The sequence below is a fragment of the Haemaphysalis longicornis genome, unplaced genomic scaffold (assembly GCF_048455015.1).
Source record: "Haemaphysalis longicornis isolate Haplotype H1 unplaced genomic scaffold, Haemaphysalis longicornis Haplotype H1 scaffold_8, whole genome shotgun sequence".
NCBI classification, from domain to species: domain Eukaryota; kingdom Metazoa; phylum Arthropoda; class Arachnida; order Ixodida; family Ixodidae; genus Haemaphysalis; species Haemaphysalis longicornis.
Genome location: NW_027526445.1, coordinates 150354932 through 150427020, shown reverse-complemented (window position 1 = coordinate 150427020; position 72089 = coordinate 150354932). Strand labels below are relative to the sequence as shown.

At 47.4% G+C, this 72089-nt stretch overlaps 1 protein-coding gene across 1 annotated transcript; it reads left to right on the top strand.

The window, feature by feature from the left end:
• The first annotated feature begins 32140 nt into the window (after nucleotides 1–32140).
• Nucleotides 32141–63237, top strand: LOC144148520 (uncharacterized). Its single transcript, XM_077680044.1, has 5 exons — nucleotides 32141–32250; nucleotides 46487–46610; nucleotides 48738–48911; nucleotides 59568–59690; nucleotides 63100–63237. Exons 1-5 carry the CDS (start codon nucleotides 32165–32167, stop codon nucleotides 63235–63237), a joined length of 645 nt encoding a protein of 214 aa, XP_077536170.1. The 5' UTR covers nucleotides 32141–32164.
• The last annotated feature ends 8852 nt before the right edge of the window (nucleotides 63238–72089 follow it).

Genomic DNA, 72089 nt, shown 5'->3' with positions numbered 1-72089 from the left:
ATTTGTTTCCTTGTGTTTTGGCCCCAATTCCTTCGACCAGATTTTTATCTGCTAAGCGTCTCTTACTTCGCTTTCGTTTCTTGGTCTGGCGGCTCGAATCACGCCAGCAAGCGGATTGGCACAGGCCACAGCATCCCTAGAATCGGGATTCGGCGTGGATGGTGTGCACAAGCGTCACTAAATAAAGGCTTTTAGAGTATCGGAACTCCTTTCTCTCACTGTTACCTGCCGTCAGCATTTTCATTGGTCGGTCGGCACCATGGGATATTTGTTGACACATGGGCGCAGCCATTTTGTTTCTGGGCGCCTCTCCTCTTTCTCTATCTGCTGTGCGGATGGTAGAGCGGCCGGTCACACCCTGCCCGTCACAACCGGCGGCGGTTTCGTTGGGAGAGATGGCAACACTGTTCGCCAGAAACAAAATGGCCCCAGACGCTTCCGGGTGCATGAAGTGGCGGTACTCTTAAGCGTAACTCATTTAGTGACGCTAGTGTGCACCTTTTCGACTCAGGTACAATTTCGTTCGGGTGTAGACGGCGTGCACTATTCTACAACTTGAGTTTTCAATTAATAGCTTCGTTAATTTCGGGGAACCGGTAACATTTATGCAAGTTATGTAGCAATTACGGCCGAAAATCGCCCGGTTTTCGGCCGATCCCACAAGTGTGCACGTGCCGCGAAAGAAAAGATGCCGACACCAACAACACACTTCAGTTCTCTGCTGGCATCGTGCCGTGATAGCGCAATTACAATGAAAAAACCGTGATAGCACATTTAGTAAGGTACCAATCCACTACAGTGGAATCTCGATAAATAGAAACCGCTTAAACGGAATTGCCGCCTAAATCGAACACCAGCCTGTAAGTTGGTCGGTTTTGTATTCAGATAACGTAACAAAATTCTCGGTAATCGCAACTAAAATTTCCGAATAACCATGTAAACTGAACCGGAAATGAAACTTCTTGTGGGACCCATTGACATGAGAATCACCCTTTTAAGGTTCCAGCTGTTTCGTTCTTTGTTTCTTCCTGGATGTTTTTTTAGCCTCGTTGTCCTCATAAGCCTCGTCTCGTTAGTGGTCAGCCATGTTAGCGCAGCGAATGCAACATCGCAGCTCTTGTTCCAGTCATTCGGTCTCGACTCAACACGTCGACGTTACAGGGCTCAGCTCCTGCGGCCTCGTTCGTGGCATCGTGGTGCTATTCGTGTTTCATTACCGCGTTGCCGTCTTCTAAATTCGTTGGCTGGTAGCGAAGTTGAGGCCGCTAGCCTCGGTGAAGATGCAGTTGCAGGGACTCAAAAATATTTGACGCAGTTTGTAGTGCACCTCGACCTATTGTTGCCGAATCAACTTTGTGAATGCTGTGCCTAAGCCTCTTGTAACTTTCTGTCTGAAAAACTCTCAGCTACATTCCCCTTCTAGTGCTTAGAGTTCCATGACATGGTATTAAAGTGTGTACGCACGTAAATTTGCACTTTCACACATCTATCTCAGTAAACGGAACTCCTGTTTCTGTTCTTCTTTTTGAGTCCCTTGAAGTTACGTTTATCGATAGTCTACTGTACTATGCTCACCTGGATTGAAATGCCATCAGATCACATGTTTTTTTTTTTAATTTTAGAGCGGTGGCCATTTTCTTGAGCGGACGACAGCAACAACGTCGACGACGCTTTTCGCAGAATTTGGCACTTAAGGATGTTGTCTTATAAGGAACACTGTAGTCATTTAACGTGACTTAGACGCGAATACAGACGCCAATAGCGCTTGTGTTTCTCGTCTTTCTTATATCCTGATCTATTTAGCGCCCCGAGTTTTTGCACTATCAAACTAAGCTCAGGGACTCGTGTTGGAGAACACTGTGAAAAAGAGTATTCATTAGAACGTGCGCCCCGGCCTCAGCATCCACGTGAAGAGGCTGGCCACCACGAGCTATCATGACCAAGTTCTATTTGAATGGCTCTCGGGTCAAGAATGGAGGAAATGGCAAAATGACAAAAACGAAATAGAAATTTCCGGTGGCATCGCAATACATCCACAATTGCGCGCCGCATAAGGGACGTCCCTTGTTCCACTCGCGATACCATTTCATCGCTTCCGCGCCTGCCTTGTTCACGAGCCTTCGCAAAAAACAGGTTGCGGCCACAGGTATGAAAAAGCCGCAAACTGATCCGCAGTCTAAGAACGTCCAGAAGTTTCAATTGAAACACGGCATAGCGTAGAAGACAGCCCTCGCTCGTGGGCTGTCTTGTAAGTTACGATAATTGGCTTTCAACCCTTTAAAAACGTTACACAATAAACACTTATTTAAAGACAATAAGATTACTAAGCGAAGCATACGCTCCGTCTGAAGTGTTCCCAAAGAATCATGTGAAACAATATGTAATAGACCAAGGGGTACGCTTAAACCTCTCTGCGCACGCCATTCCTCCAGTATTTAGGGTCACCACAAAAACCACTAATTGCGTTTGAGCTGCCGTAAGATAGACAAATGCCTTGTTCTAAACCATGCACCCCCTGTTGACGATGATAAGGAACAATTAAAGCCATTCCATTCAATGTGAAACCTGCTGGAAGAGCAGTGATTCGCCATAATGAGCTGTAGCGCCATCATCCGCTCACTGTTACCACCAAATGCAATTCAAATTTCCCGCCTTCGCTGTGCTCGCGTGCCCCCTGGCAAACTGTGCCCGCGGAAGATCTGTTCTTTTTCGTGCTCGCTTTTTCTCCCACAAGTGCCGGCGTTCCACTGACACTTTTTTTTTTGCTTACTATTGTAAAACCCAACCCAATGAGTGTTCCTCACTAAATGAACGCGGGCTCTGCAGGTTAATTAGGTATATTTTGCCTAAAATGCACCTGCAGTTTTCTTCGCGCTAAACAACGGGGAGATGTATGAGAAGCGCCAGCGGTTCAAGAGTTTCGAACGCTTATGACTATATACACCGCTTGGCTGTCGAATCCTCCGGGTTACGCCACGACTACAGCCGCGACGACGGAACGCCGTGTGGCTCTACTTGGGTCCAGCGAGCGAGCTACGACAAGGCGAGCTTCTAAAGTGGTCTGCACTTACTAAAAGAGACAGGGCTGCAAGGGCACGGGGGTACTACTGGCTAGCTCACGCCTCGTGCACGTGGCCTATGGGCGTGACCAGCACAGCAAACGGGCGACCGGCTGTCAGACTCCCATCTTGCGACGCAATCCGCGACGCCCCCTAGGCGCCACCAATTTTGAGATATCACTGTAACGCCGAAGATACTGCGTTTGCTTAGTTCAAACTGGCCAAAGATTTAGCATATTGCTGCAATTTTTCTGGCCAATAAAATGGTTCATCAAGGTACTCCGGGCTACCAACTGGAGGCACAGTGTATCTCCAGTGGCAGCTGCACACAGTGAATTGTAATGTAGCAGGAAAAACACGTCTTTTTGCTACTTCAGCTCCAGCTAGTCTTGCTGCATAGAGCGAAAAACGCTTTTTCAGAACGTGTCAAATTTCTGCGCCAAATTTCACTGTGCGGCCTATCATTCCAACAGTCACGTTTAATGCCTTGTATTGTCATTGCTATACCTTAAATGCTACTCGCAGTGATACAAGCACATCCAGCTCTTTCCTCCCCGTACTGCTGTGCGCCGTGTTCCTGGGAATTCTAGCGCTTGTGGGGTTCCTTGCCCTTGGATCCCTCGGATCTGGTAAGTGCGAAAACAACTCTGGCGACATAACACCACGTACACTCCGGCATTCAAGCCTCTTGGTGGGGCAGGAACGTATTGGTCTTTGAAATGAGAATGCCGCCATGCGGACTCGTTGTCAAAACCGCCATCTTGTTATATATAAGTTCAAAGAGAGCACATGTAGTCTGCAATAGACTGCTCCAATTTTTAGGGTGCAGCCATTTTTCAGACAGCATTTCATGGCGCGCCTCACTTGCTGAATCGAAAGTTGTAGAGTTGCGGAGACGTAAATTCTGCACGAGACCACGAACCAACTTCTTAGCTCAAAGGAAGTGAACCAGTAATTAACGCGTAAAAACAGTATTAACACTATTAACCGACACCACGGTGCAGTACTTCGTGTGAGCAATGCTGAGGGATGAGGAGGAGGAAGAGGGAATGTTTTTCCAAGAGACACATAAACCGTCTACGTGTATGAATACGGAGAGATTATGATTATTTTCGAGCTGAGCGAACGTCAGTACGTTATAGAAAATCTATCGGCACTACGCTACATTCCGTTTCGACAGTGTCTTCGTCGTTAGAGGGATATATGTGTGGCGTCTGGCGGTTGAGGTGGCGTCCGCCAATGGCGATTTTAGCTGCATCGAGTGTCGGTTCCTTTGCTTGCCGTGGAGAATAGGGGCTCGGGCTGTCGGCGTCACCTGTCGTCGTCGTGGCATCACGTGGTCAGAATACTAAGACACCGGGACACTCGTTTTACAGCGGCTCACGCTAAAACATTTCATGTCCGTGGGCAAAAACGCGTACAAAAAGTACATACCGGGACAGTCGTTTTCTAAAGCCTCGCGGTACAACGCTTCGTGCGTCAGACACGAAACTTTTGCAGCACAGCTGCATTCCTCTACCCAGAAAGATTCCATCTCCGCGGGCAAAACCTCCAAGGCGCCAAGGCCTGAGACGCACAGCGCTCCGCATCAAAGCGGCATTATTCACTTCATCATAACTTCAAAACCGCATCATACATTGAAACCGTATCTTTGAAACCGCATCACACACTTATACACTGCATACTTCGCCCCTCCACAGGTTTCACGTTAGTGGACATGGCCAGCTTTTTTAGGGCTGTAGCACCTTACGGGCTCGGGATGGCGGCGTCTCCTGTCGTATCATGTAGTTACGGTGCGAGGAGGCGCTTTTTAGTTTTTTTTTTTTTTTACGCTTGTTCAATGTTTGCTGTCGGCCACTTTTGCAGCTATCTTTCATTCACGCCTGTCTTTTGTTCACGCCAATGTTACCCTTAATTACCAACGGTTATCTTGCCTTCGCATTAAATGCCGCGCCCACGTCCATTTCTTCTTAACTTGTATTCTTGTCCCTTAATGTTACACCTATCATCTTCCGTTCCATTGCTCGCTGAGTCGTTCTCAATTTAAGTTGAACCCTCTTAGTAAGACAAGTTTCTGCCCCGTACGTGAGTACCGGCAAGATGCAGCTGTCATACACTTTCTCCTTCAGAGACAATGGTAGGCTGCCATTCATTATCTGAGAATGTCTGCCAAAAACTGCAGTTATCACCAACCCAGAGCGGCACTAAGTGATTTGCTCGTCGTAGGAAATACGCCATTCACTGTGTTTTGGTTATTGCTATTTTTCTCAAAAGTAGCTATCGATTTTGTTCGCGGCTGCAACAGAAAAAAGCCGGCAGCTCCCTGCGATACCAGTCCAGTGACGTCGTTCTAGCTCAGAAAAAACTCCGAGACAGGGAAAGAGAGAAAAATGGTTTTGATCAAGCCTATTAGGTATGTGGTTGGACGAGAGCAATACTTTTTGCTGATGTATATTGTGGACCATATCCTGAGTTCTAGATGCACTTGTTGGGAACTCTTTAAAAGCATTTCCTATCGTACAAAATGTTAAAAAATGTTGCATAGTCATTTTGATGGTCAGCGACGCGATCAAATTGAATTGTGGTCACTGCAACAATAGGACATCTGTGTTTATTAGCGGTAGTTATTGTCGGGTGGTTTGAATCACAAAACGTAGTCCATATAACAAAATCTGGGCAGGTCTTCAGTCATCATCGTTTACCATGCGTTCCTTATTTACCTTAATTGGGACAGTTTGGTTAGATGCATGACTGTAATTCTAATTTGTCGTTTTTGCAATCACCCAAACTTTCTTTAACCTACATGGTCCCTTTATTCTTACTGGAGCGTGCCTATCACCTGCCGATCGCGTTAATGCAGGGTGTCTCTGTGCATCACGATCTCTTTGTGCGTCCGTGCGTCTGTAAAATGCGTGAATTCTTATTCCGCGTTTCTATCAGCAGTGCTGTATTGCTTTTTGTGTGGCGCAGATAGCGACGGCGCTGATGACTTCGGTCCTGGAGGGGATGGTGGTGGCGGTGGCGGCGGCGGCAGTGTTGGCGGCGGCAGTGTTGGCGGCGGCAATGTTGGCGGCGACGGCCAAGGCATTACTGAAGCAAAAGGAAGTAGCACCGAAGGCGATGCCGGCCAGGAAACAGGAGGAGGCGGAACAGATGACGTCGGGCGAAGTCCACCTCCAGTCGCCACACAACCAGAACCCCCAGTTGTCGAGAATACCCCACCAGGGCCCGTCGTGGAGACCCAAACCCCGCCCGTCGGGAAACCTTCACCCCCAGTCACCATGGAACCCACAACCACAGTCACCGAGAAAACTACAACCACAGTCGCCGAAAACGAGAAAGCCGGTAAGCTTTTTGCTCTCTCAGAAATTTAGAGTTCACGCCTTATTTCGGTCGTTACAAATACAATCCTCCGTTCGGTTTCAATAAATAAAATTTTGTGTAAAAAATTGAAGTTCCGCTCATTTAATACCCAAGAAAATGAAGCGGCCGTACACGTGGGACAGGCGGATTTCATTCTCCGTTCGGAGGAACGTCCGTGGCATTGTTACAAATAACACCGGAACACCAAAACCAGTCCTTTCAGCACGGGAATTTTTTTATTTAGAGCGCGAAACGTTTTCCTGCATCTCGTTTCAGCTTGAGGAAAACATTATACCCTATAAGCCTACAAGAAAAAATTCAGCTTGTGGTGCAAGTAATTTCCAATTTACAGCCATGATGTTTATTTAGTCATCAAGTAGTTTGCATTTTAAATTTAAGCGGAAAATAATTTTTCTTCTTCCCCTCAATATAAAAATCACTGAGCCAAGAAACCAAAAATAATGCTGGTAGTGCAAGTATTTAAATATTTACTGACATGTCAATCTAGGGCTCTGGTTCTTATGGGCACCGCGTCGTCAGACCAGTCTTCACTGCAACAGCATCCTCGTTTCAGCGTTCAGCTGTAGAGAAAAAAAAGCAAGAAAGGTGATATCCATCACAACAGGAATGATTGAAGACCCATTTTTTAAGGAACCCACCACTTCTGGTTATGGTCTGACTGACCTAGAGAAATTCTGCGGGTGTACTAAGTAAAGAACACCCAGGGACTAAGGCGCTAGGGCAGAATTTAGCACCACAAATTTAGATCTTGAAAAAATTTCCCGCTTATGAGAACTCAAATTTTTCTCGCTCGCCTTTTTATTTCGTGAGAATATCTTTATTAGGAGAAAAAAAAATGAGGGAGTAAAGAAGGTGGCTGCCCTAATTCCAGGATTCCACTGGCCTCTAACGCGGCTGTGGCTCTCTAGCAGCCATAGCGGCCTCCTCCTGCTCTTTTGAAGCGTTTGTGATTGGGCGTATAGTTGGTGTGTACTGGCGTGTCCATACAGTGTGGTAAGCTTCCACCTTCTCTAGGCAGTGCGGGCAACAACTGGAATATATCATGGGTTACCGAGTGTAGCTTAGCCAGTGTGGGTAGTTTTTGCGGCAGTCTCTTAAAAGTGTCCTTTTCACGATCTCAAGTGTCCTTAACTGTAACTGTCGATCTTAAGCGTCCTGTCGATCTTAAGTGTCCTGTCCAAGTATCCAGGACGATCTTAAGCGTCCTGTCAAGTTCTCTCTTTCAAGTGTCCTTAAAAGTGTCCTTAAGTGAGGCTCTTATACGGTGCTTGACGAGTTCAGTTGAAGATATAGATGCATAGGCTGTGAAACCGCAGAGAAACGGTAGTAAATGTGTGAGGTAAAGCCTTTTATCACCCAGGTAATGTCTGTCTTGTGCGCGTAATAAAACCGCAGGTCGAATTGATAAAAAAAATGGCGCAAAACTTCGATGTGTGCAATAGTCGCACCAATTCAGGCATATGAACAAATAAGGGCACAATTATATAACGGATATTGAATTGTTTACTTAACGGGCCAACCACACGCTGTCAAACCAGTGTGGTCTTGCTGATCCGAAATTTGTAAGCAGTACGTTACAAACACAAAGAAACATTCAGCGCAAATGTATACCCGTCGCTCACAATTCGGTTTGTTTGGATTTGTACGCCTACGTACCCTTAAGTTACCGCAAAAAATAGAAACATTGAACATTTCATCAAGCAAAAAATTTTGAATCGTTGATATGAAGCGAACTGAATTTATTTTTTTAGATGCGACGCATCTCTTGCTCTGAGGCATGTCCCTCCTGCGTCAGCGTCGGCGTCGGCGGCGTCCGCACGCCACCTGCGCATGCGCGACTCTCCTCCGCTCTTCTCTCCGACAGCTGTGCGCAACACTCTCACTCCGTCTCATTATCATAAACAGCTGCGTGCGCGCTCTTCGCTCGCTTCGCTCCGCTCCCGTCGCGCAAGTGCGCGCATGCGCGACTCTCCTCCGCTGTCTCCTCTCCTTCAGGCGCTGTGAATATAAAGCGGGTAGCGTGCTGCGGCGGTTCAGTCAGCGCTCGCTCTCGTTTGACTTCGCGTCAGAACACGTTTCACCCGATTTAGAGAATCAACCCAACGGAAACACCAATTGAACCCCCCGATGAGTCGCATCACACCAGGGTTCCCTTGCGTGAAGATGGGCGTAATTTTCGTTTTACATGGCTGATCAGAATAATCAAACGTGGGGTGAAAAAGTTCGAACCGTTAGTTTTAAAAACCAGCAAATTTATCGACAAAATTTCAGTACAAATTTGTGCAGCATAACATTACATATCCAGTGCAGCCTGTGTCACAACACTTTCGTGAGCGTAGATTTTTATTGCTTTAAATGAAACATGCTGAATTCGAACAACCGGTTCGCCATAATTCGAACTCCGTGGGGCCCATCCCGATTTCGCATTAGACGCCCTGTTCCGCTGTGCGCGCGCAGCAGCGCTTCGTCCGTTTGTCCTTCCTTGTCCCGTTCTTCGCGCTGTTTTTTCGCTCATCAAAAAATGTACCAACCAGCCCAAATTTCCACCTTGTTGAAAACGTTTTACCGTTTGGATGCAATTACAAAATGGCGGAGTTCCTACTTGCCTACTTAGATGCCTACTTAGAGTCCCGCCTATGAAACGTAAGTCGCAGGCAAGTTTCTTTTAAAGACGATAGTCTTTCTGGGCTACTCAAACAGAGAAATTTTGGACTGTCTCTGTGTGCCTGTCTGTCTGCCTGTCTCTCTGGGACTCGATTCAGCTACCCGGCGAAAGTGAAATGGAAACTCCACAATAGTTTTATATGTTCACTGCCAAATCTAAACATCTAAGCCTTATGTTACTGTTGATACTTGTCAACATTGCTGAACAAATACAAGGCATTATGTAAATATAAGGCAGAAAATCAATACATAAGTGGTATTTCCAGTGTTCCTTTGTTAAGAAATTCATGGATGCTTGGTTTTTGCGGTAGCAAATTAAATAACTACATCGGCGGCAGAAAGCCGTCGCCTGGTCTTTCCAGCGCTACCTCAACTACATCAGTGGCAGAAAGCCGTCGCCTGCTCTTTTCAGAGCTACCTCCTTGTGGCATTTACGAAATCAAACGGCAACAGTAACGAAAGGTTCCGCTAGATAGGTTCCACATTCCACTTGCAACGCTCGTGGAGTAGGGCAACGTGGTTCTACAAACGTTGCAGTACGGTGCTTCGATTCAAGCGCGTCTCCTTCGTATGGCAGCGCTGGCATCGAGGCACCCGACCGGGAGCAGTGGAGCGCTGTAAATTTAAATTCACTTCCGCAAACCTCTAGCGTGTTAACTTGGGAAGAACGAGACGGGAGAGGAGCAGCATGAGAGGTGGGCAGGAAAGAGAAGGGATTGCGTATACATGGTTTGGGCGCCAGTCGACTACCGTCCTTCGGCGACATTTGCAACGAAAGGAGCCGATACACGGCCATTTTTTTTTCGATCTACAACTTAGTGAAAAACAAGCCAGCTCATACTCGACCAATTGATATGTAACGGTAGTCTTAGATTGATTTTTCTCTCGTGGCCACAAAGCAAAGTTGATTCTTGACCCTGTATGAACACGCGGCCCTAAATGACGAGCTGTCAATTTAGGTGAGGCGTTCGGTAGACTTGCGCACAAAGTGTAACAAGAACCGCTACGGCGGCTGTCTAATATCTGTTGCATCGTGTACGTTAAGACTCACCACGTCATTTCAAAGAACTGGTCAGATTTTGTAGTTGTCGCTGCTTCCGATCACTCGCCGTATACACATCAGCGGTGCCGACGGCCGCACGAAGCTGTTTTCTCAGAGGAGCTAGCATTTTCTAGGTGGTCTTCTTTATTCACGCGGACTACTGTTTTGACTCCATGAGTAGTTCAGATCTGGTTTTATAATTGGTGTACGGTGATACTAATAATATTAACGGAAGTACCTCGCGCAACTTCAAAACCGGTTTCGAGTGATTGCGTCATATTCTTGGCGGCAATATTGCGAAAAAGTTGGCGTATGTGCTCCGGGTAAGCACAGCACTGGCTTTGTCCCCGGATCCACGCGAAGCTGTGAGCACAGGGGTGCGCATGCTTTCTCTGCCATTTTTTAATTACGGGCGAATGTAAGAGAAAGTATACGACCTCGCTTCCGAGCCCGAGCAGCTCAGGTTTACCTTTCTGACGCAAGGCTAGACACGCTAGAGGGCGACTAGCGAGGGAGGAAGCGAAAGAATGTTCAACACAAACAATGCTAAATCATGCTCTATCCATTGCTTCGTGCACGTACTCTTCATCGAGACCCACATTGAGCCACAAATGCTGAACAAGCACCTATAATACCTTGGTGGCTAGCTCGTGGCAATGAGCTCGAAGCGTCCGATCCTCGAGCTTAAGGGGAGACACGGCAACAAAGGCGGCGTAAAATAAGATGCGCACCATCGCGAGGAGCGTTGTGTGCATCGCAGAGAACGCTACTCCTTCAGTTCGTGCCCGCGGTCCGTATGCAGTGAGGGGAAGACTCCTTGTGCTGGAAATTTGGGTAGCAGGCGCTGTTTCCCAAAACATGTCGCAAAAAGGTACCGAGATATTTAACACCAACTACAAGAAATCTACCCGCAAGCGTATGCGTGATGGAGAATCATTCGAGATGTCTCCAAGACCTTCAGAACTACGCGACAGTCACCCTATGTCGTGCTGCCGAGGAAATCGGGGTATAGCAGGTGCATGCGCCATGTTGAAACCTCACCCCGGGGTAATTATTATGCGATTTTAATGCGTAGCATTCTTTGCCGACTAAACCCCAGCCAGGACCGTTTTACGCTCTGCATTTCGACAAAAACGCCCATATCGCGAAAGTTCCTCATGAAATCGCTATAATAGCGTAAATGCATATAATTGTACGAACGTATTTTTGAAAAAAATTCTGGTTGATCCCTCTGTCATAGGAATCGGTAAAACACGAAAGTGAAACGTGCCTTCACAGAAGCATTTGAATGTTAAAGGAACCTCCTTCGTGTGCGAAGGGTTCGCGAGCCTTACCTTACCCCGCCAGACGAAGTTACGCCGACACGCAAGACACAAAAAATAAGCGGTTTATTCCCGGACAAAAAAAAAAAAAAAAAAATGGCAAGCCCAGAAACAGCATCTTGAAGCACATAACGGTCATGGGAACAACGCGACTAGGGTACTCAATTCACGCGCGTATCCAGTACACGAAGGCGCTGGCTTCGAGGCGCCAAGTGTCGGCGCTCATTAGCGTCATGATGCGCTACTTCCCTTCGCCTTTCCTAGACGGCAGCACCATCTGAATGAGCCATAGGGAAGGATATAATGCGCGTTCGTAGAGCTAGTCACCTCGCTGTTGATAGCGCAGTCGGCAGAGCGCCACGTACCTCCCGTTGCGGCGAGAGGGCGTGGGCTCAAAACCGGGCGCCGCAGCGCTATTGGCACTTTTTCTGGCGACGTCAGTTCTGTGACGGAATCACCGCAATGAGATCTTGGTGTACCCTGGCATAAAACACTTCCGTATTAAAACACTTCCGTATAAAACACTTCCGTATGGAAAATGAGAAAAATAGAGGATAATTACGGAAACTGGTGAACCGTCTAACACACTGCATTTTAAAAATAATGCAGATTTCGGGAAAGTTCCAAATGTAATCATTATAATAACGTAACTGGAGATAATTGGTCGGACATTTTGAAAAACTGAAAAATCCGAAAAATATTAAAGAATAACAGAACAAACCGAAACGTATAACGCATGGCATTTCCACAATATTTCAGATTTCGGGCTAGTTTCACCTGCAACCTTTGTAAACGCGTAAATGGAAATAACTTCTCAACAGAATTTTGAAAAAATAAAAAATAAGAAAAATATGAAATAATTACGGAAATGGCGAACTGTAACGCCCTCCATTTCCACAATAGTGCAGATTTCGCAGAAGTTCCAGCTGTAATCGTTATAATAACGTAAATGGAGATAATTGGTCGGGCGAAATTTCGAAAAATAAAAAATTGGAAAATAGTGAAAAATTACGGAAAACGGGAAAAAAGCATAACGCATGGCATTATGCACATTTCGGGAAGGGTTCAGTTGTAATCGTAGTAATAGCGTAAATAGAATTTTTTTTTAAATGGAGATAATTGGTCGAACGAAATTTCGAAAAAATAAATGTTAAGAAAAATAGAAAATAATTCTGGAAAATGGCGAACCGTGTAACGCCGTGCATTTTCGCAATAACGCAGATTTCACGAAAGCCTGAAATGCAATCCTTATAATAACGTAAATGGAGAATTGTTCGGACGAAATTTTGAAAAAATAAAAAAAGAAAAATATTAATAATTACGGAAAATAGCAAAACGATAGCCCAAGGGATTTCCTAAACAACGCCGATTTTGCGGAAGTTCCACCTATAATCTTTATGTTAGCATAAATGAGATAATTAGTAGAAATTTTGGAACACTAAACAATAAGAAAAATACAAAAAAATTACATAACATGGCGAACCATGCAACACCCAGCATTTTCACAATAATGAAGGTTTCGCAATTGTTTCACTTGGAATCGTTATAATAGCGTAAATGGAGATAATTGGTCGGACAGGATTTAGAAAAACCGTGAAATGTGACTGTAAAAACTCACACTCAAGATAAGCGGCATAAGAATGCTACTCACTAGTAGATACTTCTCTAAATTTCTGCAGATTTTTTTTTCGAACCGGGAAGGTAGAGCCAGTTGATCTCAAAACTACTGTCCCAATAAATTGCAGACAAACACTTGCTATCGTCCAGTATTCATACATGTGGTAGTCACCTGGCCGAATTACATCTTTCACAAGGCATAGAAGAGTGCTAAAAATAAACAAAAAAATCACACCTCCACGCCGCGAACGATGCCGAGGGTGCGAAGCACTGGAACGCAAGTTGTGTATTGCCTGTGTGATGAGCGTCATCGTCCGTGCGTGCTGATGCACTCTGAGTTTTCAATGATTTTGAGGTGCCTTAAAAGTACTGTAAATGACAACCGCCACACGAAAGACAATTCGCGTCCCAGTAGTTCACACCCTCGGCATCGTTCCCGGCGTCTTTTTCCGCAAATTATCGTAAGATAGTTTAGTGTTCCTGTTTTATTTTTGCGTATTGTACCCTTTGAAATTCGCGCTCATTGCTACTGCAGTTACTGGCGCTCTCCCCAGATGGCGCGCGGATGGTACTACAGCGTGCGCCGCTCTTGATAGATGGCGTGCAATGGTGTGCGCACGTAAAGCCCCTTGCGCACGGACAGCTCCAGACATCGGCACGGACATTGCGAGGTCCTAAAGGGCTTCCCCCTTAAAACAAAAGCTTTCCAAGCAGCAAGTACAAAGTCAATGGGCGTCACGTTGATCAGTTTAAAGAGGGCGATAAATGGGAGACGCGCCCTCATAAGCTTTAAAGGCAGTGCTGTACATCAAGGACTCGATATTTACGGATTCCGCTGCATTCAGGGATGCTAAAATAGAATTAACGGGGTGGGGGGGGGTGGCGGGGGGGGGCGTGAGAGATAGAATTGTTAGTGAAAAAATTGGCCGCATTATCTGCAACTTTCGTTGCAGATGTCGACAAAAGACGATAGCCTTTATGGACTTTTGCCCAGTAAATGCCTCCCTTCGCTTTCCCGCTCACCTCACATGTTGTTCCTATTGCGTCGCGCTGCTGACAAGGTAAAGACGCCAAAGGTTTGCTTAAATCATTTTGAATTTACCGCGTTCCACTGCTCCAGGCCGGGTGTGTCGATGCCAACGCTGCCGTATGGGGGAGACGCGCGTGAATCGAGGCGCCCTACTTCAACGTTGATAGAACCACGTCGCCCTACTCCACGTGCGCTCCAAGCAGAACGTGGAACCTATCTAGTGGAACCTTTCGTAACTGTTGCCGGTTGATTTCTTAAAATGGCGTCAGAAGCTATAGTGGCGCGGGCGACAGTGGAGTGATTTTTTTTTGCGCAGTTGATGAAGCATTTACTTTCGCAAAAACCGAGCATGTATGATTTTTTGTAAAGGAACAATGCAAGTATCGGTTATGTATTAATTTTTCGTCTTATATTTGCGCAATGTCTTGTTATTCTTCAACAATGTTGACAAGTATTAACATTACACCGGACTTAGGTGGGTAGATTTACCTGTGAGTATATAAGACTTTTGCGCAGGCCTTGGTTCACTTAGCCGGGTGGCTGAATCGAGTCACAGACAGACAGACAGACAGGCAGACAGGCAGACCAGCATTTCTGGGTTTAATTAGCCCAAGAAAGACTATCGTCCTTAATATAATAGACGCCCTCGCCCTGTAGCAGACGTACGATGGTAAGGATGGCAGTCTTCCAACCTACTATAAGGGCTAGTAAATTAACTAGATTTGAGAATAATGAATTGAACAATAACAGCGGTACACTGCAACTGGGATGCTTGGAAAATTCATTGATTACGGCCTTTTGTTCCTGAGGAGGACCATCAGCACTATTTGCTCAAAAAATAAATCTAGCGGAAAGCCTCATCTTCGCTTTCTCCAAAACTGAAGATGAGGCTGTCACTTCTTAGGACGGTCGCACTATGCTTCGTCCTGGCCCTCCTTGTCGTCATTACAAGCGTAACGTACTGTGCGTCTGGCTGGTGCATGATGTCACCAACTGGCCGCGCACCACGTGCACCGCTGTGCGCGTGCCCTGGTGGACTGAGTTCGCACAGAATGCGTCTTTCGTATAGCCCGCCATGTGAGATTTAGGTTGGTTTTACCTCTTTTCCCTTCTCCGTTCTGCACAGTACGCGCGGGGTTCGTTTCTCTAGCCATGTGCCAGGCGCTAAGGATCCGAAGAGGCGGCCCGTAGTTCGAATTACCCGGGGCGAAGCCTGCTGGGGTTCGAATTTAAGGGGTTTCTTCATACATAGACGTCTATGGAGACTTGACCGGACCAACGCGTACAGTGCAAAGTATCCATAAATTTTGAAGTACGAATTACAAGCTTTCACTGTATATACAAGAAATACAAGGGGGCGTCAAAGAACGAAAAGAAAGTGCAAAAACAAAAGCATTTTAATACTAAAAGTACACCAAACCCTCATTAGTCGGCCGACAATCAACGCCGTGATTTTGACGCAAATATTTTGTGGGTGGATTGGAAGGATATATCTGCAATATCTGGCACCAAGCACAGTTGCTGGTGCGACGACACCCACCAGCAACAGTTGTAGTAATCTTTGCTTCTCCTTTATCGTCTCAAGCAAGAGTTTAGGATCCAAGGTTGACGTTACACGCCGTCCCGCTTTGCAGTGAAGCTGTTGGTGTGTACCGTTGGAGCCGCCGCGGTGATGGCGAGCATGTACCCGAGTGACGGACTATGCGACTACATTTTCTACACCTACATTGCCTTAGCGGGCGACGTCATCATTTCCTCGACCAACCAAAGGAGCTGGACCGTGTTCCAAGAGAGGGCCAAGGGTTACAAGACGACGGGTGCCGGTGTCGCCTTGGACTACCCGTGAGTAAAGGATTGACAACAGTCTATCGAATTAAGCGAAACACATCTGGTTATCGATGCACAGTGGGCATACCAGGAAGGAGGCCGCAGTCAGGGTAGCCTTGACAGTACTGATAATAGACACGCAGTGATGTAAGCTACTGTTTAAGGAAATGGCAGCCGAACACTGTTTCAGTCAATCTTACGATCACGCGAAATGCGGACAGGCCTTCATCCTACTTTTCATTAACTCGCAACACTGGAAGAGGGCGCTACGGCCTAAGCGAATCCCGTGCACAGCACCACAGAGCGCTCTAGTGACCAAATCACGCATCTGGCAAAGGGAGCTCAGCGAATAGCAGCAACATGGATACTGTTTGACATCAAAGTGTGATCCGCGCAGCGGCACTATGAAATGCAGAGCGTTTTCGGTGTTTCGTGACGTCGCAGCGCAGAGCGAACTTTCTACTCAAATCGGAATCGTTATTATTCGCCAACATGTCGTTGTGGACACCATGCATTGCTTGCTGAGTTGGCAGCATTGGGGTGAAGCTTTACAACCGGAATGCCTTGAAATGTACGAAAGTATACGGCCAGGGTTCCAAGTACTACTGGTATTGGAGAAAATGTCACGTGTCTTCGAAGAAAAACGCATTCCATAGAACGACACGTTTGAAAATGAACGACTCCGTGTGTACACGGTCAGCACCAAAGTCGTACGCCGTGCAAAGCATAATTTGTGCCTCAAGCGTAAATCTCTCAGGACTTCTATATGCATCTTGAGGGAATTCGTTTTGCGGCCCAATTTTCAAGATGCAAACCGTCTTATTCCTGAACCTTGTACTTTGGATCACTTAGATATGCATTGGGAGTAGATCGCTTGTCGTTAGGCACTTTCGTGTCTCCCACTGGGGTATGTGCCATCGCCAACGGGGTACACTCGCACGCACTAGTCAGACATGTACCCAAACTCTGTTGCCTTTCTCTTTCCGCCGGAACATTTTACGTCGAAAAACACGGGAAATAGACCAGAGCACACAAAGAGCATTAAGGAGGCTGGTGGCTGCAAGCGAATGGTACCTGGTTCGCCACCGTCTCGCCCTGAGCCTACTGGCACCATGCTGACCACGACCGCACTTTGACTACCTACCTTCCCGCGGACACTAACGGCAACGCCGGCATACCGACATATGCCTCGAGGGCCGTGTAACAACGCAGACTCGGCAGACACCATGCGTTGCCATCTCCTGTGCGGCCACCATGACAACCAATCGCAACATTCACACCCACGCGGTCATACCACGTCACCACGCTTAATGGAAACCGTACCGCTAACACGCACCAAGGTGGTGAGCTGGACGTTCCACCTTCGTTGGGAGCTATGCCTTTACTGGGTTCATGATAATTTTAACTGATAACTCAATGGCCGGAACTGACAATAAAGAGAACCTGCGTCAACTCAACAAGCTTCCGCAATTTTGGACTCCACCGAAGAAGATTCTGAGTAGGAGATTGAGGAAATGTATCGCTACATGCTCTTCTTGTCGGAGCGAACGATTTCAATTGCCAGGTATTCTGCATATTATGCTTCGCAGTGATGAAGCTTGAGTCCTACCAAGTTTCATTGAAGTAAATGGCTGAGAAGTATGCTCAATAGGAAATTACAAACATGTTTGTTTCGTGCACTCCGTCGACTGCATCCAGCTTCGCAGGTTATGCATCTTCAGAGAATGGAATTGCACTATTTTTTATTAATCCCAAAAACTCTTGGCCTCTGCCGTGTGTTGGGCGTAAAGTAATGGGGACTACTAGGGAGTTCCGAGCACGGCAAGAGAGGAGAAAGCGTCATGCCAAATTATCACATGTTCCTCTTCGGTCACTCATAAAAGTTAGGATAAAGGTCCACAAACCATGAGCTTTTCCGGTTGATCTCACCGGGGTTAACCCAACCTGGAGCTCGTGTTTTTATGGAGTCTTTACGGGAGCCCCCGTACTTAGGACAGTCCCGTATCTTGAGTTTTGACGCTGATGGCCCGTTGCACGTTTGGCAATTCCCGTGTTTCGGGTCGTCCTCAAATATCTTTTGTCTCCAATGGGAAGATATTAGAACGTTGGCTTGTGCGTGCCGTACGATAACTTGTTGCCGTCCTACAGTTTGGTTAGACAGGGCCACATAATCGTCTCCAAGGTTTCTTAACTTTTGTGAAAAGATGCGCCTGGATGTTCCGGTTCTCACTTAAGTGTCAAACAAACTAGGTTGCTTTTTCGTTCCTCCCTGTAAAGTTTCCCTAGGGTTTTTCATGCCTCACTTTGGGCTCAATCCTGGTGCCAGTCACGTGTGAAGCTTTTTAAATAGCAGCCCTGCGCGTCGTTTCTTTTCTGTGATGCCCTGGTTTCCATTTGACAACTTAGTGATCACTGTTTCAGATTATCTTGACCAGTAAGAGAATCTCAGCGGCCATTCCCTCATTGGCAGGTTTTCTAGCTATCGCTGCTAAAGGTGAATGTCGTTTGTTTTGTTGAGCTTCACAGATGTGTGTTATGGTGTGTAAAACTGCCAGCGGGCCGGCACGTTCCACTGACGTATGACGGGCAAAATATTGGCTTCTTGTCGTGTCGTGATGCGAGTAAGAGTATCCTGTGGCGTCTCTTGAATCGCCTTCCGTCTTGACTGCATCAACATGCATGAACAATTCTATGTCATTGATATCTTGTCCTTTCATGCTTTCCGCTCGTTTAGCTATTCGCATACTCGTACCTCATTTTCACAGGGAGAGGTAAGGTTTTCCTTCCTGATGTGGTGTTTTGAGGTCTGGGAGTCACCCTTCCAGGTCATCGATGGTGTCCAGGCCTCGGCAAGTTCCTGCGAGTTGAAGTTGGGGGATTTAGGAACACCTGACGTGATCCCAATGGTCTCACTGTTCAGTATTTCGTTTGGTACTTGTCGAGTTTTTTTTTTCTTTTTTCAACTTGTGGTACCCCTCAACAATCAAGACAAAAATTTCCCCTCTTCTAACCCTCCCCCAAGCAGCGGCCGACACTCTGGCCAACCCGGCCTAAACGTCCGGCTTCAGATTGTCAACAGGGCCTACATTGTAGCCGAAACCCAGGGAGCCCTCCCAAGGCGGGGCACGAGAAACGGAGGCAATTTTAGTGCCGTCGTCACCTAAATGAAGTTCACTTCTTTCCCCCCCCCCCCCCTTATTTCTTCTTAAATGTGAATTTGGTCCCACCTTTATATCGCGCGCTCAGAAGCTTCCCTCGTCATCCACCTTTACACAGGGGTCTGGCTCATGAGATTTTAGAAAGACTAACCGTAGTGCCCGATTACCGAGTCTGTATGAATAACAAATGGTACAAGGGTGTTTAGTAAACCATGACTCACGTAGCTTTTCCCAAGTCCGTGCTCGTAGGATTAGGTAATGTTTGACACGAGCCCTCAATTCTTTTTTAGACGCTGGTAAGCCTTAAACATACATTCATTAACCCCCCTGGTATATCAAGACACGCCTGCAAAGGAGTCAGGAATTTTCGAAACATTGTAAACTTTTTAAGCGAAGCAGTATGCCGTTTCCCTTCCCGAAATGCCTTAACCGTGCACGGCGTTCATAGCCCAAAGCAGACAGAATACGCCATCCTGCAAAGCCAACTTTCTTGCGCATGTTCTGTAGTCCTCTATTTTGTACGACATTTTTAAAGCTTTTAACACTGCAATATCAAATCGGCCACATTGCGCTTCTGCGCCAAATAGGAATGCTCTCCCGAAATTTGAGATTTCTGAGTAGAGCACACTATATTGCTCTTGATATCACATATCTCTGTGTTCTCTCCCTCGAAGGTGTAATTTGAAGAATTCCCGCGCACTTTTTCATATGTGTGTAGGGACAAAATTCTGCAGTCATTTTCGGCCATTTTATTTATTCGGTTCAGCTCCAACTTCTTCCCTGTGCAAATTGTTGGAGTCGTATTAGCGACTAATTGAGTGATAATTTGTTTCGGGATACTTTCGATAACACACGAGCCGTTTTCTGTAACCGTACTCCCTCCGTGCATGACCATGCTTCACTGCGCAAGGAGCATTGTGAGAAAGGCAACATACAAAAACCAACCTTAGGCTGATCTTTTTTAAGTTGGCTTCACCTGCACAGAAAAACGCGTTGCTGGGAACATATTCAACATTTCATATATCAGCCGTTATATATAGAAACCTAAACGGCTAATACTTGACACTGAACCTTTCCGTACTGGAAACGGCTTTGTCGGGGCAAAGAAACCGTAACACGATTCCAGCAGAGACTCTCATGAAGGCAAACGATAGAACACTTCTCGAATTAAATTCGATTAGAGACATCAAGAGATTGAACGTATCTGTAAAGACTGGCTTTTTAACCCTAACCGCATTCGCCCATAGATCGGTTATGGGAAAACCATGTACGACTTTGACATTCGTATGTTACCTACATCACCACAGAGTGATGTAGAATGAGAAATTTGGAGTGAAATAATAATCTAGCTTTTTTCACTCCCCCGGGGGTGAGATTATTAAAAGCTGCCGCTATTTTGAGGTCCTTGAGTATGGAAGGCACCGCTGAATTTTCAATCCTCTGGGTCCAGTAATTTAGCTGGCCATGGATATCACCTGTAAGGTTTTTCACTCAGCAAGGAGTGTAATGAAAAGAAATCCCTCTTGCTCTTTGCCGTCGTATCACTCGCAGATAGAGAAACTTTTATGCGCATGTGTATAGTGACATCTCTCAGCAAAAACCAATTTGATATATAGGACGGCAAGCATTTAATTAGGCATCTTGAATAAACCTAATTTACTCGTATCTCCAGTTTCACTGGGAACATTTTAGGCATTTGCCTACGTTGAATTTACACATCCGCAAAAATCACTTTAATAACTCGAATGGTCAGCGAGCTGACCAGGAATTTGGGAAACACAATTTCCTCCATTTACCGATGTATGGGTTTAAGTTTCTAAAATTCGCACGATAAGAGCCTCTCCGCCGTAAGAGAAACATTCTCCCGAAATTTGCAGTCGCCGGCTAAAGTAGTGAGCCGGGCATTAATGATTCAGTCCGTCGGTCGCTAACTCGGTGGATCATTCATTTACTTATCTTGAACGCATTGACCTTCAGGGCGTTCCAGAGAGCACCTTAAATATGGGTGCGTGCCTTCGTCAGCCTCCCAACAAGTGACAATATGTAGCAAGGAGGCGTTCACAGCTTAACACGTTTATTTGCTAAACCCGTCTCCTACAACCAAATGCCAGTGGTGCTGTGTGAAAGCTAACCATCATGTAAATGGGACTCGTCTGTAGCACGCCATGCGCATCGCAGCCGCAACGCCTGCATTAGCATAAATACATTGAAGAGGGAGAGAGGTAAAACGTATTTTATTAAGAGGAATAGAGATGTTCTTCTACGACAGCTGCCGCATCCACAGGAGTTCATGAGACGTTTTAGCTCCACCAGAGAGTAGATGCTGGTCCAACAGTCCTGAGCTGGGAAGCCGCGTCCCCCACTCCACTCATGTTTGGCTGTGGGTGAGAAGTGGTGGTAGGTGTGTATTATAGCGAAGCTGCATATGTTAATCCCCTCAGTTCTCCCGCCTGTGTGGGACAAAACCTTGCGTGTGGAACAAAAATTCGGGGTCATGTGTACACAAAAAACTGTGGTTGATTCCTCTGTCATAGGAATCGGTAAAACAGGAAAGGGAAATGTGCAGCGAAATCTGCTGCGAATTGAGCATGATTTGCGGGTCGGCGGATGTCTTGTTGGTGTGCTTGGCGAGCGACGTCCCGGCAAAGGTGCACTGGCGTCATTTCCGTTACGGATATGACGTCAGCGAAATCTTGGTGTATCCCGGCATAAAATACTTTGTGTTAAAATTATGAAACCCGAAAACGAACAACCCTAAATATAACGTACTCTTTAGTACTAAAGGCTGCTTCCCCGCAGGAAGAGCCTGTGTGCAGGGGTGCGCCCTTTACAGGCTGCTTGCTTCGTTGTACTGGCGTCATTTCTGTGACGGATATGACGTCAGCGAAATCTTTGTGTATCCAGGCATAAAACACTGTCGTGTTCAAGCGAAAAATAGTAGAAGGGAGTGCAGACCTTCATATTTTAATATACGATGCTTTATATCGCCCCTGGAAATGTGTTTTTGGGCATTGCATTTGCGCATTGAAGTGAAGCCGAGTTTAAGGTGCTCGTTTTACGATTTATTTTTTGGAATCTGGCTTTCTCACATTGTGTGTTCACAGTGAACCATAGTTATTTACGTAGGGGGCATGGCTACAGCCCCACTTCATACTCCTACTAGCGTGGCCTTCGGTCCGAGTCGTATATACTGCTGGCCATGCGCGGGGTCTACGTTCTCCGGGCATTTTATGCCGCCATTGGGAGTGGGAACAGTCAGGCAGGCTTCACGCGCTCGTCGTTGACATACCCGTTCTGCCGGGGTGAGATATCAACGTGGACGTCTCACGTCCCATGCGGCCCTAACGCTGACCTCCGATTCGGGCGGTTTGAACTGGTGCGCTACACAGGCAGCCCGATGCCTACGTCGCGGAATGGAAGTATGCTCAAACGTGAAGTACAAACGTGCTTTGTTTCGTGCACTACTTGCCCTGAGCCAAGCTTGTATGGCCATCCATCTTCACCGAATGGAACGGCACTGATTTTTCGTCCGCTCTATAACGTGATGTGTCGGTGTACCAGGCTATCGACAGTATTTGCGTTATGCTAGAAATTGGGTGGAAGATATACGGCGTCGCTTTATTGGGGTCGGGAAGCTGTTGGCCTGTAGTACTGTGTGGTTTCTTGGGACTTTTCAACTTTGAATGAGGTTGCGGGAGTGGTCGCCCCCTGAACCAAGGTAAATGTAACTGGTAGCGAAGGTTCCATAGAAGCCCATACGTTCAGAAAATGGCGGCTCTCGAGCTGCTCATAGGGCTTAGCGCCATATGTGTGAGGAGGGAACACTTCCGGCGGAACAAAAAATAAACCGGATGTGAAGCAAGATCCGGTCAAAAAGTGACGTCATTTTGGTGGCATTAGCGCGAAAATTTGACTTTAAAATATTTTCAGCGCGCCTCTGATCGCTCAGGGCTCATGTCATTGCCATCTGACGCAAATTGGCGAGCCTTTGGCGTGTGTGCTTCCAGTCAACGCCAGCCTAACTAGTACAGACTCGTGATTGCAGAAACGTACTTAAGCATACTGTCGTATGATCAACCTCGGCGTTGCTGAAAACATCTTGCATTATCTCTGAAACTTTATTCTGTATTCATGTCTTCAACTGCTGTACAAAAGCAATCAGTTGTTTATTTTGATTGCAGTGGGTGGCAAACCGGGAACCGGGCACGTACACCCCCGACCGGAATTTTTTTTTCTGCCATAGTATGCAGACCACAAAATGACACTCAACCACTCTCCCTGACCCCCTCCCCCCCCTTCATACCAAAAATGTGCCCACTCCTCACCCCGATACAAATGTCTACCAACGCCACTACTGGGCTGTTTAACTGCGTCACACATACGCAGGTTGCGTGCGTGCCTTAAGTATAGATCAATGTTATATAATGCTTGCTCGGTTTGTGTGCTTCAGTTCTAATAGAAGAAATAACGCATAGTCAAGCTATAACCAAGATATTTGAATTTTATTCCAGCATAAACATAAAACAACTTTAACACTGTACAAAATCAGCACGTATACAATAAGTACAAAATGTTCGTGGAAACTACATGCATATGATTTTTTTACGAGCCAAAAAATTGACTTTACCCGTAACACATAGCATTATGAGCAATGAAAGCCTCAACAGCAGAACTACTTCGAAACAAGTGAAAAGAACTAGGCACTGCATCTTGACGCAGAAAACCAGGCCGCAGTAATGCGGATTCACGAAAGTGAAGCGAGCACACCGCAGCTGTCCCGGCGTCTTATCAAGTAGACATCAGTTTTTCAGAACTTCACCCAAGATTCACGCCGGCAATTTCATGGTTGCATTGTTTAGGGAAGAGTCGCAACAGATAAGTAAAAAAAGCAGGAAAGATCTGGCAGCAGGGCAGCACGGAGCAGCACAACACAGTACTACGATGGGAATAATGCTTGCGGGAAGCAACGATCACTACAAGCGTTGTAATGCAATAAAGAAGGCACTGAGATCGACAATTGAAGTGAATCATTTGAATTCAAGTGTGAATACGCTGAGAAGTCCTAGAGTAATTGACACCACTTCCTCCGATGCAACCTGAGGTGAAATCAAGAGGTAACTGTGACATAACAAAGCTTTAGACCCACTATTTTTCGAAGCACCACCACGTCCCCTTACACAACCCCCGTGCACGTATTCAGTACCATATTTTCGCGTTACCCGTGAAAAGAGAGGAAAATGGTGCAGTGAAACGCCAGGTGTACGGGAGTTGCTGTTGAAACCTTGTACAGCACATCGTTTCCGTAGGTACCAAGGAAAGCGCTCCGCTCCAACCATTGGCAGCATCGTCCCGTAGTTCACTGTGCCCGCCGGGCACGGTACTAAACGTGTTCACCCACGATACGACGCACCTCGCAACTCCACGCACAGCAAAAATTAAGGGCACACTAAATTAACAAGGAAGAACGAATGCAAATGCGCACCACCAAAACACGCGAGGGGCGTTTCCTAGCAGACGAACTTTAGGTGCTCCTTTCCGAACACTACAATGACTGCATCACAGAAAAATGACATGTGCCATTCTTCAGAGGGCGCTACAAAAAAGGTTTTTAAGAATGAACAACATTTTCATAAGTTCTTTGCACACTGTGCCTAAATAAATGTGATTCAGAAATAAATACAGTTCTTAAAATATAAATGTTGCTTTATTGTTGAATAAAACTTGGTTTTTTGTTACTAGTGTTTGTCCCCTCCTCACCTAGTCGCGCTTCAATCGCTACTCCCATAAGCCCCCATGCTGATGTTGCTGGCAATAGGTTCTGAACCGCTTTTCGCGTGAGCCTTCGCTACCATTTATATTTACCTTGCCCTGAACTACAAATCGTGTCATTTCTTGGTGTATTAAATGCATATAGGCTGCTCGACATCCTCAGAGGCCGGATGGGCAAGTGTTGAGGCCTTTTGGTGATCAAATTCATTTCTATCCATGCCAGCCAATCGACTTGAAGCTCCTGGACGATTGCTGGGAGTTAGTTACGATTGCCTTGACTTTCGTTTATGTGAGGGCCAGCGGCACAGCTAAATCCTCTGCTTCATTGGTCGATGCGCTCATGAGGGTTGCACTCACAAGGATTTTGTTTGTTGTGGGGAGCACCGCTGGCTTTGCTTTTTTACCATGAATGGCGGCTAAGTGCGCATGCCCCGTTTACGGGAGGGAGCCGTACGCTTTCTTCAAGGCTTTAGCTCTGGCTCTACGCCTCCCTAAGCGGTGTATTAGGTGCACGTTCACAGTGATTGCGCGGGATATGACACGGTGCGGCCGCCCCTCAGAAAGTTCATTACTCGGTTCAACACCCGGTCAGCTCCATTTGCTTTGGTTCAAAACTTTGTGACGTCTTCGCTATTCAAAGCCGTTCACTCTAAGTATCTCTAGGCGGTGCTTTGTGTCCTTGTGGATTAAGGTATTGAGTTTGTTTTTATTGGTATTGGTTAATGTTATCTAGGGTGCTGCGTATGCCAGCTTTGGGAGAAAAAGAGTGGGATAGATGAATGGTGTCGCATTTTGCATCCGCGGTGTATATTTCGGACCCTGTGAGTAGCATGTTCGACTTGTTCTGTCATTTTTGAGACGCGCTGTAGCATTTTCTATGAGTTTGGTAGAAAATTTCGAGTAATCTGTCGAAACGCAGCGAATAATAAAGCAACCATCCCAATTGACTTTGGTGTTGTCCTTGTCCTGTTTAGTACGGCTACACTGAACCAACAAGAGTCCTGATTTATTTGGTGAACAGTCGTCTTTCCTTTGTATATTTGTTTCGAATGTCTTCTGTTTGTAGCTGCAAGGTCTCCCAAGTGAGTCAGTGTCTCCCAACTGAGTCAGTGTCAGTCCAAGATGTTCAACTTATGTGATCTGAGATCATTCTTCATATTTGTACTACTTTACAGCCCTCCGGGAGACACACCAGCACTGTGTTAAATAGAAACGCGAACAGGAGCAAGCCTTGAGGTGTACCAGTACTTCCGAGGGGGATTAAATCTAAGGTGATATACATGACCTTCAGTGAGTCGGTTGGGCATGAAAGGGTCTACAATCTAGTTGCATTGCCGCGTCGCATATTGCCCCTATGGCTGATGCCACAAGCATTCACGAGCATTCATTGCGGCACACTGCGGCCGGTCAACCGCCACTGCGAAATGCTAAGGCGCTGCGCCCCCTTCCTCGTATCAGGGCACCACCGGCAATCATCGATAACTGACGGCCGGATGTGGACGACGTCGTTCGGCTTGGCAAGCACGCTTCGACTCCCTCCGAGCCCGCCCCCCCCCCCCACCCCCCCCCCCCCTTTTCCTCATCCGCTATGGTAGAAAAGCCAATACTCTAACTCTTCATCACCAACACCCATCGTGGCATCGGTGACAGTACGCTATCTCGCACGCTGCGTTTACAGTCAAACCCGGCAATAACGAACCCGGATAGAGCGAATTATGCTATATATCGAACAAAAATATTTCAGTTACGGAAATACATGGGAAACATATTCCTTATAACGAAGTTCACATCCGATATATCGAACTCCGCGCGCCTAGAATTGCCGCCGAAATGCATGGTCTCGGAGCGGCGACTGAGATGTGGATTCGCCGCGACCACGGAGCAAGAGCCGCGACTGGGACATTGCGCCTTGCACGACGTGACGGTCGACAATTTCCGTAACTATTTCCGACGCGTGGGTCTTACGACGGAACGCGCCCAGTCAGCGAGTCCGGACCAAGACAGCAGCATCGGTGAACTGTGGGAAGAGCTCGCCAACGTTACCGATGATGTCGTGAGTTAAAGCCGTCCGATGCTTATAGTGAAGCGCTTTCGGCAGTCGATGTGCTCCGCCAATGCTTCTTCGATTTTGGAGAACGCAGACTCGTACTGCTGCAAACAATGTTTCGTGTAGAGAATGCTATGCTAGTTGTAACCGCCAAAACGAAAGTGAAAACAATAAGCACCGCTTTTTTTTTGCAAACTAGGTAGTTAAGGCGGAAAGAAGCTTTATTAATTGCAATAAATGGATTATTTTGGGTATGGTTAATGGCTACTTTACTGTGTTCGTTTCTGCATGCGGGGATGGTGGAGTTGAGGAGAGGGGGAGGGGGGGGGGGGCTACCGCGCAATGCGAACTCGTAATAATAAGCTCGTTATAGGCGAGTTTGGCTATATCGAACTATTGGATACATCGAACAAATCGCGTGAATATTGCAGTTCGCTATAAACGGGTTTGACTGTAATACCTTTGAAATAGTGGGATGCAATGCTTTTTAATTCCGACGGAGAGACTGAGCTGCGCCTTGCCTGATCGGCTGATGATGCCGCTGTGGCCCATGTACTTCTTGCCGTCATCTATAGGAAAAGAACCCGAGGAACACCCCGTTCCCTTATTGCTCGCCTAGTTTCTCCAGGGTTCCTTAGCTTTTGTGAAAATATGCGCCTGGATGTTCCGGGTCTCACTTAAGTGCCAAACTAGGTTGCTTTTTTCATTCCACCCTGTAAAGCTTCCCTAGGGTTTTTCATGCCTCACCCTGGGCTCAATCCTGGCGCAAGTTACGTTTGAAGCTTTTTAAATAGCAGCCCTGCGCGTCGTTTATTTTCTGTGATGCCCTGGTTTCCATTTGACAATTTATTGATCACTGTTTCAGATTATCTTGACCAGTAAGAGAATCTCAGCGGCCATTTCCTTCATGGCAGGTTTTCTAGCTGTCGGTGCGAAAGGTGAATGTCGTTTGTTTTGTTGTGAGCTTCACAGATGTATGTTATGGCGTGTAAAACTGCCAGTGGGCCGGCACGTTCCACTGACGTATGACGGGCAATATATTGGGCTCTTTTCGCGTCGTGATGCGACAAGAGGCCATCGTGGCATCGGTGACAGTACGCTATCTCGCACGCTGTGTTTAATACCTCTGAAACAGTGGGACGCAATGCTCGTCAATTCCGACGGAGAGACCGAGCTACGCCTTGCCTGATTGGCTGAGGATGCCGCTTTGGCCCATGTACTTCTTGCCGTCATCTATTAGAAAAGAACCCGAGGAACACCCCGTTCCCTTATTGCTCGCCTATTTTTGGTAACAAAAAAACTTTATTCGTTTTCCCTTCAAATGCTGACCAGTAAGAAGCTTCAAGCTGCTTGGGAAACTTGTTGCGCACGCATTAATGACGTAAGACGTCGGAAATAAGTTATTAAGAGCAAATACTCTCCTTCGTCGGACAGGGTGACCTTTCTGGCGCTATTTCCACATTAATTCATTTCAACATTTCAACTTTCCACCATTCCCTGTGCCATTGGTAATCGGTTTATTGTGCCTTTGCGTGGGAAGCAAAAGTTCTTTTCTTGAAGTTTACTGCAAGCGCTGTCCCTTAATCCGTAAACGCCCGCCTGAGCAGCCTCCAGCCTATTCTGAACGATTCGAGGATATATCAGCAAGTATTAAATGCAGAGCATTTCTTTAACTCACGGTGTCACCCGGCGTTGTCGGCGTGCCTCGGCGTCCGCAACAGCCGTTCCAGGTGCGCCCTCTCCCCCACTCCTCCTCTCCCGCATCACGCTACCGTCCTCGCTCTCAACAACAGGTCCGCACCCCTCCCCCTACACTATATAAAAAAATAATACTTACCGGTGACTGGTTTCGATCCGACGACCCTGCGGGCGGAACGCAAGGTACATGGTGCTCTACCCACTGCGCCACAAAGCCGACACAGAATGGGAGGCTACGAACGCGCCTTATATCCTTGACTCATTCAAACTACGTCAAGAAGCTGCTGATACAACGCATTCACTACCTGTGGGCGGAACGCGAGGTACATGGTGCTCTACCCACTGCACCACAAAGCCGACACAGGATGGAAGGCTACGAACGCGCCTTATATCCTTGATTCATTCAAACTACGTCAAGAAGCTGCTGATACAACGCATTCACTACCTGTGGGCGGAACGCGAGGTACATGGTGCTCTACCCACTGCGCCACAAAGCCGACACAGGATGGAAGGCTACGAACGCGCCTTATATCCTTGACTCATTCAAACTACGTCAAGAAGCTGCTGATACAACGCATTCACTACCTGTGGGCGGAACGCGAGGTACATGGTGCTCTACCCACTGCACCACAAAGCCGACACAGAATGGGAGGCTACGAACCCGCATTATATCCTTGACTCATTCAAACTACGTCAAGAAGCTGCTGATACAACGCATTCACTACCACCAACTCCCCAAACACTAAACGTTAACGCAATACACCCACCCCTATGCGACGCATTTACTCGAGTCCCCCTCGCGGGGAGATGGGCCCTTTTTTGAAGAGATCGCCTACAGATTTTCAACTTGTACTGTATTTTAAGTGCAGAGCACTTTAGGGGCTCGCCTTGCCGTCGTTGCTCGCTCGCTGTGAAGTTCTTAGACATCAAGCGACTGCCGGAATCAGGCGACACTGGGAGATTACGGAACAACGTAGAGCCCCATGGCGTCGCCGTCGTCAAGGCATCCCACTAAGGCTCCGAACAAGTGGTTTATATAGTCATAACCATTCAAAACTCGTGAACCGCTGGCGCTTGTCATACAACTCCCCATTGTTTAGCGCAAAGAAAACTGCAGGCAAATTTGATGCAAAATATACGTGATTAATCGGCAGCCCCCGCATTAATTTAGTTAAGAATGCTCGTTGGGTTGGTTTTAACGATAGTAAGTGGAAAAAAGTTGCAGTGAAATAAAAAAAAATGGCGCGTTCTATACTGCGCAGTAATACGGCACACGCGTGCACGAAACGCAAGCACAAAAAGAACAAAATTTCCGCTCGCGCTGCTTCAGGCGGGGGGCGCGCCAGCAGGGCGAAGGCGGGAAATTCGAAATGCGTTTGACAAACCCCCGTTCAATTAATCAGGACAGGAGACTGACAGGGCTGCGAAGAGCGTGATGGGTGGCACCAGTGAGCGTATGACGGTGCCACAGCCCATTATGGCTAATCACTGCACTGCACTTCCGACAGTTTCCACTTTGAGTGAAACGGCATTAATTTTTGTGATTTCGTGTGCCCGTGAGCACAACACAGCGTGAGCTTGCTTCCTTATGTACAAGGGGATGTTCTCAGCTGAAGATTTTTTGTGTTTTTATTCCTTTAGCTACATCACCCCAGATCTCATCAAACAAAAAAAGGCCAAAACGTTGCTAGACGGGCTGGCACATAACAATATGCCGCACTATGGCCTTCTGAACGTGATGGCTCAAGACCAGAAACTGGTGGATCTCCTCCCACAAGCATCGACAGTTATAAAAGTAAGTGCCAGAGAACTTGTCGCCCTAAATTTGCTACTCTTAAAAATCACATCTTTTAGTGCAGATGCCCGTACACATTGTTAAGAAGGAAGAGGGTCAAAGCCGGAGTGATGACCTCCTCCTCCTTCTCAGCTTCCCCACCCCACCCCGATGATTTCGAGCGGATTGAACCCTACGTTTAAACGAACGTCTGCCGTCCAATTTGTCCCACCATTTTCCAACAGAATCGAGCCTTTCTCAAGACGCCTATATTTCGTCCTTCGACTACTAGCAATACAGGTTGCTTTTCTGGTGAAAAATAAAAACAGAAAGTGTCTCGTGGGATAGAGATACAGTACACAGGGGGTGGGGGCTTAAAGTTAATCCGGAGCTATATAGGGAAGCGCACATCATATTTTAGGGGAAAGTTCAGTGTGTAACACTTTACGTCAATTACTCTTCAGGTCCTACTATACTAAATTTACGATGTACAAATCTATTCATTTTTTCCATAATGATTGCACGCAGTGCTGCCTATAGTTGTACATCGTCCATATAAAATTGATATGCGTAGGTGTTCTTTACCTTCTTCTCTGAAAATTGGTTTGTAAGCCCCTCGGTCTGTTTTGGACACGTGACATGATGCTCTCTGTAGGTATGCATTAAGCGCGAAAACTTTTGTCGGTTTGTCTGCCTCCCAATCGATTGAATCACCGGGCAAACTGTTCTAACGATTCTTTGCCAAGAAGTATATGTAGGCAAGCGCGTTCTTACCTGATACCGCTGACACGGCTCCGAAATGTAAGAAACCTCGGGGCGAGCGGGGGGGGCGGGTATTGAGACAAGTCAAAACAAAGCCGACAGAAGCAACGTCGAGGCGGTTTTTATCAGCAGAGCAGGCGACAAGTGCGTCAGCACACCGTCACTAGCGTTAAGTGACAAAGAAATGTCATTCTTAAATCACAGCGTGTAGTTTAGCCACAGTGGCCGCTCCCTGCTCCCTCACCGAAGACTCGGTTTCCGGGACCGGCGGGTGACAGCAGCCTTATCCGGGGTAACCTAAAACGTAGCAGGTAACCTTAACCCCCAGCAGCAGCAGCAGTACCCGGTTAACCGCAGAAAGAGCAAAAAAGAGCTTAGCTTTAGTAAACAATCGCCATACAATAAACACTGGCTTTCGAACGATCTGTGCTGCCCGAACAGCATTTCCGAAAACTACAGCCTTCATGAAATAAAAAGATTTCTCCATTTTGTGTTGTATACGTGTTGGAACCCCAGTCGGAAAAGGGAATGGCTGAGAGGAGGCAGCCCAAACAAAAATCCTGTCGTTGCCATGCAGTTTCTCAATATACGTGCTCCTGCAATGTTTGCTGTTGCGTTTGGAAATGCTTCCCAGTGTTTGGTGGTTGCTATAATTGCGGAAAGGTGACGAAAATTGTGGTAACAACCATGCGAAAAGTGTGTTGCTCTTCCATAAAGGAACTCCAAATTTGTGACGATTTTACGTGTGAGGTACATGTTGTGCTGGCGAAATACGATCATGTATGATGAGAAAATTTGTAACAAATGACGAGTGTGAGGATTTGAAGGCGAAATACTGAAGATTCTGAAGCCTTAAGGACATACACGCATTTTGAACTTTTTCTGCGTGAATTAAAACTTATCTGGCACCACCTCTGGTAACGCATGCGCAGTGCTTTTCAATCGCATCTTAGCGCGCCACCAACCTATCTGCAGGAACTGAAAAAGATCCAAGCGAGTGACAAAGCCAGGATGACCGTCATCGCTCTCGGCATGTACAACTACACCCAAATGTCGAGCTGGAACATCTACCAAAACGTCCTCAAAAAGGCTGTCCAGTAAGTGGGTGGCTTTGGATTTCACGCAGTCTTTGTAATGTCCTATTCACACCTAAAAGCGCGCCGTGCACGGGAAGCACGTAGACGCATTACAATCGAGTGCGTCTTACGAGAATTTTCAGTCTGCACTGGGCGCTGCTATTTTATAACGATCAATGCGCCACCTGGCGGGCATTTCTTGGGGACTGCGGGGTAAGCGGACGACGCCGAAGTCACACGCTGTTGCGCCGTGCCGGGATTGGATATCAGACGTCCCAGCGGCGTCGAAAATCGGTGTCATTTATACGGTATGCCTGCAGCGCGAAGTTTAACAATGCTTTAAATAGTTAAGTGTCCGAGAGCTGTCAGGTTTGCCCACAAATTCAGTTCTCAACTTCTGCCTTCCGACGCGCGCTTTGTCCTTACGGGTGTTGCCTGCGAGGCTACTACGTTTCGCCGTGCCAGCAGAACGCTGGAATTTTCATCACCAACTGATGTTTATTTTTTTTTAATTCTGGGCAGGTTGCTGCCATTGCCTTTACTTGGCCATGTACGGAGGCTACTCGTGCGGGCGTCATTACGCCGTTGTTGCCTGCGCCAACAATCAGCGCAAACGCAAAGGGCTCATGCAAGAAACGTATAAAGTGCACCACGACAAAAGTGTCGTTTACATGTGCGGGGTATATTCGCTAAAAACATTTCCTGCGTCCCTCGAGTGCCACCACGAATCAGTTGTCGCACTAAATCAGAAATACTTCGGTCGCGGGTTCGATTCCCGGCCGTGGCGGCCGCTTTTCTGATGGAGGCGAAAAGCAAAAACGCCCGTGTGCACGAGATTTCGGCGCACGTTAAAGATACCCAGGTGGTCAAAATTAATCCGGAGCCCTCCACTACGGCGCGCCTCATCGCCTGCGTTGCGTCGGCGCGTTAAACCCTACAATCAATCAATCGGAAATACTTCGAACATCGCAAATTTTCGAGAGTAAGTACGGTCGCACGCTTATTTTGAAATTGCTGTTTATTCGCCCTCATGCTCAATCCTCATTGCACGTTTCTGTTCTCTGGTGGTATGTTCTGTTAATTTCATCCACGGGCAGCCGATAAAAAAATAGCTGTGGTTTAGCTTTGGTTAACACAAGTTGATAGCGAAACTTTCACTGCCCTGGCTAGGCCCACTGCCGAGGTGTCATCGAGGTATAGTTTTGCAATGATATACAGATATGTTTGCAATGAATACACTGTTTTTCCGTTATCTTTTTTCGCCTCACGGTGTTGTTTCTTGCGTCTCTACGAGGGACCACAGCTGGATGTTCGCCTTCGTCTATCGCACAAGGTTCGCCACCGCACGAGGCCTCGTAGCCTTCGTTCGTGGCGCGCGTATATCGCTGCGGCGCCGGCCTCCTCGCCTTCCTCCGCCTGGTGGCGACACGTGTCCCGCGCACCTCTCCGTTCCCTCTTCGCCTATTTCTCCTCTACCAGCTATCTCTCATGTTATCGGGCCGCTGCTCCGTGCCGGGTGCTTGCGGAAAGGGGTGTGGTTTAACCTCTAGCTCTCAAGGGCAAAAGTGGTCATTCAGCGTAGAATGCCCGAGTTAGCGTAGTGTAGCTTTCGCTGTAAAATCAACCCGACACCTATTCTGAAGCTCGGGTACGCGAAATAATAGCATGCATGGTGGTGGCGGGAAAAGGCTGTTCGCGGTTCCCACCCGCCGCTGAAACGCTAAAGTTCTTTTGAGCGAGCAAACGGCCGTGAAATGTTACTGTACCTAATGAGCTGCCCTGTTTTGGTACCAGAAAATAGTGTTAAGCGGCGGCAAATATGCTTTCTGTGGATGCCTCCTACGTACGCTCAGAAATCGGTGGGTTAGCGCATTCCGCGAATGCCTCCAATCGAGCGGTAGAGCGGTAGTGCGAATTTCTAAGCATGGCCTCCTGCCGTCGGTGCGCGAACGTTACTTCATAAATCGGGCCATGAAATATTCGTTTTAGCTAGCTGTGCAGATCGCAGGCGTTGCACGCCCATAAAAGTAAAATATGCTTTATCAAGTTTTGCCACCGCATAACACTATTTCCTGCCACCAAAACAGACGCAACCTAATAGGTATACCAAGATTTCACAGCCGTTTGGTTGCTTAAAATGTTTTCTAATTTCAGCGGTGGTTGGGAACCGCGAAAAGCTAGTTCCCGACGCTACCGGGCGTGCTTCGCCACCGCGACGCTCCTATTTCACTTTCGGCTCGCCTTTTTCGCGTACCCGAGCTGCAGCATAGGTGTAGGGTTTATTTTAGATGCGACTGCATCTCATTCACTCGCCTTGTCCCTCTATACGGCGTTGTTGTTGTCCGTCCACACCCCTCCCCCATTCTCCTCGCCGCGCGAGCTGCGCTCTCCTCCACTCACGCCCTCTCCTCTCCGATAGCGAACACTCTCTCGCGAGGGGCATTGGATTGGATTCGATTGGGTTGGCTTGGCTTGGCTTGGATTGGATTAAAGTGGATTGTGTTGGATTGTGTAGCGTCATACCCGCGCCACGTTGCGTCATAGCCGCGGTCGTTCCAGCACCGGCGTTCCGATTTCGGGCACGTGCATAGACTTGATCTTCGCTGCAAATTGCATGGTGGTCCCGTTACTTCCCACTACCCGTACACTTCAGTGACCACAAGGCCGTCATCGTTAACGTTACTCCGCGTGTTAAATAAATAATACATCATGCGCGTTCCTCACACGTTTCACGCAATTAGAGAATCAACCCAACGGAAACACCAAGTGAACCCCCAAGATGCGTCGCATCTCCACAGGGTTCCCGGCGCGGGAAGGTGGGGTAATTTTCTGTTGGTTTCCGGTGGATGGAGTCAACAGGGAATACCTCCAGAGCACAAAACCGTGCGGTAAGGATCGAACATGAAAGTGAATATACAGCTAGCGCTTTCAAAAGCAGCGTCGACCGTACTTACTCTCGCAAATCTGCTAGGTTTGAAGTCTTTGCAATTCACCGCGACAACCCATTCGCGGCGGCATTCAAGGGACGCAGGAAATTTGTGCAGCGAATAGACCTCGCACATGAAGACACTTTTGTCGTGGTGCACTTTACACGTTTCTTGCATGAGCCCTTTGCGCTTGCGCTGATTGTCGGTGCAGCCAACAACGACGTAATGACGCCTGGACGAGTAGCTTCTGTACACGGCCACGTAAAAGCAATGGCGGAAACCTGCCAAGAACTAGGAAAATATCATTTGGTGATAAAAAGTCGGGCGTCTTGTTGGCACGGGTAAACGTCGCCTCAGAAACAACCCCCGTCAGGGCAAAGCGAGTTCGGGTGGTAGGCCCGCTTAGCGGATTGGGAACGAAATTTACGGGTGAACCTGACAGCTCTCGGGCGGTTTAAATGTTCTCTTTAAACCCTTAAACTTGCGCTGCTGACATACCGAATAAATGAGACCGATGTCCGATGCCACGTCTCATATCCACGCACGGCACGGAGCAACAGCGTGCGACTGCGGCGTCGTCTGCTCGCTTCGCAGCCCCAAGAAATGCCCGCTGGATGGCGCACCAATCGCCGTAAAATGGCCAACATGGCAAAATTCCGGTCTATACCATAACGAATTTATTTTTCGAGCAGGGAGCATTGCAAGTACTGCTAAGATTTGACGAATTCCGGGTCGCGCATATTTTAAACTTGGTTCTTATAATTATTGAAACCAACGCGGATCGGCTGGTCACGGTGTACAGATTCCGCTTCTGAGCAGCATTTATGTGAACCACGTTAACATTCCGCAGGCGCAGGTTCGTTTTTTTTTTTACTGTTATGTTATCTATCCGGCATATTTTAGCATTGCTGAAAGATTTTGGGCAGTTTTGTTTCCTTTAGCTCCGTTCCAGCTGTTGTTTTGAACGTTTCAGCTTTTGATCCCTTTTAAGACGGTTTAGGCTGATTTTCATTATTTTTTCCAGGGTGTCGAATCGGAACCGAACCGAACCGAAAACCGGAACCGAACCGGTATTTTTGCCGGAACTGAACCCGAACCCGAACCATTATTTTTTGAGCCGGCTGAACCCGAACCGGAACTGAACCGAAAAAAGAAATAACGGTTTCCGGTTCTCAACAAAACGGTTCGACCATCCCGTTATTGATAACGGGTGGTGTCATTAGGGGCTTCTTTCTTTCATGCGCCATCAACTTCGCAATTTCTCGCTCACTCCTACCCTTTCAATGAATCAAAACGCTCCGAACGCGCTCATCACGGTCACAACATGGTGACAATTTGATTATTTGATTGGTTGTGAGGTTTGTTAATGCGCCGATGCAACGCAGGCGTTGAGGCGCGCCGCAGTGGAGGGCTCAGGATTAATTTTGACCACCAGGGGATCTTTAGCGCACGCCGAAATCTCAAACACACGGGCGTTTTCGCTTTTCGCCTCAATCAGAAAAGCGGCCGCCACGGCCGGAAATCGAACCCGCGTCCTTCGGCTCAGCAGCTCAACGCCATAGCCACAACATGGTGAAACTACTGCACACCAGTATAGCAATTAAGGCCCATAATTGCAATGGTATGTTGCTGATGGCCGAGCAAGCAGGGTGCAAGGCTGGGAAGAAGAAACGTCAAACTCTTGGTAGCCTGCGCGATGTTTAAATCACCGAATTCGCCCTTCCCGCGGTCGCCGGTGCGCCTGTCACCACGCCCCCACAAGGGGCCTTTAAAGGCTCAATAAAACGTTTGTCGCTATCTCTCTCTCCCTCATTGGGACGGTGCAAGTGCAATCAGTCCACGAGAGGCCAAGGTTCAAGCCCTACATTTGCCTATGCCTATTTGCAGGAGCTAAAGAGTGTTAAAATTTTGGCTTTTAGGTACATGCATAATCACAAGAAATAAAACAGTGCCACAAACGAGACGCAGGAAGAAAGGGACGCACATATGTTTGTTATTGGTTCGATACATCGTCTTTATACAAGCGAGGCGAACCTCACGAAACGAGAAAGAGGGGAAAATAGGGCGAAGGGGCCGGAGAAATAAGATTCTTAAACGTACTACACGGGGATCAGAGAAGATTGGTTGATTATGAGGTTTAACGCGCCGACGCAACACAGGTATGAGGCGCGCCGGAGGGGTGGGCTCCGGATGAATTTCGACCACCAGGGGGATCTTTAGCGTGCGCCGAAACCTCGAACACGCGGGCGTTTTCGCGTTTCGCCTCCATCAGAAAAGTGGCCGCCGCGGCCGGGAATCGAAGCTTAGCAGTACGACGTCTCAGCCACTGAGCCACCGCGGCGGGTGAGGTAAGCGAAGATACGTGTCTATTCTAAATTCTGGACATTGTGTTCTTTCGAATTGACAGGTGTGCCCAGCGTAGGGCATTGTACGTTTGGTTTCGCTGATTTCCACTAGCGTGCTTGACAGTCCCTTGTACAGGTAAAGCTGCTCTTCACAGGCGAATAAAACGCCATGTTGTGTGCGCGGGCGTGTGTTTGCGCGCTTTACGTGGAAGTTTTCTTTGTTGATTGTTTTGCAATGGGGATGCAGGCAGCATTCGTTCTTGATTGTCGCAGTAATCCCGATAACGAAGGGGCCGCAGCCCATGGTCGACGATATTTTTCCGCCGCGTCTTCTTACATGCTTGGCCAAGGATCCTAAATGGACCATGAAAACGAAGCCCTACCTTGCCTTATTTGAAAGAGCTGCCTTGGGTGACCCGTTAAGGACGCTGTTTTCATAAGAAGTGGTGAGAAACACTGAAAAAACTTTCAAATTTTCTGCCACCCAGCATCATCAGCTGACGTAACAAGGAAGTAATTCAAGCAAAATGGACAATGTCTTAAGTCATTATTATCATCCAAGCAGTACAATAAAACGAAGCAAGGGGCACCAATAAATAACACACTCATGTATCTTGTCGGTGGCTTTGTGTAGTCGCTAGGACGACAGTAAGGGTGGTGAAAAAGAGGCTGGTACATTTTCTGTTACACCTGGCCTAGATTTTCAAATTTGACAGTAGTATTGCAGTTCATTTTAAAAAAACCACTAGTTCGAGTGAAGAAAAAAAATACTTCAGTTTTATGGTGGATTTAAAATATACAAAACTGATTTTTCGCACCTTGCTAATAATTCAGTTCTGAACCGGTTCGCGAACCGGTTCAACGCCCCGAACCGGTTCGCGGATCGAATTAGTCGAACCGGAACTGAACCGGAACAAAATAAATTTACCTGAACCCGAACCGTAACCGAACCCGTATTTTTTTCGGTTCGACACACTGATTTTTTCACAAGGTGTTTTTATCTACGGTTATGTGCGTCCTGCTTTTATATTTCTAATGCCGGTGGTTTCGTCCCCTGGAGGCTCGTCTAAATTGTACTGTAGCTAGCTGACGGATGACTAGCTGCGGTAAACATACATGCACGACTATTTTTATTGGATTTTTTTCCGGTTTTGTTTGTTTTCCCTGTTACCATTTCACTAGGATGCTCTTTATCTGCTTTAGGAAGGTTTCTGCTTATCAACGTGCCCCAAGCAGGTGCAGGCCTATGTGCTGTATAGCACATGGAATGTGAGTACAGCTGTCAGGTGCATGGCCTGGGGTAGTGTGTGCTTGAGGGAAGGCCCCTGTTTTCTGCTTAACTGTCTACGCCTGCGGGAAGCGGAATTGAACCGCACTGTGCTTCGCACCCCCCCCCCCCCCCCTTGCGCCAATCCTCACGGGGGTATACTAGTGAGAGAAACGCCAAACCAAGTGTTTTCAGAGCTTCGTTATTCAGACAGCAATAAAAGCATTGTGCCTCCAGAGGTGATGTCATAATGTATTTCTGAACGAATGCTTACCAGTATTGCCGGGATGATGAAAAAAGAAGCGCTTTTTTCCTGCACCGAGGGCGGTGCATGGATACGTTACTTCGAAATGCGCTTTTAACAGTGGAGCTGCTTAGCAAATTGTTTGTGTATGGTGCCCGCACTTAGAAATACCAAAGAAATGCCGAGCGCTAATGAATGCGTGCCTCGAGCGCACTTTCGTCCAGCTAAATCTACCAAGGCTTAGCTTGACGAAAGGCTTAGCCTTTCGTCAAGCTTTTTCGTTAAAAAAGCTTTGCCTTTTAGGGAGATTTGCCAACATAGGCGAAAAGAAAACCCGCCGCGGTTGCTGAGGGGTTATGGCGTTCTGCTGCTGAGCACACGGACGCTGGTTCAATTCCCGGCCGCGGCGGCCGCTTTCCTGGTGAAGGCGAAAAGCAAAAACATCCGTGTGTTCGAGATTTCGGCGTGCGCTAGAGATTCCTAGGTGGTCATAGTTAATCCGGGGCCCACCACTACGGCATGCCGAATCCTCTGTAGGGTCGGCTTGCGAAACCTTACAATCAATCAATCAATCAATCAATCAATCAATCAATCAATCAATCAATCAATCAATCAATCAATCAATCAATCAATAAATCAATAAATCAATAAATCAATAAATCAATCAATCAATCAATCAATCAATCAATCAATCAATCAATCAATCAATCAATCAATTGGTCACAAAAAACTACAGCGTTCGCTGTATTGTGTCAACACTTGCTCAGAACGAGAAAGACACATCACAGCGTACACCCCTCGTTCGTTCGTTCTCGTGTCGTCGTGGGCATGCGCTCTGTATTGTAGAAGAGCCGCCAGTTTAACGCCGAAGCGGCTGTAGGTTCGCCCTACCGGCGAAGAGGGCGCGCTTCAAGAGGCTCGGCATGCAAAGCATCCACTAGAGACAATAAGTTGTGGTGTACGAAAATGCCGGCCAAAACGAACTCACTCTGGCTATGCTCAACATAGGGTTATTTAAATGGCATGCCGCCGCCGTCAACCACGACACCACAACGATACTAAAACACCACTTTGTTACCATCAATGAATACGTACTAAAGCTTCGCCATTACTCTTGCGCGTGAGCGCAAACTTCCCTGAATCTTTTTGTGGCTTGGTTGCGTATAACCGGTGTGGACCGTTCAGCAGGTAAGAACCTGTGGGGAGGGGGACACTTACGTTGATTATCAGCTAATTATATTGCAAATCACACGGAATAAGCTACGGAGAATGCCGGCTGGTTCATTGATGCATATTGGCACACTCATCTAATCAGAAAGCCGGGACGTGCCACATTCCCATATTATACTCACCTATACCTGACTACGAACATTTCAGCTTTAGCGATCCTATTAGCAGCCCGCTTGAGTAAATCAAATCTTATTCCTTATATTTCGTAACAGTTCTTTGTTACGCCAGCATTCTTATTTTTCTCTACCCATATTTTAGGCTGTTTTAGATGCGACTGCATCTCATTCACTCGCCTTGTCCCTCCATACGGTGTTGTTGTTGTCCGTCCACACCCCTCCCCCATTCTCCACACCGTGCGAGCTGCGCTCTCCGCCGCTCACCCCCTCTCCTCTCCGATAGCGAACACTATCTCGCGAGGGGCATTGGATTGGATTCGATTGGCTTGGCTTGGATTGGATTGGATTAAAGTGGATTGTGTTGGATTGTGTTGCGTCATAGCCGCTCCACGTTGCGTCATAGCCACGGCAGGGGGTTCACGGCACGTTTCACGCGATGGGAGAATCAACCTAACGGAAACAACGGAACCCCCTATGCGTCGCATCTACACAGGTGTTCCCGCGAGGGGAGGTGGGAGAAATTTTGGACTCCTTCAGGCCTTTTTCGTTTACTTTCTGCTTGTCCAAGGCTAGGAGAAAGCCGGTTGGATTGGATTGGTAGTGATACATCGTACCGCATATAAATAGTGCCATTCAGTACGGACTACGTACGTAATCTGTTTAAAATTTCAGTGGACTCTCGTTAGCCGGGGACATCAAGGGACTACAAAAACGTCGCCCTCTCATGCGGTGTTTCCTTTACAGACAGAATCGGCTGAGCATTGCGCGATGCGAAATTTCGGTGCCTACGAGAACGGCACACGATGCACAAAAGCTTTATTGCTCTATATTAAGCAGTGAATGGCTTTTATGTTCAAGTAATATCAGAAATATGAATATGTCAATATTCACATACTCATTATGCATTTTAAATACACTAGGCCCTTCTATTCATTCCCTAGTGAAACGCGGCTTTATTTATTTTTCTTACTTTAGTTCTAGCGGTTATTTTTCGTCGCACCGCCTAAACTAGACAAACTCCGAAGGAACATTTCGCAATCTTCTCTTTTGAAGAAGCTCTTCGGTATCCTCCTGCGTAGTCATGTAAGTCTGGGTTACTATTGAGACTCGCACACAAAATCCCGGAAGTTGGCCTTGGCAAATGCATCTGTGTGGGCATGCGCCATCCTTCTCGTTATGCCTAATTTTACGTCGCTCTAACGTTAGGCATAAAGATGGGCCAGCGTGCGTCAAACTTACTACACATTAAGTTGCGGGTACCGTTGACACCGCTAGACTTCATAGCTTAGCATAGGGGAGGTTTCCGTTTGAACACATTCCCATTTCATCCTTCCCGCTTGTTTCTTCCCGTTTCAACTCCACCTTCTCTTTTCGGCCTGTCCCATTTCGCCTGTTCCCATTTCAACCCGTTCCCATTTGAACCTTCTCGTTTGTTCCCTGCCGCTTCAACCCGGTACAAAACGCCCTTCCCGCTTCGTATTTTGCCATTTAGTCCCTTCGCGGAACAACGAACCCAGTTTCGACTCGGGTGACTCGGACCGAAGCGTGCGATTTTTGAAATTAAAGTTGCGTCCTACTGCATTTAACCTGATGTTTGGAGTTACGTCCGACGTAACCGAAAGTAAAAAAATTACTTGCGCCGGCCGTAACCTGAACATTTAATTGAAGTTACGTCAAACGTGTTTCACCCTAAAGAAACGTTATGGCTGGCGGAGACAAAGTATGCAGACGCCTTTTAACCTGAAACATTTTTACAATAGTCCGTTTTACGATACGCGGCGCCAAGTAAAAAACACGTTGTTTGCTGCGTTACGTCCGACCCGGTACAGCCTATGTGAAAAACAGCTGAAACCACACCGTTCCGTCTGCTTCTGCATTGGTCGAGCGGTCTGGAACGTGTTTCTCGCATGCGTACTCTGCGGCAGCGGTGATGGTGCCAGTCCCAACGGTTGCAGATGCACTTATATGACCTCACAAAAGGAAGGACGAGAATTAACAAAACACAACTTTTCCTCGGTTGCAGTGCCAGTTTGTAGCTTCCGTAGCTTTTTCCGAGAATGAAGTTGGGTGTTTTAACAAATGTAACCATTATTTTTAGGAGTTTTCCAGGGCTACTGTTTTATTTCTACGCAGGAAAAAGATCTCGCGAAATATCATTACCAAATTTAACTAACTACAGAAAAAACGTATTTTATGGAAGCGGTAACTATTATGGGCCAGGCCAGTGGTGCGATTCATTTTATAGTGTAGCTAACGGTCACTTAATATGCAAATGTCTGTAAAAGAATGGCCGTTGAAGTCTAAAGCTGAAATTTTTGCCTGGAGGAAACGGTTCGCACACATTTTTCTTCCAGATGTTAAGAACACCTACCCCAAGCTGTATTCTCTTGCGTGTAATTCTTATGGATAATACATATAGGCGGGCACGCAGTACGTGTAAAAGCAAAACCAAACATTTAGATAGTTATCCGTCTATAATAGGGAGTTTTAGCATACCGTTACCGTGTTTGCGTCACCGTTTACCGTGTTACCGGGAGCCGAAGCTTCCATTTGTCGCTGAAAACGGTAAAGACACGTTTTAGCATACCGTTTGCGCTTTGCGTACGTATTCAGGCCGCCGCGGCGCAAGTAGCGACATGTGATCAATTAGTCTCAAAGCAAATCAAGTTTAATTTTGTTGCTCATATCTATTTGTTTTTGCTCAAAGTAGCTCAAATATTTCACTCTTCGGGTGAAGCGTTCACACTAACTGTAGTTGTTTTCGGTATACTGTAGCCATCACCTGTCGAGCTTTAAAAAGAAAACACGTCGGTGGCGCCATCTACCTAGTAGAGTTACAGTCAATGTAAAATAAAATTTGCCCCGCGCTAAATATTTAGTAAAGAGATTAGTAAAATATGTTGTAGTAGTTACTCAGTAACCTACACTACCTTGGAGGCCTAAAAGTGCACTGCGAGCTCAGAAACTTATCTGAACTATTTGAGCCGGGCGTATTGGGAGCGCGTTGAAACGGGAAGGGTGTTTTGGGAACGGGTTGAAACAGAAAGCGCTCAAAGGGGAGGGCGTTTTGGGAACGGGCGCACACGGGACGGGCGTTCCGGGAATGGTTTCAATCGGGGCGGGTCAAAACGGGAATGGGTTGTTTCGGGCTACACCCTAGCATATGGCCTAAAGATATACCGCCGCATGCCATCGTCCTTCTGTCTATTTCGAGAAAGCATAAAATGATGAACATCCCGTCCTAAGCGCTGTACACTACACCGCTGCGCGTATGCTGTCCTCGGGGGCTTGATGAAAGTTTGGGGCATCGCACTGAAGGAAGCAAGCGCCGAAGGTTGTAAGCGTGTGCCGTTAAGGCGATAAAACATTGTGCTGACATTTCTGCGCTAAGATCAAAGTATATATTTCTGCCTAGAGTGGTCCCTTGTCTATTTCACGCAAAACTGCGGGCCGAAATATTGGATTCGTTCCACTACGACCCGCCTTTGTGGCCAACTTGGCCCCACCTCTACGTTTCTAGAAAAAATGAAAGCAAATATTGGCCCGGCATCATATCGTGCGTCATACAGCTCAACCAGCGAAACTGCTACAACTTTCGGGAGCGGTAAACTCCGTTTACCTAACGCTTCTAGAAGCTCGGAATAGAGATCATAGTTCTATTCCATACGTCATGCTGTAGTGAATTGCTGCAGCCACAAGCTTCCTTAAGGACAACGCACGCAGACGCCCCGGGGTTCTTTCCGAGGGTACGGCACAAGAAATAAATTCAACATCCACCAAAGAATGCTGCCTTGCAGATCCCGTAAAGTCAGCATCACCAATCGCGGTACGTTTTCAGTGCCTTGGAGATAAGAACAATTTCAACACTGCGACCACTGAGTGGAAAAAATGTGGCACACTTATAGCCAATTGATCAAAACTACAAAATGCCATGGCGCATGGGCTCTCCGTGTATGTCGACCAAAAACCATAAGACGCGGGTCGAAATTCAGCTTGATGCAACATTTTCATGCAGTACTGCTATCGAATGGCTCCACGCGAGCTTGCTACAGAACGCAGATTACTGTATTCGATGCCATGCTGCCGCACGTAAAAACCGACGACATTAACTCAGACGTCCAAGAACAGCCACGACTAGCGGAGGAGGTCCACCAGCCACCTCCCCTTCATACAGTAGACCAATAATTGTGGCACGCTGGAAGGTACAGCCTTGCACCAGATTTACGGGCAATACCCAAGGTGGAGTTAGTTTCTGAAAAAGAGAATATTGACATAATGTGTCGATGCGAGCTAGTTGGTAGTTCATCATGGGAACAGGTTAAGTGCCAGGCACAACTAGAGGAAGGTAAACAGAGAGGAAAGGGCCGCCCCTTTGCCTTCCTCCAGTTTTGCCTGGCGCTTAACCTGTTCCCATGAATGTTGGCACCCACCTTCGACATCCACCTTCATTTCATCCTGTTGCGATGGCGCAGGGGCTAAGCGTTGCGCTACTGAGCACAAGGACACCGGTTCAATTCGCGGCCATGGCGGACGCTTTCCTAATGGAAACTAAAACCAGAAACGCCCGTGTGTTCCAGATTTCGGTGCACGTTAAACATATCGAAGTGGTAAAAATTAATCCCGAGTCCTCCACTACGGCCCCTCTCATCCCCTGTGTAGTGTCGACGCGTTAAACTTCAAAATAAATAAATAAATAAATAAATAAATAAATAAATAAATAAATAAATAAATAAATAAATAAATAAATAAATAAATAAATAAATAAATAAATAAATAAATAAATAAATAAATAAATAAATCACCTTCATTTAAGGTGGATGCCAAATTATCCTTCCCAGAAACTTACTCCACCTTGGCGAATTTCCCCTAAATCTGGTCAATTAACACCTGTCCCTCACCTCGAGTTGATCAATTCGGTGCGCGCTACAAGCGGCTGGTGTTTTGGTTCGCTCAGTTGGTAGATTGACCGCCCTAGTTAGGCCGTAGTCCCTGGTTCGGCTGCGGCACCAGGAAGTTCTTTTTTTAACTGTGAAGTTTCCGAGAAAACTGTGTAGCTTTCCTGGGTAGCCTTAGTTAAGCCTTCATTTCAGGTGAATGTTAATTTTTTTTCGCATCCTACAACCTTCAATGGCAAGGAAAAACTGCTCGGCCCGGAGAACAAGAAAGGGTTTCGAAAGCAATGCGAAGGCACGTTTCTGGGTTGATTCTTCTGGGGCAATATTGCGGATGCTTTGTTCAACGGCTCGTCGCCCATCTTTCATGCGGAGTTTCTTCGAACGGTGACGACAGAGCACAAGGACAAGGAACCAACCTCATATTGTATGTAGCGGTCGCCTGTAGCCACGCTACGCTAAATTACGGAGCTTTTTCGGTCTTCGCAACTTTTTTTCTTTTGGCCTTGGACGAAGCATTAAATGGAGGGTGTAATACCGTGAACCACGTTTTGTAAGGCACTCTCATCAGTTTGGTTGCCACGCCTGACAGTATTTCCTTTTCTTTTTCTGTCTTGAATGTGTGGGAGAGCGAGTATGGTCCACCTGGCACAAGGCCGTACCCTGAAATTAATCTTGTTTGATGTTGAGTGTAACACAACCTTTGCAGAAACGGGCTTCGTAATCGAACATGTTCTTTCCTTGTTTTGGATATATCTGAAAAGTACTGCGTTCCAACGTAAATCCCAGAGGACGAAACATCGCCGCCGCGTTCCATTGTTTTTTTTTTTTCTGTTCGCCTGGGCCATCACGCCTTGTATATTTGTCTTCTGTTCTCGATTATTTTGGGGCCCAAGTTTGCTCTTAACAACTCTCTTTAGTACGAGAACCCTGTGTCCTGTATTTGTAGCAATAAATGCGCCACAAGGTCACCAAAGTGTACTTTCAATAAGGGTATTGATACGTAAAATAAATGCGTAAACTAATCGTCACATTGAGGTAGTGTAAGAAACCATTTTACCAAAATAACCTTCGGCCAGTGATTTTACGTTCACCTCAATTCAGTTTAATTCGGCGCCTCAATTGATAAGCTCTTGCTGAATATATATTTTCAAAACAAGATACTAGTGCAAAATAAAGGGCGAAGCGTTTTTATAATCAATATCTTGTGTCTTACAAACGCGGATTTGTTTGCAGGGAGACAGAGGCGGACATTGTGATTGCCATCAGCTCAACCAGTATGACCTTGAATCAACTGGACGAATGCATCGTTATACCACCACTGCCCATAAAGATAAAGTTTCGCGCGTACCCCTCACTGGTAAGTTCTGAACGCAGTACGGGCTTTGTCTGTCTTCTGGTGGGTAGATGTTAAATCGTGAGCGCAGCAGATGGGTTTACAATGTAACCAATGTGCTACGGCGAAGTGGCTCTGAATAGTCAGGATTATGCTTGATGCACTGTGTAGAACTGAAATTGGCCAGTGCACTACTTACGAAAACCCAGAGACACATTTATTTCCGAAAAACCTTTCGTTCTTTTTGCAACAAGAATAGTGGTCGCAGTGTCTTTTTCGTAGTTTTTTTTTTTTTTTAGAGACTTTCACATCAGCTTTGGTTTTGCTTCAGCGCAATGGCATGCCTGCCGCTGGAGTATAATTGGTCACGTATTCTCGGTACCTCAGTGTTCTACTCGGCCTTTCACTCTGTGCGGTGTTGTCGGCTGGAAATAAGTAGAATAAGCCTGCCAGCGTCACCCAGGAAACCACGTATATTATCATATTGCGCCAACGCATGAGCCGAGGCGTACACAGTGGTTGAACGTCCTCACGCCATCCAAGACGCTCAACTGGGGGGTGTCTTTCCCGCCATTTCGGAGAGCACCTGTCTCATCAGTATTACAACCGGGTCGCAAAAAGCGCGTTGACAGAAGGCCGACAATCGGCGCATTATGAAAAAAGGGAACCTCACAGGCAGTCTGAAACCTAGCGCTGCAGCTACGAGAAAACCCAGGGCTGATTACAATCAAAAGGTGTGTTTTTCGGACGCCTACCTTATCATGTCGTACAATCATGTATACTTGTTGCATTGCTGCATTCCTAGTTGCTAAGTTGAGCACTTATTAATTAACGATTCTGCAGTAAGCTTTCCCCTAGACCCCAGAAATTTTCTGATCACCAGCGACTACATTCTTTCAGGCGGGAACAGCGATCACAAAGGTGTGGTCTGCTAGCTACTCTACCCGAAAAGTGATTCTCAGAGCTTTCCACTTTACCGTAAACGCTCCAATTAGTTTTATTTCCGTGTTACCTACATTAACTTTGATGACTCTTCTTTTGCCTTTATTTGGCCCTAAGTTTCCAACAAGCGTAGCTGTCGCAGGTTACATCTCACGGGAAGTGAACTCAGCGAAGCGTCGTAACCCAATACACCCATCGCATATGCACTAGCGCGACGTTATTAAACTTTATACAGTCTTTAAATTAACAAGAAAGCCACATTTTTCCCGCCACATATCTTGTAGGGGTCAGTTTCTACTGCGTTAATAAAACTGCGACAACCCGCGGGCGCCCGACCAAGTTATTTTGACGGCGCTGTGCTCGGACAGCCACGAAGGTAGCACACGTAACCCAGAAAAGTGACCCCCCCCCAATCTGAAATCAATCAATCAATCAATCAATCAATCAATCAATCAATCAATCAATCAATCAATCAATCAATCAATCAATCAATCAATCAATCAATCAATCAATCAATCAATCAATCAATTTAATATCTTAAAATGATACATGGGGGTTATATACCGAAGGAGGTCCCAAGGTCGGAAACTGTAGCGGGAGCTCCTGTACAGAATAACTTAAAATACACTGAATAATCACAAGAGGAATACCGCGAAAACCAAACAATCCCTGTTGTACGACAAAATTTTTTTTAAAAGTTCTGTTAGGACAAAGCCATTTGTTGTCACGACACACATTTACGTCGTAACGAGAGTCAATTTTCTCAACGACAAACATTTCTGCAGTCACAACAGGACTGCCATTTACGCTACTCTTCACAGTCGGCAATAACATTCAAACAATGTGCAACTACTGATGGAACATCAGGACCACGGCAAGACAGGAACTCGGCACGACGGAACATCAACGTCACAACAGGAATACTACGCACGACAGAACGTCAGAATCACGACATGACAACAATACGATGAGACGGCAGTACGGCCCGCGAAAATACGACAAACTGCAGAAATTTTTCTTGCCTTTTTTGACTGGGTCCCCATAGGAAATCGGAAACGAGGAGGCAGCAAGGAATGCGACACTTGCGAGTTGATTTTTCTTTTAAATAAAGCGGTCGAAACATGCCCCAGAGACTTAAGGCTCTGGTAATTAGACGTAATGTCACAATGTTTACAAATCAGTTGCTTTTCCCTCTGCCTGTGATCGCAGGAGCGCTTTGCGCCACTTGTAGCTGTCAGCTTCCCCTACACCAAGAGGACGGCTATCGTGGGACTTTCCATGGAGATGGCCGTTGTGACCTTCCACCTGAAACAGGATGGCACCAGCCCTATACACATCATCTACAGCAAGTGTATAAGTGCCGCCCTCGGCAGCGCCGACGTGGTAAGTTCCTCAGTTTATTATTCGAAAAATACTTGAAATATACCCGTGGAACGTGAACAAACAGAAGAAAAAAACGCAAGACAATGATTACTACAGGCAGGACTCGGTTACTCCTTTGGAACGCGTCAGGGCTGGACAGAGATACATCCGAAATTGGCGCAGCTTGCACTGTTGCTGCAAGAGTGGAAAAAAAGCAGAGCTGGCGGCCCCTGTCCGTTTATCGGGGACCCTGCTGTTACAACTTGCATGGATTTCCAAACTCGCCGCTCAAAGTTCTCCCTGACTGGGAGGGCCGGGTCGTTTTGTCTGGATCATTTTGACTAGGCAGGTCCTGCTCCTACCCATACGCCGGACAGCCAGAAGATGTGCGGGGACCTCAACCCATGTAGAATGGCCTCTAGGGAGTCATTTTGGGTGAGGTCGTATGGGACGCAGTGGTTCACATTGGGCCCAGAGGCAAGGTAAGAGTGCACGGTGTTACGAATCGGCCAACGCCGCCGTATTTTCCCGCATAAGCCACCACGTGCGAAGCCACCACGTGTGCCACAGCCGTCAGGCGCCCGCGTGTCGGTGAATCATACTTTCGTGTCTCTACATGCCCGGCTCGGACGCTTCGCTATCGGCGCGATCAACATTCGGCGGAGCGCCCAGGCATTCTTCTCGGACGTGCGCCCAGCCGTCAGGTGCCAGCACGTCGGTGAGTCACGCCTCGACATGCCCGGCGAGCCATGTCTCAGCATGTTTGAAGGACACTCTCCCCACTCTCTCGGACTCCACGTGCAACGAGGCCATCGATGACTCACGAACTGTGGAAAGAGGGTTGTGTGTGTCTGTGACGTTCGTGGCGTGTTGCTACTTGGTGTTTTTGACGGTTGCTGCTTTTGGGTATAAATAGAAGCAGCCCAAGCACTGAAATTCATTCCTGTCTGAGCAGCGAATCCTTGCGGTCACTCTGCTCGAGTCCTGTATTGTAACCTCGCCCGTCGGGGCATTGTATGTTTTTTTGGCTTCGGGTCACCTCTCGCTATGAAAAGTAAACAGTTACGTTAGCCTACTGCTTCTGGACTTCTTCACGGCTGCAACAGCGGCTGGCCGCTCGCATCATACACGCTACCACTCGTATGTCGGAGGCCACGGAGCTCGGATCGGGTGCCCCCGCCCGGTCGCAACAACTGGTGTCAGCGCTGGGATGACACGGTTGCAACAACGGTCACGGTACCATCGCTGGATATCGGGATGCTGTTAATACCCCTGATTTTGTTAGAGTCATCGAGACTGGCAAGATGGACGGTTATTGTGTTAGATACGTTATGGATCCGAACCCCTGCCTGATATCCTTGGGTGCCTAGACACCGGTATATCACTTGTTGAACTAATTTAATAGGGGTAGTGGTGACATCAAACCTGGTTGTTGGTTTAATGTGAACCCGGTATGATCATTCGGGAGGTGGGGACGGGTAGACAGCTGTGTGAGAATTCGGGCAAGGAGGAGCGGGTGCGGTTGAAGTCTGTGGGGCAGCCCTCATCCTTTTATTGGGAGGCGTATCCTGTGCGGGGCCCATTGTGCGCTTTGCACAGGGCACTGGTACTTCCCTTCCAGCACAGAAGAATCATAGTCCAAGTCTTGGGTATGTGCTGATGAGGGGGTAGGCTGTTGAACGACGTGGTCTTCTCTCAGTGGTTGTTGGGTCAACTGGGTGCCGGAACAGCGTGGCTGGTCGCTGATGCTTGCGTGCAGAGGGCGGCAGATGAAGGCAGCAGCGGAGCGCCCATTGCTGCCGTCACCCGTGTGCCATCGTGGATGAGGGCATGCCGGGCCACAGTAGGCCTTAACCGGCAGGCCAGGTCTCCTTCTTTCGTTCAACGACGCCGAAGGGTCGGAGGCGAAATTTTCGCGTTCTCAGTCGGTACCCGGGACGGGAGCGTTCGCCTGGTCACCTCATTAGTCCCCGCTTGAGGCGCCGATGCACGAGAACTGTTTTCTTCGTATTTTTTGGCGCTCCTCGTGAGGCGCGTGCTAACTGCAAACGGCGGGAGTAACTATGACCGGGACTTTTCTGATGACGCTGCACTTATCGCGGCCAGCAACGACAGCTCCGCTGTTAATAAACACAGCGCCGCGAATTTTCGCCCGACATGTTTCTTCTATTGCCCACGCAATGAAAGTCATCACCACTGTCGCTTTTGTCCATCATGAAGTATTTTGCGGTTGTTGTCGACGGCCGAAGAAACTTTGCCGTCCCGAACGTTAGCGATGCTGTCAATCAATCAATCAACATTTTATTTAGCCATCTTTTTATAAAAGAGTGCTGGGACAAGAACAAAAAGCCGCAGTACAGCAGCTTGACGAGGTCCTTGCCCCGTTGTCTTGGCAACGGGTACAGCGTATGGATTCGTCATAGATACAACAAATACAGTAAAACTACAACAAACGTGTACAGGTACAGCGTATGCACTCTCCTTCATAGATACAAGAAATACAGTAAAACTACAACAAACGTGTGACAGATACTACAGATACAGATACGTCATCGATGCTAGGCTTTGCACACTAAGGGCAGCAGAATTGAAAAGCACATACATTATATATAATGCACAGCAATACTTCACGAAATATCAACCAGAGAAAATTGGGTGTTTGAAATTATACAAAGATACATAGGCCGCAGCCCGAGTCACAGGTATATAGGCTTGAAACGCCGAAATACAAGCCAATGACAAACACACAAACGATTTTAGGCAAGGCCTCCATTTTTAATCATATGCGATTTCAATCGTTTCCTCGAAATGCTACTTAAATCTACGCCAATTCTGTGTAATTTGTTTAATAAACACGGTACACGATACTGCAATCTTGAAAATCCGTAGTTCGTACGCGAGAAAGGTTGTGACCACACGTTTCTCTCCCTAAAGCAATACGGTACTAGAGTTGGCTTATTTAAGTTACACAGGTCTATAAAGGCTTTGTAGTTATATTGGAAAAATTGTTTGCATTTGAGCATGAGGTTAGTTTCATATAAATGCTGAATCGGTACTACATTAAGGCTGCAAAAAAATTCGTAGGTATGTGCATCATATGGTACGTTAGCTATATTTCGGATTGCTCTTTTCTGCAGTACACCTAGCTTGTGTATGTTGGTTCGTGATGTTGTTCCCCATACAAGAGAACAATAACTTAAGTGAGAGGAAAATAATGCATGATAAATTAAAAGCTTAATCTTGGACCGTAACACCTGTCGTAATTTGCCCAATACACCACACGTCCTGGCCAGAAATCTAGCGGTGCGCTCAATATGGTCATCCCAAGTTCAATGGTTATTAAAAATTACCCCCAAAGTTTTAACTTCTGTCGACAACTGTATGTTCTCCGATCCAAGATAAATTGCAATATCTTGGTTAATACATTTTTGCGGTGGCGTAAATAGAAGAGCTTTTGTTTTTACTGCATTTATTTCCAGGGAATTGATTTTACTCCATTTTAATAATTTACTCAAGGCATCATTTGCTAGATTTTCAAGATAATTAATATCGCTAGACTGTAGAAACATACTTGTATCATCTGCATAAACTATGAAATGAGCATGCTCAGTAATATTGACAATATCATTTATGTAAATATTAAACAAAATTGGACCAAGAATGCTTCCCTGCGGAACACCTTGCGTTATTCTTTGCATGGTCGATTGTTCAGTTTTAATTGAAATGCATTGCTTTCTATGCATTAGATACGAACGTAAAAGGTCGAGTGAAACGCCGCGAAATCCGTAGTGTTGCAGTTTAGCAAATAGAGTTAAATGGTTGATCCGGTCAAATGCTTTTGAGAAATCCACAAAGATACCTAATGTTAGTTTTTTATCCTCAAAGCCGTTCAAAATTAATTCTTTTTGCGCCAACAAAGCTAACTCTGTCGACATTCCTTGCCTGAATCCGAATTGTTGCGCCGATATAACGCAGTGTTTTTCACAAAATGAAGTAATGCGCTTACAAATAATTTTTTCTAAACCTTTGGATATAGCAGGTAGCACCGAAATTGGACGGTAATTTGATAGCTCGTTTTTGTTTCCGGACTTAAATAAAACAACTACTTTTGCATGCTGCATTTTTTCAGGAAATACACCTGTGGATAAACTAAGATTAAAAATGTGGGTAAGAACCGGTAACAAAAGATCAAGCACAAACTTAATTGGTCTTATTTGGATCCCGTTTATATCACGTGCCTTACTGTTTTTCAATGACATAAAAGCAGTATAAACTTCTCCGGGAGTGGTTGGTTGAAAAAAGGCTGTGTGTGCGTTGGGTGTGTTTAAAAACGAAATTTCTTCTTCATTGTGATGGCCTGTTACTAAGGATGTGAAGTAATCATTAAACTTATCGGCTAATTCTTTTCCTTTGTGTAGTTTATTACCTATCGTTAACTCAAGGTCATCGTTATTGTAAGCGTTAGGTTTTAATAGCTTGTTTATTTCACGCCATAATAAATCACTGCGACGGATCACTTCTGAGAACAGACCTTCGAAGTATGCATTTTTCGTATTTCTCAATAACTTTTTCTCAGCGCCAGTGTGTGCTTTTCACTGCGTATCTTTTGCGCATTGCGTAGAAATGAAGTCCTCTTAGAGAGTTGTTTCGTTCGGACTGCTTCCAAAACTCTCCACTGCGCTGTTACCACGCACTCGAAGGACTCACGCTGCCTTACTCGGGTAACGCGTCGTCGTTATCTCTTTTAGTCACTCGCTTCCCCTCCAAGGTGGCGGCACCGTCTTTAATTCCGTTGGCGTCGCCCTGTGAGTGGACGGCAGCCGATACTGCTGAGCGTCCGTAAACCGGTGTTTTCTCGAATTGCTCGAAAACAAGGTCACTTTCGCGCTACAGCTGATCTGACCTGTTCAAGAAACGGTACGGACATTGGGACAAACGTCGTGTCATAACTGTGTTCTGGGTGGCCAGTTCACCAAACAGACCTCCGATTCCAACTCTAGCAATCGGCATGCACACGCTGCGCGGTGCTGCGGCCTGTTTCATCTAAACACTGTCTCGTCCGTCAACTGATCCGACACAACGTACAAAAGGTGAACCATGTCTACCGTCGCGGCGAGTCGCGCAGGGCTGGGCACAGTTTGCCGTTAAATACGAGCTCGCACATGTAGGGCTCCCGAAAATACCTGCTGTCCTCGCTCTTCTCTGCTTCGTGCAAAAAAGCTTGCCGATTTTGGTAACTCGCAGCAAAATTCCCTTCGTGTTTGAAAAGCTTTCTTTAGGCGCCGCACCTCTGCGTTTGCGCCATTCGCGTTTTCCCGGCCAGTTTCTCTATCCGAGAAAAGGAGTTCGTTACTTCCGCCATTTTCATAGGAAGCTCCGCCTTTCGGCCCAGACTTGTCAGGCCTCGGCATGAAACCTCTTTGGCCGCCCTTCGACCTTTGCGCACCACGTTTGGCCGCACTGTCCGCAGTGTTTACCTCCGGCTGATCCTTCAGCCAGTGCCTCACGTTTTCTGGCAGTCGGCAATGAAAGTGTTCTAGAGCGACGCACTCAACAACATTGTCGTGCTGGCCGGAAGTCTTCGGTTTTTTCAGCCCCTCTTCCGTTTTAGACATCAGTTTATAGACAAACTCCGAGTATTACTCGCCCTTGCGTAGATAGGCTTCACAGAAATTCTTGCGAAACGCCTACGCAGATAGCCTGTACTTAGGCAGGAGGATCGACTTCACCTTCTCGCAGACCCCCACCTCCTTTTTTGGAAGGCAGGCGATCACGTCCGATGCCTCTAATGTCAAAGCCTAAACAATCTTTGCGGCCATGTCTCTCGACTAAACTGGGCCTTTCCGCAAGTACGCTTGAATGTGGCCCAAAAATTAGCAGTGGTTTAGCTCGGCTATGCCAGGATATACGTAGCGCGAGCTAAGGTTCAGCAATCAAATCCAGTCCAGTTCAGTTCCAGTACAGTCCAGTCACTGCTCCTGGCGCATGCGCAGCACGGCTCTCCAGGAGCCACGCGAAACGGCTATCAAGCGGCTCCTGCGCAGCGTTAGACTGGGCTACTGTGCAATGGATGCGCACAGCTGGGCACGCGCCGGTGCCAGTGCGTCTGCCGCGGGTATGACGTCAATCCTCTCGAATGCGCAGACCCGCGAATGTGCAGACCCAATTCTCTACACACCCGTACTCCAATTGGATTTGATTTCCAATCCATTACAACCCAATTTAATCCAATTTAATCTAATCCAATCCAATGTTCCTCGCGCTTGCGCAGCATGGCCATTCAGGGTCCACGCGAAACTGCTCAACCTCGGCGAGTGTAGCTTACGCTATAAAAAGATCGATGTCTTCTCTTACCACGAACGGTGCATGAGGTCACTCATTCCCAGCGTAAGTCGCTCAGTCACCGCTAACTGCCAGTCCCCCGGAACCTGAGGTCGAGACTATTCGAGCTCCAGCCCCTTAGGTTCTATTTGCTGCTTCCTTCCCTCCTGTCTGAGTCTCTCTCGCTCGGATCGTGCTTTCGCTTCACTCCCTAGAGTTCCTCCTCCCGCTGTTGTCACTGACGCTCGGCCTCTGTAGCCTCACGTTTAGCGGCCTCCCGATCATTGATCAGATCAATACATACCGACAGTTCCTCATCGTCAGCCCCAACAGCGAGTATAGCTTGATCAGCTCTGGCTTTCTCAGCGCGTTTGAAACATCCGAGCACGACTGTTGCGCATGCTCCAACTGCGGTTTATTTCAACGGTATGTCTAAAGCACACTACTTTCCCGCTGTACCAAAGAGTCTTGTGCGAATACCCCCCGCAAAAAAGACACGCGCCGTACCAGCTTTCCTCCGAAGCCTGGTAAAACTCAGTGAAGGAAGGTCCGGCACTCACCATTGACAGCCGAGAATTCTATGGAGCCCGAACTGTTTCGACGTCCGTAAATTCGCATCCCTCGCTGGCACCAGTTGTTGCAGTTGCGAATGCATCCCCGTACTCGGTCGAGTTTTTGATACCCGTGCTTAATACCCGGTCACGTTTTCTGCATGTTGTCGTCGTTAGCCCCTCAAAGGGGGATGAGCACTCGGGCATCACAGTGTGTGCGATGCATACGTGCCAACCGGCTTTGCAGTGAAGCTTGGAGAGTAGCGGAGGGCGCAGCAAGAGGAGCGTTCACTGATATTTCAACTCGTTCGGTGGACACCGTTCGGCTCATGTGATCTGGCGCGTGGGACGCTAATTAAGATGTCAAGGCGGTCGCTTCTGCGGGTTTGACTTGCTTTCATTTAAGTATTAATTTTTCTTTTCGCCCCCTCAATTCTGCACCACTCCGCCGCAACAAGCGATAGAACGAGCCACACCGCGACGCTTTTCTAAAGCCGCGCTTGTACTTTTGGCGTCAAATGACACGCTAACACGAAAACATGAACCTGAACACACAAATAGCGCGATTTCTTTCCATGCAAGCCAAAATCACGCGTCGCTTAGTTACAAAAACAAAGTTGGGAAAAGTGGGTGTCCAAATATACCAATAGCGTGCCATTGTAGGGACCGGGTATCTGGACGGGTGGCACCACGACTCGGCGCTCCCTTTGTTAGTTGAATGAGACGGTGCATTGGACTACGCAGCCTTCCGTTGATTTTGCCGTGTTTCCTTCGGTGCTTTGAATGTTTTGGGGGGGTTGTGAGTGGATATGCGTGGGGAAACGTAGTCTTTACAGGTATTTTGGGTTCTTAGATGCAATAACGGCTACGTACACTTGTCGGACGCTTCTATAGTAGGTTATGGGCTACAATGGCATGAGCGCTTTTTGCAGCTATCTACGCGTGGCTCCACCCGATCTGAGTACGAATAAAACTACTATTATTAGTATTCATTTCTTCTTAAATGCACTAACGGCTACGTAAAGGCATTGGACGCTTCTAAGGTTGAGAATAGGCTACATTGACATGGACACTCTTTTCAGCGCTCTGCGCCTGGCTTTGCGCGATATTAGTGTTCATTTCTGGCACTTTAAATTCCACGCCAGCCTAAACTATGGGATAACTCGATACGTGTGCTTTGAAGAGAAAGACACTTATGTACGAAGTCGATTACTGTGTGACCGCTCAAACGTCGCGGCAGTTTACACTTTCTTTCTGTAACCTGTAGCATCCGGTTTTGGTGAGTGACACTGACAGCATGGGAGTCTGAGAGCCGAAGTGGAACTTCCACGTTTGTAGTGGTCATTTTATCAAGAGCCAAAGTTAGTCAACCACTCAGCAGCCCAAGCTACAAACCATCCCCCTCCCCTTACCATTTTACCACCTGAGTGGAATAGAGGCTGGCACCGATAGTCTAAAAATGTGGCAAAGTGTTACCATCAGCGTCTGGTCTTTTTTTTTTACCGACTACCCCAAACAATCGTGTAATGTCTTGTGAAGAAACCAATAAAAGGCATGACTAGTTGCCTGAAATACGAATGCATCAGCCCGACTCCTCCAGCACAGACACACTTCCTACACGCTGGAAGCAGTTAGGACCTCGAGAGGGGGTGCATGAAGTGCAAAATAAAGCGGAAAATCATCCAGCCATCCGTTTAATGACGACGATGGTTGAACGGGAAGCTTTGCGATAAACCTTATAGAAAGAAAGCTGCGATAGAAAGCTTTGCGATAAACCATCATCGTGTTAGACGGAGGAGTGCACGATTTTTCAAGCGTAGGTGAGAGCTTGTAAACCTCGTCGGCAGCACTCATTTGTGAAACTGAGGGCAGGTTTTTGGCACCCTCCTGCCTCTCGTCCTTCACCTACGCAGGAATTGTTTTTTTTTAAACCATAACCAATTAACCAGCAGCCATTTCAAGACTTGTGAAGAAATGCTTTCCTATGACAAGCAATGACGTTCTACTATCATGTGGGATTGTTTGTGTAAACGATTCCCGATGGCTGTAGTAAGCGTATATCTGTGGAATTAAACACGTTTCTACCGTAGTTAATGAAGTTACGGAGCGTCGTCCATCACAATTTCTGTTTTGGGGTAAATCTTAGAGGGCACCCCCCCCCCCACTTAGTCTTTCGCTTGTGAACGACGCCGTTTCTTTATCAACTGCCGAAGGACATCGACCCACCATTCCTGGATCGGCTGCGCACACCGGCTTTTCAAGGAGCATTTACCTGCTATGTATTGCTCGATACGCAAAACTGCTTGCAGACATGAAACATTTGCACACAGGAACGAACTTGCACTTCCAGTTTGACTTCGAGCTTGACGCATTGAGCGTCGTCTGCTATTTGTAATCGCTGAGTATGGGCGTAAATAACACACATGCAATGCCTCGTAAAGGTCGCCTCTACTTTGAAGATTTACCGATTTGAAAAAAGTCCTTGTAGTGAAGTTTACTTAGCAACCCGCACCGCAGCAGAACGCGGAAAGCCACAAGCAGCTACGCTGCGCTCACCGCCACCGACATTCCACTGACGAGCGGTCAGCCACGGGCGGCGCTGTTCGCTGAAGGGGCGGTGGGGCCATACAACGGCCGCCCGGTCCATATATGAACTCTAGGAACAGTATTTTTTAATTTTGCACGTTCTGGTTGATCGTTTTGTGTTCGCGTTTCATTTGATGCCTATTGTACATTACAACACGAGTCCCTCCCAAGCGGCATGAGTCAAAGCTACGCTAAAGCTGCGTTATTGGCGCGGACGATGACACCATTTCTCGGCGCTGTTTGTCTACGCACGTTCTCCGGCCCAACCAACAGCTTAAAAGCATAGCTGATAAAAGAGGAACCTCCCCGGCATGTTATATATCGCCTGCGACCAAAAGAAACGTCCGGAGCCGCTTCTCTCCGGGAGAGCGCGTGCAGCTATTGTCACGCACTCAACGCTGCATTTGAGGAGGAACGATTATGCACGATTTTCCAGCTCGCATAGATACAGTGATACCGGACCTACTCTTATTCTTGCCGGAGGATTTTGCTGTTACAATAAACTTTACCCTAACATGCATTCCGTATAATCGGTGGTAAGTGCTGCAGGGTCCCTTATTTTACTGTAATTCATCTCATTCACCTTGTCCTAATTTGCATTAAGCTCACATTTATCCCACCTGACTAGTCCTTGCTATCAGTGATAATCAACCGCTAATTCGCCGTATTCATCTTAACCTATCTTCATCTGCCATAATTATTTTCTTATCCATCTTAATAATTTTTACTGTCTATCGCTAATAAAATCAATAATCTACTTTGGCAACGATTTAGCTTATCTTGAACAGCGCTGGCATTCTCTGGTTCACTTCTGTCCTGTCTTGAATTTTGAAATCCTTCGTGTCGATGCCGAGGTCATTGAATGTCACCTTTCAATTAAAATAAGGCCTTCGCGTTGATAACCCGTGTTTCATAGGGGCACATGTCGTAAATGTTCCTGGAGAAACATCTGAGGTACTTAAAAAGAGCGCAATATGTTTAGCATGGATATTTTATGCTTAATACCGCCAGATTTCCCATGAATTCGGTGAAAAAAGGCTGTAGCAATAACACCGTGGCCTCTGCAGCGCATAGTCATACTTTGTTGGTTTCAGAAGCAATCATTCCTGGAAATTAGCTGTGGTTGGGGAGTTTTTAAACGAACTTTAAAAAAAAAAACGTGTCGATGATTATACGTGCCAGCAAAGCATACGAACTCTCTATTCCATTTTGGTTTCAGATTTGCCCGGGAGATCGTAGTCTATCAAGCGAACACGCCTCTTCCACGCTGGCGGGATTTGTTCAGGATAATTCCAAGCGGATAGTTTTCATGGCGGATAATGACGAAACTATAGAACAAAAGGTAAGATTTACGGGTAGTAAGCCTGCATTGCAAACTATCGGCCGCGCCCATTGGCTCTGGATGTGCTAAGCACCACCTATTGATGATTTGCAATGAGATAAAGAAGGCGCGCTAATGGACAGGAGCGGTAAGTCTTGAAAGGTCTCACCCTTGTTGAAGTAAACTGTCGCAGGTAGTGCTGGGAATTAATCAGAAGGAGCATCCGCATGTTTTCTAACATATTAATGCGTTCAGCTGTCCCGCAGGCCTCTAGAATTTGTGATACGTACGCGCTAGAAAAAACGTGAAAGCCAAAATATAAAAGAAAAGAGGCGTTGGGTGCTGCGATAAGCACGAGTAATTTAACTGGTACAGTTAAACCTGGATATAACGAAGTTGGCAAAAATTCGCAATTATTCGTTACATCCAAGTATTCGTTACATGCACGTTTCGAGTTAGGGCGCGCGTGAATGAAGCAGAAACGAAACCGAAATGCTAGACATCAGTGATTGGGAACTAACTCTTAAGGATTTATTTCACAGTGAAAAACCACGTGATTTGCACCCGCTGCTTTCCCACGAAGTTGGTCACTACGCGGCACTCCGAAGAAGCAAGGTCACATACCCCCGTATTCACAAACGTAGCTTAAGCATCACTTATGACTTTTGACAATTTTCGGCGCCTCCACCCGTTTCAATTACCAAACGTGTGCTGAAAGGGCGCCTTTACGGGAACTTGATGCTCTTTTCCGTTGAGAGGGTGCTAGCTGGGATACTGTGCCGGGTGACGGCGTTCTTCTTTCTCGTCGGCGGAGACGGTATTTAAAATTGCGAGCTTGTCTTGAAAAAGACAAACTTTTCTTTTCCGGCCGCAGAACTCATCACCGACGAAGCGACAACACAGATAGCAGTGGAAACTCACGACCGCACGTCGACAGGCAGGGCTAGCTCCTAGCCGACACCGCACTGACACTGGAAACGCACCGTAGTTTGCGGTGTGGGTGAAGATCGCTAAATCAGTGCGTTTCTCCGGCCGATTTTTCAGAAAAACTGCAACAAACTGCCTCATCAGCGTAGCAGATTTGTTACATCAAGGTTAACCGTCGCAACTCCTTCGTTACACAGAGGTCGCAAACACATTGGTTTCAATGGGGCTGGCAATGGGGAATTGAAAAACCTCGTTAAATCCAGGAATTCATTACATAGAGGTTCGTTACATTCAGGTTTAACTGTATACTTAGTCATAAAACGACTGTGCGTTTATGCATGCTGTATGGCAATTTTGTTCATTGCTTTGAAGTGCCTTTCGTTCAGCTTGGTTTGTCGGAAATAATTGTATCGTCATATTTGCCCGGGTTTACTTGCTACATCGGCTTCATAGGTAGCTACGTTGTTGGGTACGGGCAAGCAAACACTAACTGCCACAATGTACCTTTGTTCTATCTCACCGCCATTGTGGGGGACTCTGCAATCTTGGTTGGTTTCGCCTAACGCAGTTCTGTTTTAAAGCTCACTGCAAATGCGTACCGCTACCGCAGCCCTTAGCAAAAAGACCACAGGAAAACAGTTGCGTAACTAAAACAATAAAGCGGGGGAAAAGCCAAGAAGGAATAATATACATGTTGGTGTAACTACGTAACCAGCTCCGTTGAATTGGCTTTGTTCCTCGGGTTTTGACAGAGACCGCTTTCGTGTATCGCCTGGGTGATTATGCTATGCGCGACGCGCTTCGCGGTAACGAATAGCAAACAATGTCATATCTACAATCTCCGGACAGCCACACAATGCTGGACACGGCAGTAGCTCCCATCGGGTGTTTTCTTCAGCGACGATGTGCGGGCGGCACCCCGGCGGTGCCGCCCACCTGCGTGCCGCGTCGGTACGCAGAAATGTCTGTGCGCAGTTCTTTGGCGCCCAGCACAGGTGTTTGGCGGCGGTGGAGGCGATGTCCGCGTAACCTAGCGAGCAAACGAGACACCCAAGGCAGAAAGAAAACGGAGGAGAAGCTCTGGCGAAAGTATCAGGGGGAGGGCGGTGCTCGCTGCTATGGTGTCATCTCTCCCAATGCATCCCCTCACACTTTAGCCCTGCGTGGCCGCCGCGGAGCGCCCTCACCGTCACACTTTCGCCAGGGCTACTCCTTCGTTCGTGGCTCATCCGAACCACATGAAATATTCGCGGGAGGTTCAAACCCAATTTCCAACGACATGCTCGGCGTCGCTTATCGCTGCGCGACAACTAGCGCGCGCCGCCATGCGTTCGCTGATCCCGCGATCACTTCGTGAGATGCAGCAGATATGCGCCGTTACCGAGAAGAGTCGCTCTGCCCAGAAATTTCACATTAGCGAGTGTGGTAATCTGCAGCTGCCTTTGTGTCTCTGGTTTATCGTGAACGATCTGTAGCTCTCGACATTATGGAGGGATCTTTCTCAAACTCCGTCATTTCGAAATGTCGGTTAAGTGGAATGTTTTCTCGCCGTGCATTTATCTCCAATAGGCGCCTTGTATTGGACCTCCTTTATCTCGAAACAATTTTTTCGGGGTACCTCGGATACCTCTAAATTGTGGCCGAGAGGACACAAGCAATGTCCGCTACATACAGCTGATAAGGTCTCCATTGTAACGCTTAGCCAGCTTAGCTTGCGCGGAACGCGGTAGTAAACAGCTAATTCAGGCTGTGCGAGGCCCAAGGTCCCGTTACCGGAATGCTGTCCGACGCCTACAGAGAAAACTGTGGACAAGGAGCTGATCATGTGGACGAAGAAGAGCCCCGAGAAAAGCCTACAACGACAGATACTCCCAAAATACTTTATTCGAGCACCGTTTTCGTGTCAGACAAGCGTGTGCCTCGAGGAAGCGAATGAGTAAAGGACAAAGGCTATAGCTTCTCCGTCTAAGACTTTTTAAACGAGGTGTAGAAGTGGTTCCCACAACGACGCGGCAGAGGTCGGGGGAGGCGGGATTCCAAAGAATATCGTAAAAACTCCCTGCCGTGGCAGAGTCTGTTTTTGATGCCGCAATATTTACGCAAGTGTCGGCAATTACCTACAGAGACAAAGTTAAGCAGAGCAGTTTTTACGGCAGCAAGAAAACACGGGATCTCTGTTGACGGCAGTCTTCTGAATAGGCCGGGTTGCAAGCCAGAAAGTGCTAGGCAATAAAACAAATTTGTCCTGATCAGTATAATTTGTCGGATGGAGCGGTTAGAATATCGTCAAAGGCAACTGGAGGACCGGGATGAGGCAGTCTAGAGTTAAGCGAAAGACAGTTTCGTCCTGTCGAAGAAATTTCACGGATTGTGTGTTCCTTGGAGTCTAGGCCATTAAGATAACTTGCAATAAATAAGCGTTGAACAAAGGATAACGCTGTGTTCATTTTTGTATTTTTATGATCAACTTCCGATCACACCGGCTTAAACACTCAACTTGCAGGTTACCTACATCAAGAAGCTCAAACTCCGATCCAGATTTGCGTGGCTGTTGTATAACGTGCATCTGACGGACATCGAGGGTCGCTGCCTTCTACAGACCCATTCCAGGATCGCCAACCTGAAGACCCTGCTCGAGTGAAGCAGTAGCGACTGAGCCCGAGGGCTCACTGTCATAATTTCATTAACGCATTAAACTGCTTGCGCAAAATGTATACTCTTCCGCACCGCACTCGATATTTTTTCCCGACAACTCGTAATTAAGGAAACTCGTGTTTACTTAATAGTTCACTGGAATAGTTGTCTGAGTCCTTGTTGACCAGGGGTAGGGTGCTGGCAGTTGGGCACGGCATTGAACGGAGATGACCGGAGATGTAGACTAAGGCTCTGCGGAAATGTAGCCTGCTATTTGGCAACTTATATCGTTATAGCGGTATTGCGGAACCGGGTACAGGAGTTCATTTCGGTAGCGTGACGGGTGTTCCGGGACCTTGGTCAGACGACTGAGGCGTGCTAATGGATAAAAGTATTTAAATGGTCTGTACAAGTTTGTATGCTGTGCCTCGAAACGAATCGCACAGCCAACAACACCCTGCGGCACACTACAAAATTTTTTTGCTCCAGCATATACCAAAAAGAGTCCTAGCCATGTTAACAAACAACTGTGTTCTAAAAGAGCCGCTATCCACAGGGTGATGTACCCCGGTAATGAATAAGCCAGGACATCTAGGAGGATGCCATATTCTACACTATCGTAAGTTTTGAGATATTAATTTGATTTGATTGATTTTGGGGGTTAACGCGCCGACGCAACGCAGGCGATGAGGCGCGCCGTAGTGGAGGGCTCCGGAATAATTTCGACCACCTGGGGATCTTTAACGTGCACCGAAATCTCGTACACACGGGCGGGCGTTTTTGCTTTTCGCTTCCATCAGAAATGCGGCCGCCGCGGCCGGGAATCGAACCCGCGATTTGAGATATCTAGAATGACTACCTCTGCAACCTGCTTATGAGAAAGTCCCTAGAGTTCCCTAGGGCAGGGGTCGCCTACCTTTTGAGGTTGCGGACCACGTTGAATGAAGCCGACCCGGCGAAGGCCGGACGGAGAATTGTGGGAAGGGGAAAGGATGTGATAACGGTATCTGGCTAAGTGTGAAGATGGGGGACAATGCCAACTTGCAGGGATATCTGTGTTGCTGTCTAGCCGCAACTTGAGGTGAGGACTGCCATGTCCGCCTTCTGAGAGGAAGTGACAAGGAGAGGTTGGGTCTGACGTCATGCCGACGGCCGCATACTACTTCCCCGCAGGTCGCGTAATACTGCACCGCGGGCAGTTGAGCCGTGCCCTAAGTCTGGCCCAATCGCGGACCCACAAATCAAAACACACACACCACGCCCACGCTCGAAACCGTCCTGGTTACTTTCCCACGTGACCATGAGGGAGAGGGCGTGGGCGCCGCTGAGACGGGAAGACCTTTTGACCTCTCCCTGTATGTAAAATAAACACCATGACGTCACGAAGCGCACGCGCGCGACGGGTGGCGCCTGCTGCCGGCAGCGAAGTGCGGTGGAGGTTGGCAGAACGCGCGACGGCCCGGCCTGGCCGCGTGGCGACCGAAAGGAACGATGTGCCGTTGGTTCGGGCCGCCACTGGCCGCCTACATTGCAGGTGGGGGTCTAGCTACCCTAGCTGTGGCCGTCGCACCTTCATGTAGCTTTCCGCATCTACAACCTCCGCAACACTTTCGTTTACTACTAAGGTCCACTGAAGTGCGACGCTTTCGGATAATCAGTGTGCGACAGAACAGCCTAAACGAGTCATTGATTGATTGGTTATAGGATTTAACGTGCCGACGCAACGCAGGCGATCAGGCGCGCAGTAGTGGAGAGCTCCGGATTCATTTTGACCACCTGGGGATCTTTATCGTGCGCCGAAATCTCGTACACACGGGCCTTTTTGCTTTTCGCCTCCATCAGAAAAGCGGCCGCCGCGGCCGGGAATCGAATCCGCGACCTCGTGCACAGCAGAGCAACTGCCTAGCCACTGAGCCACCGCGGCGGGTAAACGAGTCATTCTGAAGGTTGGTGCTGTTGCGACGCATTCCAAGAATGGTTTTTTAAGATTCTTTGTGTTCAGACACATACCCAGGAAAGCTAATTCATTTTTGCTTTCGAGGTCCGCTTAAGCTAAGCGCGGCGCGGCGTCGCCCGGAGACAGTGGCGTACACACGATGTCATGTCGATGGGAAAAAGGAAAGGTAAAGCATGAAAGAATTAGAAAATAAAATAAGCAGCAACGAAACAAAAATATGAAGATCAAAAGCCAAAAATTATTTCAATAAAAATATCGCAATGATGTCGTTCTCTACGTGATTGACCGCTTGTTTTGTTACATTTTTCCACAGTGAAATCGCGAAACGGTTCATCGTCATTGGGAGAGTAACATAGCAGCCACATATGGTTAGTGCGTGTAGCTTGCGACAGTGCACTGAAATAATTTTCTGTAGTCATTATTTAATGATAGTTAAAGTTAGTGTCCTTGTACGCCCGCTGCATACGCCAGCGCCGGGAGGCCGCAACAAAAGAATACATTCACTGAGTCTGTTCACTTCGGGAAAACGCATTTTTTCGAGTTTGGGAGTCGCGTGTACGGCCCATCTCGCGCCGAAGGCACGATGATACATGTGAGCACGGCAAGCCGCATCCTCAAGGCATAAAATAAATGATCAAGGTAAAAATTTATTGCACTTACAAGCAATGAATTTGGTTCGTCTTGAACAGATCCCCCCATAAGACCAAACTTGTCGTTGTCCATCTGGCGGCAGGTGGCTATCGCGGATCCCTCGTCGAAACATTTATTTCGCGTCGCCTAAGCAGGTTAGGCATTCATTAATTTTATACACTACTTCTACCTCCTCAAAACATGACAGTATTTTGCAGCAAGAAAATTTCCCTCTGCCCCTATTCCCGACACATTTCACTTAACCAAATTTCTGCTGGTGCTGCATGAAAGCAGATGGTTGATAAACAGCATCATTTCAAGGCACGAATCAGCGCGCACAGCCAATGTAGCCGGTATGACTGCGCTTTGAAGAACGGAAGTTCGAGAATGGGAAATCTTGCTATGAGTCAGAGCAGACCATGTCGCTGCTTTGGCTACCCCTGCCAGCCTCTTCGGCACATTGCGCGCATCCACAATACACGCCGAATTTACCTCTTTGGGGACTCAGAAAAGTCTTATGCCGCTCATTCTGCTCGCAAGATTTGCGTAGCCGAGAGCACAGCAGCCCGCCGACATCAGAAAAGCCAACACATAAACAAAAACTCCACTTTTGATCGCGTATAATGCAGCCTCACTGCAAACGCCCCGCGCGCCGGTCCGAATGTTTTGCCAACCATCCTCCCGCCACACCCAGCACGTGCGCTTTCCGTGACGTCACGGCCACTGCGTGACGTACCCCAGGAGAGGTCTTCAGTCACGTAGCTCTACCGATTCTACAGTCCGCGCTGGGAGTAGTCCTCCTGCGGTCGTCTGACATTAAAAGAGCTGCAGGTATGGGGCTTACGCCGGGTTGACGAACTGTTTTATTGCGCGTCATCTGTCTTCAATGAGAAGTTGCACACCGCAAGTGCCGGTTCGGGCGGTGGCGACGAAAAGACATCTTTTAGTCACTCCGTAGCGCTTAGTCATCTACGGACGACCTGTCCGTAGGCCCTACAGAGGACCCTTTCGGAGTCCCAAAACCAGTTTTATGGATCGTTTAAAGACGAGAGGCCGAAATCGGTCGAGAAGCAAATTTTGGCTACGTAGAGGCTTCTGTACGGAATTGACTCCGCCTCCCCGTATCGTCCTGGGCAACATGGCGGCAAAGTCGCGCCGCAGTTAAGTTGGCGTGCATCGCGGAGGTCATGTTGATATAAACGCAGCAAGCGCTACGAGACGTAACAACAGACCATGAAAATCGCGAGTTGGATTTGGGATACGTTTTCAGCGTTGGCCTGTGTAAAATATTCCGGCTTCGTATGGAGGCGAGGTTAGCAAGAGTTTACGAGCATCTGCGATGTGCGGAGTTCCTCACGGGTGGTGCGGTGCTCTGTGCTTTCGTTTCATATGAAGTGCACAGCTGCAAGCTTTCTAACTATGAGAGCCCACTCTTGGATCATCAGCAGTGGTTCAGTCTTCAATATTCGGTCACTGTTTGTGGCATCAACGCGAAGTGCTGGTCAGCGCTTGGGTAGAGCGCAGTGTTTTCATATCCAATGTGTACACGGGAATCCCCGTAGGATCAGAACCAAATATTGATGGCTGGTGTATCGCTGCTGGTCTCTTCGCCATCGATGGTGTTGCCCCGAAATGTGCCCAAAGATGCGAAGCACCATGCTTCCTTCAAAACGCGACAGATGTCTGTGCAGCGTCGCATTTTGGAAAGGTTGATTGTGTGAAGGTGCTGGTGCCACCACCATTGATGCTACACGGTGTGGTGTCGGTATGACCGCGGAATCAAATATTTTAAGACTGCTTCATGGCACGGAGTGCGTGTTCTGAAATGTGTAGAGAAGTGTCGACATCCGGGTCGCGGCAGGAATGTATGCCAGTGTAGCTGAATGGGCAGCCCCATTCCCAGAAATTAGAACTCTCCAGAATTCAATTCCTCGCAATTCTACGGAATGCCGAAGTTTTGCCTTGTGGAATGGCCGGGAAGTCCAAATTCCGTTCCCGTAATTCCTCAACGTAGAAACTACCCCCTGATTCGGTATCGAGCTACCTATGAATTCAACTTAGAGGTGACGCTATCAGCCATGTTGAGAACTGCGAAAATATGCATCCGTAGTGCCAATGTTGAGGGATTGTAGCAGCTTGGTGACATTCCGTGCAGAACAATAAGCTTCCTGATTCACAAAGGGCGTGTTACGAAAGGGAGAGCGGACCTTAAAAGTTTATTGGCGCTGGTGAAGACCAACGCTTAGCCGAGCACGGGGATACAAGCACAGCGTTCGGAACTCGTGCGCGTGCCTGCCACGATGCCCGTGGGTTCCAACGTGCTACTTCCTTCTTGCCATTTTTAACAGTACCATAATGTTGGCGGTAAATTGTAAATCCGCATCAGGGAAGATGTTCCCGATCCATATATCTGCATAGTCAGCGTGTTGTAATGGCTTGCTCCTGTGCTGCGCTAGGGAATAATTGATTGAGTGACAAATACTTTTATTTGGAAGAGGAGGGCCGAATGTCGCTGGCGTGGCATACGAGGAGGTAGAGAAAGAGGGAGGCGCTCCCTAAATGACGGGGGGTGCAGCGGTGGTGTAGTGGTAGAGCACCCGCCTCGAGTGCAGAAGGACCGTGCCTCGAATCCCGGTGCCGGACAATTCCCACGGGATTAAAAAGAATCCGCGTGTTGGCGGAATTGCAGAATGAGGCTTGGGGTGCGACCTGACCCCGGCGACCACTGCCGGCAACGCACTCCCTCACCAGAGCAGGATTGTCCACCCAGGTGTAGTAATGGCCACAACCTCCCATGAATACGCCAATTAACCCACGGCCCTCACTCTCCAATGGCTGCGAAGATATTGACCTCGGTGAGGGTCAGACCTGTGACGTAGCAGAGGGTGCTAAGAATCATTGGAGCCGGGCAGGCTGACATTGGAATCTCAACCTGGCAACGTTTAACGCGAAAACTTTATCTAGCGAGGCGAGTCTAGCGGTGTTGTTCGAGCAATTAGAGGGCATCAAATGGTATGTCATAGGGCTTAGTGAGGTTAGGAGAACAGGTGAAGCCCTTCCGGTGCTGAAAAATGGACACGCCTATGTTACCATGGTCTAGTGGACAGAAGAGAACTGGGAGTGGGACTTCTAGTACATAAAAGCATAGCTGGCAACATAGATGAATAGCATAGCATTAACGAAAGGGTATCCAGCCTGGTAATTAGGCCTGATAAGAGGTACAAATTCAAGGTGGTACAGTGCTATGCTCATCATCCATCCACGACGACCAGCTAGTTGAACGTTTCTGTGAAGATATGGAATCGGAAATGGCTAAAGCAAAAACACAGTATACCGTAGTTATGTGAGGCTTCAATGCTGAAGTAGGAAAAAATCAGGCTGGTGAAAAGGCAGTTGGGAACCATTGTCTGGGCTGTAGAAATACCAGGGGGGACTTAATTACTAGTCGAGTTCGCAGAACGGAATAATTTACGCATCATGAATGCCTTCTGCAAACGGCCAGAAGTGGACATTGAGGAACCCGAATGGGGAGCATAAAAATGAAATAAACCTCATACTATGCGATAACCCTGGCGTCGTGCAGGATGTGGAAGTGCTCGGACGGGCAAGGTGTAGTGACCACCGTATGGTAAGATCTCCAATTAGTCTAGACTTGAGGAGGAACCGTAACAAGCTAGTACGAAAGAACCGATAAATGAGCTAGCAGTAAGTTGAAGAATTTAGGATCGCACTGCAGAACCGATATTCAGCTCTTACTTAGGAAGCCGAGCTTACGATACAGTAAGCTAGCGACAACCTTACACGCTTATCCTTATCATTGAGTGTGCAGAAGTGTGGGGCATGATGGCTAGACAGGATAATGGTACACGTTCCCAGGAAACGAATGACCTCATTATGAAACGGCGAAGCATGACAATATCCACCCCAGCTGACAGAATAGAACTAGCGGAGCATTCGAAGTTACTCAATAAGCTTATGGCTGCTGACGCATGGAAGTATAATATGGAGAGGATCGAATATACTGCAAAGAACGGAGGCAGCCTAAAAGCAGTGAAGAGGCGTCTAGGCATGAGGAGAAATCAGATGTATGCACTTAAAGACAAGCAAGGCAATGTCATCACAAATAGGGATGAAATAGTCATAGTAGCCGAAGAGTTCTCTATTGATCTGTACAGTAGCCGGAACATCCAGGATAATGCCGAAAGCGAAAGTTGTTCAGAGCAGATAGACATCCCACCAGTAACGACAGAAGTAGTAAGGAAGGCCTTGGAAGAAATTAAAGGGGGCAAAGCAGATGGTGAAGATTCAATAACAGCCGACCTCTTGAAGGATGACGGGAACATTGAAGTAGTAAAAGTGGCAAACCTGAACACGCAATGCCTAATGACCGCGAGTGTACCGGAATCTTGGAAGAACGCAAACAGCACCCTAATCTATAAGAAAGGTGCCATAAAGGACTTGAAAAATTTCAGGCCGAAAAGCTTACTGTCAGTCGTCTACAGGGTACTTACCAAGGTAATCTCTTACAAAATGTTCGCCACCTTAGATTTCAGTCAACCTAATGAACAAGCAGGGTTTCGTAAAGGCTATTGAACAATGGCCCATATTCCCACCATCAATCAGATGATAGAGAAGTGCGTGGAGTATACTGAACCCTTATATATAGCCTTCATAGACTATCAGAAAGCATTTGACTCGGTGGAAACCTCAGCAGTCATTCAGGCATTACGGAACTAGGGTGGAGACGAGCATTATGTAAGAATACTAGGGGATATTTAAATTGGGTCCCCAGCTACCATCGCCTCCATAAGGAGAGCAGTAAATACCTGTAAGGAAGGGCGTCAGACAAGGAGACCCAATTTCTCCAAATAACACAGTATGTTTACAAGAAGTATTCAGAACATTGGATGTGGAACAGTCGGGAGTAAGGGTTAATGGAGAATACCTCAGTAACCTCAGATTTTCTGATGGCATTGGTTTGTTAAGTAACCCGGAGGACGAATTGCAAAGCATGCTTACTGCACTGGACCAACAGAGTAGAACTGTGGGCGTGAAAATTAATAGGCGGCAGCTGCTTCTTACCGGTTCTTACGGGGCAAAAACTTGGAGGCTCACTAAGAGGGTTCAACTTAAATTGAGGACGACTCAGCGCGCAATGGATCGGAAGATTATAGGTGTAACTGCGATGATGTTGAGGTTAGGGAGAACACATGACGCGGATATAGATGCCAGGAGCAAGAAAATGCAACGCGGGTTCGATGAACGAGGAAAACCGACATTTATGCGGGACGGCAAGTTAGGGAAAAGGCGGACGCTAACAAGGAGACGTACACTTAACAAAAGCTACAACCTACAGTTCGACGTCATTAAACTAGCGTAAAGAGGGGGATAGTCCCGACACAAATGTATGATACAAGGTTCTCGTGACTAGAGAGAGTCTCACGTGGTCATTGCACGGAGATGTTGCGGAGCTTGAAGGCGCGAGCGAGTCAGACGTCTTCAGAAGTGACAGCCGGATGAAGGCGCAGCTGCTGAAGATGCGAGGGCCAGGCAGCGAAGATACTGTGGTATCGTCAGAAGAACAGGCGCACTGGAGGCAGCGCCACGGCACAGCGTTGGCAATGGCGACGTGGTGTCTGGACGCTCTTTACCAACGGTCGCAGAACACCTGTGTCCCCGCCGTCCTAACGACTGGCTTCCGGAACCCTCGGGCTCCACTCGAGCATCGAGACCGCCAGGCAATCCGTCCTCCGAGCCCGCTACTTCTTCCGCCTCGTCTTCCTCTTGTCTTTTTCCCGGTCCCTGCAGCGCTATCCACAATGACGATGATTTCTGCAATCAGAACGCGGTGACAGCTTGTGCTGGTCTATTCCTTCTTTTTTTTGTTTAGTTTCGTTTTTATTTTCGGCACCTCAGAACAGTAACATAATGGGGCAAGAAGAGAGTGGAGTTGGTTAGGGAACCAAATCGGTGTAACATAATGGGACAAGAAGAGTGTGGAGTGGGTTAGGGAACCAACGCTGTTAAGGACATATTAGTAGAAATTAAGAAGAAAGGGATGTGGACAGGGCATGTAATGCGAAGGCAAGATAACCGTTGGTCATTAAGGGTAACAGAGTGAATTCCTAGAGAAGGCAAGCGTGGCAGGGGGCGGCAGAAAGTTAGATGGGAAGATGAGATCAAGACGTTTGCGGAGATAAATTGGACGCAGTTAGCACAGGATCGGGGTAATTGGAGATTAATGGGAGAGGTCTTTGCCCTGTAGTGGGCGT

Bases quoted from the DNA above. Each gene is read 5' to 3' on its own strand.
- LOC144148520 (XM_077680044.1), top strand. From the start codon at position 32,165: ATGACCGTCATCGCTCTCGGCATGTACAACTACACCCAAATGTCGAGC. The intron at 48,912-59,567 runs GTAAGTTCCTCA...TTTTGGTTTCAG, and splicing joins CCCTCGGCAGCGCCGACGTG to ATTTGCCCGGGAGATCGTAG. The intron at 59,691-63,099 runs GTAAGATTTACG...CTCAACTTGCAG, and splicing joins ACGAAACTATAGAACAAAAG to GTTACCTACATCAAGAAGCT.